Raw genomic sequence first — 71,199 nt, 5'->3', positions numbered from 1 at the left:
GTCCATTCAGACCCAAAGGCTTCTAGGATACAATGATCCTGCAGGCCAGCAATTGGTTGTGTAGCTTATGTACACAGAGGGATTTCAGTTTCTGTCAAAAAGTTTCTCCCGCTTAATATCAACAAACATTTGGAAGAGATAGGATGCAGCCTCCCTGTCACTTTGTGGGTGTATGGTCTCATAATGGGACAAGAAAAGAGTACTCTCATGCCAAACCCTTCCTTTGACTTAGGGGAAAACACACTACTGGAAATAAGTGATCATCCCCAGCTGCGAGAAAAAAATCAGTGATTGCATCAGCCTGTTTCAAAGTTGATTCCCCTGGAGGCACAGGGACATGTCAAGAGCTCCCTGTGCTGCTGAGCTGGGCCAGGCTCCTGGGCCCAAGGGGAGCTCCTGGCAAGCAGGCAGCACTGCAGAGAGACAGCTCTGCCCAGGAGCAGCTCCTCTGCACAGCAGCAGGGCTGGGGGCACCGCCTGCAGAGGACAAGGGCAGCTGAGAGAAGGGAGGGAGATGTTAAAGGCAGTGTGGAGGGGGGATGCTGAGAGCTCACTGCGGGAGAAATCTTCACAGTCCCTGAACAGGGTAAGTCTCTGGCTGCAGGGCAGCACAGCTGTTGTTCCTGATGCCATCTCCAGATTTTCTAGCAAATCCCACAGCCTATGGGGTTTTTCAAGAGGACTCTTCTATCTCTACTGTATGAATGACATACTCCAGAGCAGGGTTAACCAGACACAGCTGTACAGGACATGGGGGTTCATTCATACGGGGCCGGCTGCAGGCTGTGCAGCTGGGATGCAGAGTGCTAGCTGGGGAGCTGGAAGTGTGCAATCCTGATCAGGAGAGAATGGAAGAGAGTGTGCAATGGGTCAGTGAGAAACATAGTGGATTCTGCTCAGAGACCCTGTCCTGACTGTCTCTGTCTTTTCCTCCATGGGCTGCCAACCATGCCTAGAGGCCGCAAATGTCCAACAGGAGCTTCCCCACTGAGTTCCTCCTCCTGCCATTCGCAGACACACGTGAGCTGCAGCTCCTGCACTTCGGCCTCTTCCTGGGCATCTACCTGGCTGCCCTCCTGGGCAACGGCCTCATCCTCACAGCCATAGCCTGCGACCACCACCTCCACACCCCCATGTACTTCTTCCTCCTCAATCTCTCCCTCCTTGACCTGGGCTGCATCTCCACCACTGTTCCCAAAGCCATGGCCAATTTCCTCTGGGACACCAGGGCCATTTCCTTCTTTGGTTGTGCTATGCAGTTCTTTATGTTTGTTGTCCTTGTCACAGCAGAGTTCTATCTCCTAATCATCATGGCCTATGACCGCTACATTGCCATCTGCAAACCCCTGCACTATGGGACAATAATGGACAGCAGAACTTGTGCCAATATGGTAGCAGCTGTCTGGGGCAGTGGCTTTCTCAATGCCCTCCTTCACACTTTCAATACATTTTCACTACCATTCTGCAAGGGCAATGCCCTGGACCAGTTCTTCTGTGAAATTCCCCAGATCCTCAAGCTCTCCTGTTCAGATGCCTACCTCAGAGAGGTTGGACTTCTTGTGATTAGTGCCTGTTTAGCATCTGGTTGTTTTGTTTTCCTTGTGATGTCTTATGTGCAGATTTTCAGGGCTGTGCTGAGGATCCCCTCGATGCAGGGCCAGCACAAAGCCTTTTCCACATGCCTCCCTCACCTGGCCGTGGTCTCCCTGTTCATTAGCACTGGTACATTTGCCTACTTGAGACCCCCCTCCATGTCCTCCTCCTCCCTCAATCTTTTGCTGGCAGTTCTGTACTCGCTGGTGCCTCCAGCACTGAACCCTCTCATCTACAGCATGAGGAACCAGGAGCTGAAGAATTCAGTGTGGAAAGTGATGATTGCATGCTTTTCAGAAGCAATAAACTGCCTATCTTTTGCATAACACACATAACATAACTCGTTACAGGCCCATTTGATACTTCTATACATGTTTCGTGTATATATATGTGTGATTATTCTAGCTCTCTGTGTATTTAAATTAATGAAAGGAGCCTTCAGTGACTTGCTCTCCCTAGATCCTTCCACACGATGTTGTGGAGCTGCAGGGTCACTTGGCTGTGCACAGAAGTGGGGGAAAAATAGTCCTGGCACAGCAGCAGTGTCAGGGCAGGGACAGGCCAGGGGCACTTCTCTAACACTTTTCTAACATGTAGGAAAACATCCATGTCAAGCCCTCACAATATTTCTAAGCAGTAACAGTAAGCCCTACCCTAACACCTAAATGCTATCCCTCTCTCTGCAAGGAATCCACTACTCTTACTCCTAACCCCAAATCTCATCTGGCGTGGGTTAGCCAAGTCCCAAATCCATAAGGCCTTACCATACACTCTTAGCTCAATTCTCACCCTATTCCTCAGCCTTTCATCCCTAGCACTGAATTCCAGCCTTAACATGATTCCTCAACAAAGCCCTGACAAAAATCCCAACAGATAACAGCGTCTCCACACTACACAGACTAGAAGCCAACGCAGTAAACACAGGCCTCCCTCTAATACTCTGCCCAACCACTAACCCTGGAAGGCAAGATCTAATCCCTAAACCCTAACCTGAACACCTAAGCCCCAAATCCTGCATTCCTGTGGTCTAGTCACCTAGCTGAAGCAGTTTGGCCTCATGAAGCTGAGCAGGGCATGAGAGGTCCTACAGCAATCACTTGGTCTTGGAGGAGGCACGTGAGGTGACATGGTTGTGGTCATGTCACAGGACTCAAGGAGGAGATGGGTAGGGATGCTCTGCTGAGGTCAGCTGTGCCTCAGGGTCTCAGGAGGCAGCAGGAAGCCCATGGCTGTGCAGGTGGCTGTCAGGGCACATTCTCAAAGCTTTTTTGACTATTACTTGAACTCCACAGGCTGGAAATACTGCACTTTGGGGAGCTTTCCAGCTCAGAGTAGGGTTAGCACATGCCCTGAGCCAAGCTGGAATATCTGTGAGGAGTCCCCTTGGTTCTGGAATCACCAGCGTGTGTGTCACCCAATGTGTCCTGTCAGGAAATGCATGGGTGTGCAGAGCTGGGCCATGATAGTGTGGTCCCTGTTGCTCTGCGATGTGTGCGTGCGTTGGGTCTGGTGCAAACACCTGGGCTTGTTTCTAATCTCTCACCTAAGCACAAGTGTGGAATAGCTCACCCCCTGCCAAAACCCTCCTTGTTTTATCTCATCCATGGAGGGAAGAGCCAAAAAAAATGCTCTGAGCAATTTTCCCAAGGTTTTCATCTGCTAGCAGCCCCAAAGCAGCAGCAGTGTCTTGCCATTGCTGGCTCATAGGTCTGCTGGTGCTCGTCTGGGCTCTGCTTTTACCTTGCAGGTGGGAGGTTGTATTGGGCTTACATGAAATTGGTAGGGCACAGTGATAAGTGTTTTCAGATTCTAAAGGGGGTTAGGCAAAATTCTCTGAAATTGTCTTTCTCACAGGGGAGATGCTGTCTGTTTCTCTAACTGGAAAGCTCTTCAAGACTTGAAGGAGGATGTACAGCCGCTGGGGTGAGTTTCAACCTCCCTCAATTTACTTCTGTTTAGTTATAAACACCTAATCCCCACTCACTCCCAGGGAGCCACTCAGCCTGTTTTCCAGGACAATCCAGCTATATTATTAAGCTGGAACAGAGCTTCCCTTTGCAGCTCTCTGTGGAGCCTCCATGTCCCTGACATTACTGGCATGGTGGCTCAGCTTGAGCTGGAGGACTGAAGCATGCTTTCTTCCCTTGTTCAAATTGAAGTGCTTGTGAGGAATGCTTTACATGTGGTTGATGCTTTAGTACAGCCTTGGGCTCCTGTCTCCTGGTAGGACGGTCACATGGAACTGGGCAGGATCTTTAATTCTCTTACAGATGGATTTTGTTGTAGGCCTTGCAATGGGACATGGTTGGAATAGAGGTGTCTCTTTGCTTTTACTTAGGCAGCTTAGATAGATGAAAGAAAGGAACATTTTCACAGCCTACTTTGGGTATGAGAGCCTAGGAAACATTTAGATGAAGTAGGAAGTACTTCAAGTAATGTAAGCAGGCCTAGAAAGTGACCTATTGACTGGACTAGCTATGTGCAGCTTATGAATGTTGTAGCTGTTTACATGCCAGCTTCAATCAGGCTCATGAGGCTTCATCTATTTTAACATTTCTTTGTGCACACCAGAGCCTCATCTGAACTGGGAACCAAAATACCATCCTCCCTCCTCCTCTTTTCTAAACACTAGCCCATTTCTTAATGAAGATATATATTTTTTTCCTTTCTTTTTCCTCCTGTTCATGTATATTTATGAAACACACAAACAAAACAAAGCTATCCATTACCAAATCATTTAACAAAACAAAATATATTTTTATCCTTCAGTTCTGATCCGCTCAAGCTGGTACTATTATTATATTATATGCCCTCTCTTCCTTATGGGGAGGCAGCAGGCCCTCCAGGCAGTGTTCCATCATCCCTATTCCAACTGCCTGCTTTATTCTAACCTCATTCTCTGCAAGACAATTGGGCTGAAGTTCACAATGGCCTGATGTGCTCATGCAGCAATATGGAAGCTGCTCTGCAAGCTCTGTGCATTGACTTATGGTCAACTGAAGCCAAATGCCAATTTGTCCTTGTAAGTGTCCACCAAAGGTCACTGCTGTCTGTCGCTGGGGCTGGGGACCCACTGCATGGGGAACTGCACTGGCTTCAGAAGAGCACTCCTGCACGATGTCAGGCAGAATTCTGACCCAAAACTGGACTGATTTCAGTCACACCGAGACTAAAGGTCAGACTGATCTTAACGATGTCCTTCAGAGTTTTCTTTAGGAGTATCTTTTCTGTTAAGGGCAGTGTCCCTGCAAATGATGTATAAAATGGACACCATTTTAGCTGTTTTTATTTTTAGTAGAGTTTTGGGCTTTCTTAGCTTTTCCTGAACTTTACTCTTTAGCTGAAAAAAAGTTCATTTCAATGAACTCATTTTGCCTTTGCTGAGTAGCTGCTCTTGCAATTGCTGCTACAGCTACTTGATTCCCCTCCCCAGAATCAGAACCCGTGGCTTTGGGCTTTTCAGTGCTTATTATTTGTTTAGTTCTTCCTTTGTGCTTCCATGGTGGGCAGGAATAGGCTTGTCACCCTGTGCGGCGATGGGGGATAGGCAGGGGTCTCCCCTCTGCTTGCCTGTCCTCTTTCAGCCGCATGCACAGGCAGTGACAGGACTGAACTGGGGCATGCTCCTGGCCTCTTCCCCTGGGCAGGGAGCTCTCAGAGCTCTGCAGGGCAGGCAGCACAGCCCCGCCAGCCCCCAGCATGCTCCCACAGCCTGCTGCCCTGCAATTAATGCCCTGCCCATTTCACAGCAGGCATGGGGTGCCCCATGTCACAAAGCTTTGGGGACGGCCATGACTCCGGAATGCTGCCCCAACAGCGGTTGGGCGGTTTGGCAGGTCTGTAATGGCTGCCCATGCTGACGGGGAGGCTGCTCAGCTGCCTGCTCCTCCTGCTCAAGTGTCCGCTCCAGACACAAACTCAACCACAGGAAGTCAGCTTCTTTTTCGTCTCTAACTGCAAGCAGGATGGTGACACGATCGGGTCAGGATGTGAGTGACCACTGCATGAGGATGAGGGGACAGGGATGGCCTCGGTGAGTCGCTGGAGACCCTTGGGCACTCAGGCAAGTACTGCCCATGGTTACAGAGGGATGCTGCTCTGTTTGGTGCTTTTCCTCTTTCAGACAGAAACACACCTAGTGATGAGACCGGACCATGGCACATTATTGGCCTCTCTCGCTTTGGGAACTCAGCCAGAAAAGATGCCAACACTCTACAGGACGGTTAAGACAGCCCAAAGCCATTCCCCACCACGGCTTCACCATGCTAAGTGGGAATGTGACACATTTAAGCTACAACGAACATCTCCTGGACATCAGGAACATGGGAGATGGACAGCCTTGATGTGAGGCTGGGAGAGCCTCGTGCAAGGAGGAAGGAATGGCTTCCAGTGCTGAGAGGGGGTGGCTGCTCGGTTTATCGCCTCCTCTATTACAGCTGGAGACACTGACAGTGCTGCAATGAAGCCATGGCACACTCCTGGACTCTCTCACATTGAGAAATCATCTGGAAAAGGTGTCAACAATCTCCAGGACAGGGAATTTCGCCCCAAACCACACCCAACAATGGTCTCATTGCAAGCAGGACAGTGACACGCTTGGGCCAGGATGGGAGTGACCGCTCCATCAGAATGATGGGAGATGGATTGACATGGTGAGATGCTCGAGTCCATCAGGCACAGAGGCAGGGTCGGCCCCTGATCACACGGGGATGCTGCTCTGTTTTTTCTTTCTCTTATTAAATCCAGACTCACACAGCGATGGGGAGCAGACGACGGCACAATCCTGGCGACTATCTTTTTGAGAAGACATCTGGAAGGAACATCCAGCACTCTCCAGGACAAGTAACATCACCCCAAACCTCATCCACCACTGTCCACAGAAATCAGGAAGGTGAAACGATCAGACTAGGACAGCAGTGACTGCTCCATGGAGACGATGGAACACGGAAAGCCACGGTGAGTAGCTGGAGACCCTCAGGCAAAGAAGTAGGGGCAGCCTTGTGTCTCAGGGAGGTGCTGCTCTGTTTGGTGATTCTCCTTTTGCAGCCAGAATCACACAGCGATGAGACCAAACCACAGCACACTCCTGGCCACTCTCCCCTTGAGAAAGCAGCTGGAAGGAAGAGCTGCCAATGCTCTCCAGGACAGGTAAGATCGCCCCAACCCACACCCACCACTGTCCACAGGAAGCAGGAAGGTGACACGATCAGGCTAGGACGGGAGTGAGCGCTCCATGAGCACGACAGGACACGGACAGTCTCGATGAGTAGCTGGAGACCCTCAGGCACAGAGGCAGGGGCTGCCCATGTTCACAGACAGATGCTGCTCTGTCTCTTGGTGCTTCTGTTTCAGCCTGAAATGCACAGCGATGGAACCAGACCACGGCACAATCCTGGCCGCTCTCCCCTTGAGAAGTCAGCTGTAAGGAAGAGCTGCCAACACTCTTCAGGACAGGTAAGATTGCCCCAATCCACACCCACCAGATTTTAACAGCAAGGAGGACGGTGACATGATCGGGGTAGGATGGGAGTGGCCGCTGCATGAGGATGACCGAACAATGACAGCCTTGGTGAGTCACTGGAGACCCTCGGGCACAGAAGTAGGGGCTGCCCGTGCTCACAGAGGGATGCTGTTCCATTTGGTGCTTCTCCTTTTGCAGCCAGATTCACACAGCGATGGGAGCAAACCACAGCACACTGCTGGCCACTCTCCCCTTGAGAACTCAGCTGGAAGGAAAAACTTCCAATGCTCTTCGGAGTGATAAGATCACCCCAAACCACACTCACCAAGGCCACAGCAAACAGGAAGGTGATTCAATTGGTCCAGGATGGCAGTGAGCACTCCAACAGGATGATGGGAGGTGGTCAGACTTGGTGAGATGCTCAAGAAGCTCAGGCACAGAGGCAGGGTCATCCTGTGGTCACACGGGGGTGCTGCTCCGTTTGCTCTGTCTGTTATTAAAGCCAGACACACACAGCGATGGGATGAGACCACGGCACAATCCTGGCCTCTCTCCCCTTGAGAAGACTTCTGGGAGGAAGAGCTGCCAATGCTCTCCAGGACAGGTAAGATTACCCCAACCCACACCCACCAGGCTCTAACTGCAAGCAGGACGGTGACACGATTGGGTCAGGATGGGAGTGACTGCTGCATGAGGATGACGGGACACGGACAGCCTCAGTGAGTCGCTGGAGACCCTTGGGCACTCAGGCAAGCGCTGCCCATGGTTACAGGGGGATGCTGCTCCGTTTGGTGCTTTTCCTTTTTCAGCCAGAAACGGCACAATCCTGGCCTCTCTGCCCTCAAGCACTCAGCTGCACAGAAGAGCTGCCAATGCTCTCCAGGACAGGTAAGATCTCCCCAACCCACACCCACCAGCCTCTATCAGCAAGCAGGACGGTGACACGCTCGGGCCAGGAGGGCAGTGAGTGCTCCATGAGGATGATGGGACAAGGACGGCCTTGGTGAGTTGCTGGAGACCCTCGGGCACAGTGACTGGGGCTGCCCGTGTTGACAGAGGGATGCTGCTCCATTTGGTGCTTCTTTCAGCCAGAATCAAACGGCGATTGGACCAGACCACAGCACAATCCTGGCTGCTCTCACCTTAAGAAGTCAGTTGGAATAAGAGCTGTCAATGCTCTCTAGGACAGGTAAGTTTGCCAGAACCCATACCCACCACTGTCCACAGTAAGCAGGAAGGTGACACGATCAGGCCAGGACGGGAGTGACCACTCCATGAGGACGACGGGACATGGACAGCCTCAGTGATTTGGTAGATACACGTGAGCAGAAAGGCAGGGGGTGCCCATTGTAATACACCATAAATGTTTGTTTATTGTCTTTTAGATTATAAAAACAAGGAGTTCTGTTTGAGGAGCGGGAGTTGCAAAAGCTCCCTGCTGAAGTAAGAAGCTGTATAATGCTTGGCTAGACACTATGAAAATTCTTTTGCTCAATGTAACAAAAAAATAGAACCCCCTCCCCTTCTCTCTTTCTGCATCTCAGTTGCCTCTTTTGTTCAAAGACACTGTTGTAACCATCATGTAACCATCTCCTGATAAGCTGTTAAACTAGTGTATCAACATCCTGCCTTCCTGTCTCATGCTGGGCCAACATGACCAAATAAAAAAAGAAGTTGAACCACAACGCTGAGGAAGACTACGGCCTTCATTTTCACGACCACCAGAGGGACAGAGATGACCCCCTAGCAACAGTGTGCGCAGTCGCAGAACATACCAGGATGTGCTGCGTAATCCCGGAATAACCAAGATATAAAAAGGGACCCTGGCGGGGGTGAGGTGCGCGCCATTGTCAGAGCCGAGAATCCCCAGCCGCCCAAGGCTGTTTTGCTTGCTGTTGCTTACTCAATAAATTCCGTTCTATGATTAATACAATGCTCTCTGGAAATTAATTAAGGGGGCAACTTAGCTGGGCAACTAAGAGCCCCAGCCCTGGGGTTGCTGGGGAGGCCCAGAGGCACCTTTGTCCCAGCAGCTGTGGTGCCTTGTGAGAGGCTGCAGCTGTGGTGGCCATGCCCAGAGCCCTGCAGCAGCCTGTGGTGGGCACTGCCCTGGGGCCAGCCCAGCCTGGGTTGTTGGGCTGGGATGGGCAGGACTGGGCTGCACTGGGCTGCGGAGAGGGCATCGAAATAGGGAGAGGTGGGCAGGTGCTGGGCTGGGCTGGGCAGTGCCTGGCACAGGGCAACAGCAGCATGAGGGAGTGGTGGCAGCATTTAGGGGAGCGCTCCCAGCAGGGCTTGGTGCTGCAGAGCCAGGGCTTGCATGAAGGGAGCCCAAAGCTGCAGGGGCAGGGGAGAGGAGGCCATTCTGGGCCCTTGCTGGCCTGGGCAGAGCAGGAAGAGGGCCCAGGGCCATCACTCGTCCCCTCACCGCAGCCTGCCAGGACCTGCAAGGCAGTCATGGAGAGTCCAGGGTCAGGCTCTGCAGTGTGGTCACACGCCCTGCGTGCCCTCCTCCTGCCATGCTCCATGCGGTAGCTGTAGCAGAGGGGACCCCCAGACAGCCCTTTCATGGGACAGTGACAACCACATCACCCCAGCCCTCTCCAGTGTCCTCTTTGTGGCTCTCTGATGCACAACAGGACCTCCCATTGTGTGCCGGCCAGCACATCTGCTGAGGGCCAGTGCGGCTGCTGCAGGGGCAGGGAACTCAGCATGGCCCCTGCAGCCCCCTGCCCTGGGCCTGCCTCTCCCCTTGGCCTCAGCCCCGGCCTTGTCTCTGCTGGCAGAAGCACTCTTGGCATGTGCTCCCTGGACTCCCCTCGCCTCCACAGAGCTGCTGCCCACTCAGGCTGATGCCACAAACGTGTCCTCACAAGCAGCACCACCCCTTGGGCTGCTTCTCCTGGCCTCCCCCACCCCACTGCCTGGACTCCTTGTCTCTGCTGGGTCCCCTCTTTGTCACCCAAATATGTCCCTTGGCTGACAGCTCCCTCTACCTTGACCCACAGGATGGTAAAGATGGGGTGGGACATATTACCATGATGCGAGGAAGTATTTTTGTAATCTGCATTGGTGATGGCACAAAAAGACACTTCCTTCAGCAGTGATCTACATCCTTCTTCAGGTAAATTTTCAGGATCTCTATTCATCACAGGAGAAGAAATACTGATGCAAGTACAAGAAACACTTGTACTTGCATTGTCATCTCTTTGTCCATCATGGTGTACTGTCTCATCTTCCAGGCACTTCCACCCATCTTGAATAAACAAACCCTGTTGAATGTCCCCTTTCCAGATGCCTGTCTGGACCTATGCACTTCCCATGGTTCTCCTGCTTCTTCCTCCCCTTACTCTTTGATCATTCAGATTTCTCTCACTGACCCAGTTTCTGCTTTGAGCTTCATTGAGTTCAAGCTTGCCCATCGATTAGCAGTCGGTCTAATTGTTTCTGTAGCAAGCTCCTCATCATTTATCATTGAATTAAAATCTTATGGAATAATAGTAATCTTAATACCTATACTTTCCTATTAATTAGTATAAAACACTAAATTTACTTAATTTTAAAACCAGTGAGGTAAGCCTGACTGGAGACATACAAGATGAGGAGCTTGCTTTGCTGTTTGGAAAATTGCTGCATGTTTTCCTGTTGATTGTTTTAAAATAAGGAAAAACCCTTCTGTGCCTGTGTGCAGCCAGGTCTCTAAGGAAAGCAGGTGGGAGCTGGTGCAAGGGGGCTGTAACATCCAGCTGCAGACTTCAGTGCAGATGTCTGGTGTAAGGGAAAGGGATGCAAGAGCCAGGTGGGCAGTGAGAGAAGTGTCAGGGTTGGGGTTGTGAGGAGCAAGGTTGTCTATGCACTGTCAAACCTCAAGTGTCTGCTTTTCCACCTTTTTTTCACAGGAGAAGCCCTGGATTAATATAAATTGAAGAAAGGTGCTCAAAACTGAAATGCAACAAAAATCATCCTTTGAAATTAGAAGAGATGTTTATTAGGTGTTTTTTGAAATCTTCCTCCTTAACTGCACCATGAAATCCAATTAGTTCTCCAAGTCTTGAAGACTTGAATAACACTATGGAAGACATATGTTTGCTTAGGAGTTTCTGCACTGTAATGAGTTCCATGGTGGATTTTGGTGCTCAGTCTGTGAAACTCAAGTACTGAGAGGAGAATGATGCAATTGCTTGAGCAAGTAAAGTCAGAAGGAAAAGTTGAAGTGACTTGGAGTATTAATGGGTCCCACTGAGGGCCGTTACCAAAAGATTCTCCTCAGGGACTCATTAGGGCAGATAATTGGAGGCCATGATTACAGATAGGCAAAGCACAGTGCTGAGAAAAGTCTGGGTTTGTTGTGCTGAAGTAAAAGGGCCAGGTCCTGATTCCAGCCACTAGAAGGGAATGTCCTGCACTCCCATGTCTGGCTCTGGGCTCCTGCTGGGGATTTGTGGGGTGTGGTGGGCAGTGTGATGCCTCAAGAAGAACAATGGTATGACACCTCCCTGCCTCTGCACAGGGTCTAAGAAAGCAATGAGACCCTTGCAATGACTGTATCTCATCTCCTCAGAAGCTCTATCCAAGGGGACAAAAATATCAGGGCTGCTGGTGCCTTCTCTTCTTGCCAGCACCCACCTCTTTGGCCTCTCCAGACTTTCCTATGTTGCCCCACACTTTGCCCTATTTCCTTCAAATCTGCAGACACCCATCTCTGTTCTTCACCTTGCTTTCATCCTAGCATTTCCGTGGTTTCACCAATGTCTCGTCAACCCTCACCAGCTGTTCCTTCAAACACAAACCCATGGGCTGATCAAAGACACTCTTTGGGTGACCTCTAGCACCACAGCACAACTCTTTGAGGGACATTTTGTCTTCTTCATGGCCAGTGCCAACCTTCCAAGGTGCACTTTCTGGCAGGTTTTTCTCTCCTGCTCTTTCCTACTACCAAAGAAAGCTCCATCAGTGTGGAAACCACTCCTGAAGTAGGCATCACAACCTGTCATCCTTCTTGCATCCTGTCAACTAACCTGACAGAAGTCACCTCACCAGCATCTTCCAAGCCATGGTCCGGCTGCTGACCTTACAGACTTTTCTGCAGACACACCCAAGCCTTGTGCCTGCTGCTGTCCAGTCATGGACTCAAGCAGAAGAGACAGGACAACCCATATCTGAGCCTTTTTCTGTCTGGGTCCTCCTGGGAATGTAGGCAGAGGGGATCCCACAGTCAGCATGCCAACCCAGTGTCTTCTGCTGGTCTACCAGGACCACTGGCAGATGTCAGCTGAAAAGTACAGATCCCAGGTAGAAGTGTGACCTGTCAGCTGCTTCAGACAGAAGTGACCTCACAGTCCCTTTCTGTGACACGTTCCTGCTGCTGCCCTATCAACTGCAGAGACAGAAGTGACCTCACAGTCCCTTTCACAGGCCAATTCCTCCTGCTGGTTTGGGAGATCCTGAGATAGAGCTGAGCTCATCAGAGCATTCCCACCCATCTCCTCCTTGTGGCCTACAAGCTGATAAGGTCCATGGCCCCTCACATTCATCTTTGAATGCCATGTGACTGCACAGCAATCTCACGGTTCCTGACCTGACGCAAGGGAACAAGAACCTATGTTTAGGGTTAGGAAAAGGGTTAAAGGTGAGAAGGTTAATGCACAGGAAGATAGGCTTTGGATGATACTTATTCATTTATGGCATTAGGGACTATGGCAAACCTTTCTGGGTGAGAGATTAAGCAGATGTTTAGTGGGAGTGTTTGGTGTTCTGCTTGTGGTGTCAGGTCTGTGGTTAGGGTATGGGCAAGCTCTTTGAGGGTTTTGTTTAGATCTGCAAGAAGACTAGGGATAAATAGAACATTTCAATGGTATTGTTAAGGGCAGGGATGAGGATGAGCAAGAGAGGAAAGGTAATGGAAAGGGGTTATGGACTAATTTTGGCTTCAAGGGATATCATGGTCAAAAATTAGAGTGGTGGATTACTGTCAGGGTGTGGAGTGGCATTTAGATTTAGGTATTAATGTAAGAGGTTAAAATAGGGTAAGGGCCTCACATGACTGCTTCAAGTCAGCTTTATGGTGGGATCAACATTACCTGAATATTCTTACCTCTTCAAAATAGTTAGCTTCTGCTATCCAAGCTCCTCTTTCCTCCCCCAGATCTCACATCTCTCCTGGCCAGGCTCCTCTTGCCTTCGTTCTAAAGAAGTTTTTGCCAATATCCAACCTAAACCTCCTCTGGCACAACTTTAGCCTATTCTCCCTTGTCCTATAAAAGGGCACGTTGGAGAATAGACCAATGCCCACCTCGCTACAGGAGGATGAGGGGTGGGATGCCTCAGGTGGATCCCATCCAGCCCTACTGACTTGTGTACATCTAAGTGCTGTAGCAGGTCTCCAACCATGTCCTCATGGATTATGAGGCCCACATTCTGCTCCCCATCCCCTTCCACCGGATCAGGGGGATGGGTACCTGGACAACAACTGGTCTTGCCGCTTAAGACTGAGGCAAAGAAGGCATTAAGCAACTCAGCCTTTTCCTCATCTCTTGTCACTAAGTTTCCCCCCACATCCAGTAAAGGATGGAGATTCTTCTTAGTCCTCCTTTTTGTGTTTCTGTATTTATAAAAACATTTTCTGTTATCTTTAACAGCAGCAGTGAGAGTGAGCTCCAGATGAGCTTTGGCCTTTCTAATTTTGTCCCTGGAGATCCTCACAAGGTCCTTATAGTCCTCCTGAGTGGCCTGCCCTCTTTTCCAAAGGTCCTAAACCCTCTTTTTCTTCCTAAGCTCTAGCCACAACTTTCTGTTCAGCCAAGCCAGTCTTCTTCCATGCTGGCTCATCTTTGGGTACGTGGGTGTCCTGGTTTCAGTTAGAACAGAATTTTCTTCCTAGTAGCTGGTGGAATGCTGTGTTTTGGCTTAGGATGAGAAGAGTGCTGATAACACCCCGATGTTTTAATTGTTGCAGAGCAGTGCTTACACCAAGCCAAGGACATCTCAGCTTCTTGCTCTGTCTTGCCAACGGGCAGGCTGGGGGTGCAGTAAGAGCTGGGAGGGGACAGACCCAGGACAGGTGACCCAAACTAGCGAAAGGGGTATTCCATACTATCTGATGTCATGCTAAACAATATATAGGGGTGGCTAGCTGGGTGGAGGGGGCAGGACTACTCGGGGTTAGGCTGAGCATCAGTCAGCGGGTGGTGAGCAATTGCATTGTGCATCACTTGTTTGTACATATTATTAGTAGTAGTGCTATTATCACCATTGTATTATTATTATTATTATTATTATTATTATTATTATTATTATTATTATTATTATTATTATTATTATTATTATTATCCTGTCTTAATTAAACTGTCTTTATTTCAACTCACGGGCTTCACTTTCCATTTCTCTCCCCCGTCCCAGAGAGGGAGGGGGAGGGTGAGCGAACGGCTGCGTGGTGTTTAGCTGCTGGCTGGGTTAAACCATGACAGTGGGGATGGACAGACTGATCCTGAGCCTTGAAGATTTCCTTCTTGAAGAGTGCTCATCCTTTCTGGACTCCTCTGTCCTTCAGAACTGCCTCCCAAGGCACTCTGCCAACCAGTGTCCTGACCAGCTCAAAGTCTGCTTGTAGAATGCCTCATCTGTCTCCTCATCCTGGTTTGGCGGTCAATAAGATATCCCCACCACGATGCCTGCCTTGTTGGCCTTCCCTCTGACCCTAACCCATAGGGACTCAATATTATCATTCCCAGATTCGAGTTCTGCAATGTCAAAACACTCCCTAATATAGAGCCACACCACCACCCCTTCTGTTCTGTCTGTCTCTTCTGAAGAGCCCATAACCAGTCATTGCAGCACTCCAGTCATGGGAGTGGTCCCACCACGTTCCAGTGATGGCAACCAGGTCACAGCATGCCTTTTATTTCTTTTATTTCTTTGCTATTGAGCAATGGCTACATTTATATTATATTGTACATGCAATAATAAAATCTCTGTTTATGGCCCTGAGGAATTTGGCACTTCAAATGTCACTCAGATGTCACTCTGCCATCTCCAATATCACCTGGTGTCTGCCTCTGAACAGCTCCCTTTTGGCCTCTGTCTCCATTCAAAGTGCTGAAAGCTGAGACAAGCAGCTTACATAGAGCTGCCTGGTTTGTGCCCACCTGAACCAAGGAAGAGGAATCCCAACTCCAGTGGGATTCTGTGAGGCACGGGGAGGCAGCTAAGCCCCTTTCTAGGGGAATGACACAAAGGATGACACAAAGCCTTTTCCACATGCCTCCCTCACCTGGCTGTTGCCTCCCTGTTTCTCAGCACTGCCTTTTTTGCCTACCTGAAGCCCCCGTCTATGTCCTCTTCCTCCCTTAATCTTTTGCTGACAGTTCTGGACTCGGTGGTGCCTCCAGCAGTGAACCCCCTCATCTACAGCATGAGGAATCGGGAGCTCAAGGATGTAGTATGGAAAGTGATGACTGGAGATTTTTCAGAAGGAATAAACTGTCTGTGTTCTTAATGTTAACTGTATACATACCCAGAAATCTTTCTATTTGTTTATTTTTTTTTTCCTTTTTTACTTTGCTTTACTTCTCATAGTGTTCCCCACAAAGAAATACCATTGTTCATACCTTCCTACACTGTATGTATCTGTCTCATGTGACTCCAAGTTTTTGTATAAATGGTGGGTCAGGCTTTCTGAGTATTTTAACAAAAGAAAGGACCATGCATTGAATTACTTGCCTGATACCCTTCCTTGTAGACCTGTGGTGGAGCTTCAGGGGCACGTGGCAGATTGCAGAGGTGGAGGGGAGAAGGGTCCTGCCACAGCAGCATTGCCAGGGTGCAGCATTGCCAGGCTGAACCTGTGATTGTTCCCTGTTCTTGGACAGCACCCACAGAGATGGTGAATTCACCTGCCTCTGTACACAGTGGATGAGAGGGACGATGGCAGACAGGCTTCTTTCAGGAGGAAAGAGGGAGCTGCCAGGAGAGCCCAAGCACTCGGCAGGGACAGTGTGTGCCAGGGAGTCAATAGCATGTGGAGCCCATAGAGCACGGGCACGTCCCAGGTGGAGCCACCCTGAGGTGCTAAATCTGGGTGGGAAAAGGAAAAGCAGAGCTCTGCAACAACAGGGAACACAGCAGGCATAGAGAAAGCTCTCTGTTGAATTGGTTGTTATACCTCTGGTGAAATTTCATAGATTGAATACAGTGAATCACCCCAAAACATATCCTGACATTGGAAGTGAGTTGGACTCGATGATCCTTGTGGGTCCCTTCCAGCTCAGAATATTCCATGAGTCTCTGACTCTGAAGAAGGCCGGCTATCTGTGCCAGCTATCCATGGCCAAGGAACCACTTGTGTGGGAGGCACTCAGTGCCAGTGCCCCCCACCAGCTGGCTCTGCCTCCCCAGCCTGGCTAGCACGGCCCTGCAGAGTGTCCCCATGGCCCTGTGCACCACAGCCCCCTTGCTCTGCAGAGCAGCACCACCAGCTGGGGGCTGTGGGCAGCATGGGCAGGGGCTGCAGGAATAGCTGCTCTGGCCATAGTCTGCAAACTTACTGAGGGTACACTCAATCCCATCATCTAGGTCATTAAGAAACGTATTAAACAAGATCGGCCCCAGTACCAACCTCTGGGAGATGCCACTTGTAAAGGGACACCAACTGGACTTAACTCCATTAACCACAACCCGCTGGGCATGGCCCTCCAGCCAGTTCTTCACCCAGAGAAGACTATACACAGCCATGAGAGATGACCCAAAGGGATTAAATAGATGCTCCAGTAGGTGTTCCAGCCCACCATCCCACTACCAAAAGCACCTCCCAGCCTGCAGCAGAGGAGCCTGCTGGGGAAGACCTGGAGGGCTGTGGGGACCCACCAGCAGGAGCTGGTGCCAAGTCCTGCCCAAGGGTCCAAGACATCTCCCCGTTCACCTCTTTTACCTGATCTTTCCCTGCCTGTGGGTGCTGGGAAGACATCCTTGGGCTTCATGGGGGCCCAAGGCAGCAGAAGGTGGGCACTGCAAGGGACTGTCTCATGGGGCTTCCCAGAGATCCACTTTGCATGGAAACTGCCTGTGGTTGGCAGGACAGAAATGTCTCTGTCAGTAGGAATAGTGTCCAGAGACCAGGGGCTCTGTCAGACCCAAAGCCAGACCCTGATCCTGCTGGCTCTAAGATGTGTCCCTTCCCAGCCATTGCATCTTTGAGCTCCTCTCCACTCCATCAGCCTCAGGGAGACACCCTGACACCTGGGCAGGGAAGCACTGGGCCTGGGGCAAAGCCCCCAGAGGGTTTTAATATGAACAAATACCAACACACAGCATAAAAACAGGGGAATACCAAGAAGGCAAATACCCATGTGCATCTGCTGACTGCTGGAAAAGGGAGACCAGACAATTCCCTGGCACTCACGGCTCTCCCAGTGGCACTGAGCTCTCCTCCCTCCCAGCTGCACCCAGCTGCTTGGCAGAGCTGGGCTCTGCTGGCCTGGGGCTCTGGAACTCTTGTGCATGGGGCTCTGGTGTCACATCCTGGTTGTCCTCATGGGGACATGCCAGAGACACCTCTTCAACATCGTCATAGCCCGTGCTCCCCAGGAAAGGTGACGAGGTGTCTCCCTCAGCTCCAGGGACCCCAGCACTTCTCCGGGAGCGCAGGCTTCCCCCTGTAAGCATCAAGGCAGGCTGTTGTGGTTGGGCCTGTGGGGTGCCCCTCAGAGTTGTTTATCAGCTTCCTCGTCTTTACCAGACTGAGACATTCAGCCCATTCTCCAGCCCCCACAAAATGTCCCAGGACAGGTTCTCCATGGATGGTCAGGCTTTCAATATGGCATGGATTCTCCTAGGCCTGGGGTTGGCACCTAGGAAGTGGCAGTGCTGCATTGCCCTCTCACCTGTGACTGCATCCCTGCGCCCATCTCCTTCCTCTGGTGTCCTGGGCACTTCCCAGTCCCCCTGCCCAGGGACAGGATCCTCCCCAGGGTCAGAAACCTCCCCAGCATCATCATAGCCATCTGCTGGGGAACCTCCGGGCAGGACAGGGACATCTGAAAGGAGAGGGAAGGTGGTGGCAATGAGATGTTCTGCAGAGCAGAGGATGGGAGGGTGTGTGGGGACACAGGGCTGACATGCTGCTGGTGTCAGGGTCACAGCAGAGCCTTCATGCTTCCAGCTCTGATGATAAGACTCGGTGGCACTGCTGCCCGTCTGGTCTGTCTTCAGAGAGGAGACATGAAGCCCTTCCTACCCCCCACTCCTCTTATCCCTGGGTGTGGCCCCAGACCATCCTCCTCCTCATGTGCCTGGGGTAGGGCTGCATCTGGGTCAGGGACCCCTCTGAAAAGGAGGCTGCAGAGAGCTGCAGTGGGTGCTGTGGGATGAGCCCTGCTGCCCTGACTGGTGGTCAGCACTGCTGGGGATGGGCACCCACAGAGCTGGGGGTGCATGGGGAGGAGACCAGTTCCTTGGAAAGAGACAATTCTCAGAGGGACTCCAACAGCTGCCCTGGGAAAGCCCTTCACTTAGTCCTTGGTTCAGGGCCAGGCAGAGAGGAGCTATCCCCTCTGGGATGGGCAGAGCCGGTGTGGAGGAAGCTCCTCTTTGGGGCTCAGCACCTGGATGTTCTCCCAAAATCCCCACAGCCCAGCGATTTTGGGGACCATGGGCAGGAGCTGCAGGACACAGCCCTGGTCTGGGGCAGGGAGAAAGGGCCCCGCAGATGTGCCTCCACAGGGACCTGCACCCACCTGAGAGACTGAACCTCGGCTGCTTCTCCCACGCCAGGCTGTAAGCGATCTCCTCGTACACGGCCTCAGCGAAGGGCTCCCCAGCTCTCCCGGAGCCTGGGGACAGAGGCAGGGCTGGTCTGGGCATGGGCAGAGAGGGACAGGACCCCACTGGGCTCCCCCATCCCCATTCCCTAGGCCAGCACAGGGCTGTCCCCACAGCACAGCCCCGCTGTGTTGTGTTGGCACTGCAGCCACATCCCCAGGGAGGGCAGCATCCCAAATGGAGATGGTCTGGGACAGAGTCAGCCTCGCACCATCCCTTTGGAGACAGCCCTTGTGCCCCTTTGGTCCCCAGGTCATATCCCAGTGCAGACCCTGCACCAATTTCCCCATTTCTCCTCCCCATGGAGCTGCTCCATCTCTGCCCCACACATCAATAGCACAGCCCGTGTCCTGTTGGGAGGTGGCTGACACCAAGGTGATGGACTCCACTGCCCCATGCTCCTCCTGCCAGTACTGCCCAGAGCACTGCCAGCAGTGCATCCTCCCCTTCTCACCCAGCCCAGCTCTCACATTTCTCTTCTCACCCCAGAACTGATGCCTCAGGCTCTGGGCTCTCTCCACCCCTTGATGTTGGTGCCCCATGGTCTGTCAGTCAGTGGGGCAGCACATGGGGCAGGAGGCAGCACACAGCTCTGCCTGTACCCATCTCCAACACCCTCAGCACGCCCAGCCCTGCCAGGAGGCATCTCCCCCCCAGGACCACTGGGGAAGGACCCACCTCTGCGCCGAGCCCTGGCGCTTCGCACCTGCCCAGCCAGGAGGGCCAGGAGCAGGCAGAGGAGGGCCCCCAGGATGATGCAGATGACCACAGGCACCGAGATTCTATCGCTGCTGGTGGTCGGACGGCCCCGTGGGGGATCTGCATGGGCAGAAACATGGCAGGGGCAGCATCAGACAAGGGAGAGGCTGGGGGCAGGACATGCCACTCCTGACCACACAAGGCAGCAGGGGTTGGGGGGGCGGATAGGGCTGGGTGATGGGGCAGCTCCCACCCTGCTGGGTCCATCACAGACTTCTCCCAGCTGCTTCGGCTTTCTGGGAGTCTCACAGCCCAGCAAGGAGCCCCTTCCCCTGGCTGTGGGTCACAGCGTGGACATGGACAGCCCCAGCCCTGGGGAAGGACAGCTTACCTGCTTGCAAGGGGGGTGTTGCTGTCCTGGGTGCAGCTGCAGGGGAGCAGAGGAGCTGGGCTGAGAGGCTGGGGCTGTGGCACCAGGCAGCCTCCCTGGCAAATGACCCCAGCATGTGCCCCCTGAATTGTCCCTCCTTTGGGGCTGAGCAGGGTGGCAAGGACAGGGCCCAGCACCACTGCTCTGGGCTGCTCACAGGACAGTGCAGGCAGCCCAGGGGATGTGCTGGCACATCCAGCCCCACAGCGGCTGCTCCCCACCCAACACCAGCCCCCCACTCTGCAGAAACACCCTTGCTCAGGCCAGCAGCGGGGCCATGCCAGGATCCAGAAGAGCAGATGCCCAAGACAGCTCCTTGCCAAGCCCCCAGCCATGTCTCCCAGCCCCACTGCTCACCTGAGCAATGCACAGCCGCATCTGCCTTATGCTGGCAGGCACCGCTGTTCCCTGGCTGGGCCCAGCAGTCCTGCAGAGACAGCTCCGTCCCCCTGCACTCCATCAGCCACATGGGGCCCGTCCCCTCTCCAGCAGCAGCCTGGCCCAAGGCATAGACCGCGGGGCCACAGCCCAGCTGCCTGCACGCCACCTCGGCATCCCGCATGTCCCAGGCATTGTCACACAGCGTCCCCCAGGTGCCGCGGTGCCAGATCTCCACTCTGCCCGAGCAGCCGTCCTTGCCTCCCACAGCACGGATCTTCTCCCTGTCTGGGGAGGCAGCGATGTCCCATGGCACCAGGACAGCTGGGACAGCCCTGCCAGGTGAGGGGGGCATGTGCAGGGGCAGCTCCCTACCTGTGCAGCTGGTGGAGTTGGGGCATGCAGCCACTTGCGTCCTTTCTGTCCATGTCCAAAAGGAAAGAGAAGTTGGGCTGAAAAGGGCTGCTCTGGGGGTCATGCAGAAGAGAGCAGAGCTGACCTCTGCTCACACGTCCCCATGCTGCCTGGGTCAGGGCAGCAGCAGAACCCTGTTCACTCAGGGGACACACACGGCACTGCAGGGGGGACCCAAGTGCTCGGCCCCACAGGGTCCCTGGTTCACAGAGCAGCAGGAGGCTGTCCCAGGAGGGGGGACTCCTGAAAGCCCTGCATGGTCTCCTCTCAGACCTTGCCTGCAGTTGCCTCTGCATCCCCCAGGGAGCTGCTGGCAGCCCGGCTGTTTGCTGCTGGTGGACATGGGTGGCTCTGAGAGCTGAAGTCACCTTTGTGCCACCAGCAGCAACAGGGTCTAAAGCAGGAAGTCAAAGCCTCTCTGGGTTCCTTCTCTGCATTTCACCATGCCCAGTGGGCAACAGGACCTGGTGCCTTGATGGCTCAGATTTACCATTGCAGGTGATGTGGGCCTCTTCTCGGCGGTCAGTACACGACTGCGGATTCCAGGGATGAGAGGGACACTGCCAGAAGGAGCTGTTTCTCTTCCCACACTCCACGCGATCCAGCCACGCGGTGCCAGACAGCTCAGCAGAGCTAGAATCTGTTACCAGTTCCCCTTCATTCCCACAGCCCAGCTCCTTGCACACCAGTGACACTGTCTCGGTGGTCATCGAATTGAAGCAAACTCTGCCCCACGTCCCGTTGTAGAAAACTTGCAGGCGCCCAGAGCAGCCGTCGCTGTTCTCCAGCCTCAGGGCCATGAACTCTGGAAGGAGGAGAGGCCCCAGGGACATCCTTGGATGTCAGCCACTGATGGCCTTGGCCCTACCTGGTTCTGCCCTCACCCAGCCTAACTGGCCCCAGCTCCCCTCCCCACTCCCAGCACAGACCTGAGCAGATGACTCCCGCGTCCTCCTTGTGCCTGCAGTCGTGCTGCCCCCAGGCCTCGGCAGGGCAGTCCCAGAGAGCAGCTTCAGCCCCGGAGCAGTTGACGCCATCCAGCCAGATCTGCCCGGAGCCCTCCCCAAACCGAGCAGAGCCGGCTGCCTCCAGGGCCCCTCTGCAGCCCAGCTGGCGGCAAACGACGGCGGCGTCGGCCAGGTCCCAGGCGTCGTCGCAGACGGTGCCCCAGCGCCCCTGGTAGTAGATCTCCACTCTCCCGGCACAGCGCCCGGCCCCGTCCACCAGCCGCACCCGCTGGCTCCCTGCAGCAGGGAGAACCCCGGCCGTCAGGGGCTGGCTGCCTTCCCAGCCCCACACCTGGGGGACGTGCAGCACCACTCACCCCGGCACACGACCCCCACGTCCTCCATGATCCCTTCTGCCGGTGTGCTCTCAGGCAGGGAGGTGTTGCAGAGGCTCAGGTCAGCCTCGTGCCCTGTACACCGCACCCCACGCAGCCCCACAGGTCCTGGTCCTCGCTCGGCCCTCACGGGGGTGTAGGCTGCCTCTGCCTCTCCGCACTGCAGCTGCTGGCACACCACGCTGGCCTCCTGCGTGTCCCACTGCTCATCCAGGACTCTGCCCCACGTCCCGTGCTGGAAGACCTCCACGCGCCCATCGCACCGGCTCCCTCCGCCCACCAGCCGCAGAGACTTGGGGCCTGGTAAGAGGAGAAATTCAGCCTGGCACTGCCGTGGGGTCCCCAGCTGTGGGTGGCCGTGTCACACACCAGGGGCAAATGGACTTTGCAGCACTGCCCAGCACTCACCTGAGCAAATGACAGCAGCAGCGTTCTCCTGGGAGCACGGCGAGGCCCCCAGGGCAGTCACCGGGCACTGCCCCAGGTGGGCTTCAGTCCCGTCACAGTGGAACGAGTCTCTCCAGATGGGGCCGGTTCCTCTCCCAAAATGCCCTCCTCCAGGAATGGACTCAGCAAAGCCACAGCCGAGGTGCCGACAGAGAACGTGGGCGTCCGAGAGGTCCCAGCGGGAGGCACAGAGGGTGCCCCATGTCCCCAGCACGTCGACCTCAACCCTGCCCTCACACGCTTTGCTGCCGTTCACCAGCCTGAACCCTGTGTACACAAGGACAAAGGAGGGTGAGAGAGGCCACATTTGTGCTCTTGCTCCCACAGGAGCTGCAGGAGTGGCCAAAGAGACAACATGCCTTTCTCCTCCTGCAGCACTCTAATTTTAGGGCTGCAGACCACCACCTCTCCTCACATCTCCCCCACCCAGCACAGCCTAGTGCCCACACTGCTCTCCCGCTCCAACCACAGCCCCCATGGCCATCATCCCACTCAAAGTCCTTACGTGTGCAGGTGACATGAGTGCCATTGCTGTGGGTGCAGGCCTTGTCCTTGGGGGCCCCCATGGGACAGAAGGAGAGGACGGATTCATTCCCCACACACTGCAGCTCTCTGTCCCAGACAGGACCGGCCCCTTCTCCCACGTGAGCTGCCCCATGGACAGACAGGGCTGTGCCACACTGCAGCTCCCTGCACACCACCTCGGCAGCTTTGGCACCAAAGTGGGAGTGACAGACAGCTTTCCACTGGTCCCTGTCGTAGACCTCCACACTTCCTGAGCAGGGGCTGTCTCCTCCGACCAGCCGCACAAATCCTGGAGCAACCAAGGAGACCTGTGAGTTCCCAGAGCCCTCTGGCACTTCCATGCCCACCTCCCACCTCATCCCTGAGGTGGCCACATGCAGAGCCCCACGGCAAGCCCAGCAGCTCTCCGTGGGTGCTGATGGCACAAACAGGTCAGGACTACCCTTCTGATCCTCAGAATCCAGCCCAGCACCCATGAGCTGCCCTCTCTCCCAGCCCCCAGCCACAGGCACTGCTCAAACTGCTGCTGCCCGGAGCCCCTGGGCTGCCCGGCCCCAGACCCAGCACAGCAACACCCACAGCACGTGGGCCCAGGGAAACAGGCTCAGGAACTCAGGGCTACTTCAGCCTGCTGTTCCCCACAAGGCTCAAACCAGTTACAAGAAATTCTTGGATCTGCCAAAAAGCCCCGCTGTTCCCAGGGAATGGTGGGGCTCTTGGGGAGCTCTTGTTAGATGGGGCACTTCAGGGGATCCTCCGCAAAGCGGGGTCCTCCGGCAGGGACAGTGTGGTGCTGGGCATGCACGTCCCCAGCCACCTACCATGAATGGGTCAGGAAAGCAGGCAGAGAGCAGCCCTGGGTTTACACGAGCTCCTGGTGTGAGGGCAGGCAGAGAGGAGAGCCAGGAGGTGCTGGCACAGCCCCTGGGGCACAGGGCAGGCAGGAGAGGCTGAGCAGTGGGTCAGCACTGCCTGGAGGAGCCATGTCACTGGGGGCTGGCTCTCATGGGGGGACCCTGGGACAGGAACAAGGTGCTGCTTGCCACCCTGCTCCTCTGCACAAGCCCAGTGCTCCTGCCCTCTGAGCAGCCCCTCTGCTTTGGCCAACGTTCTCTTGGCTGCTGGGGGTACAACCCAAAAGTCCTGGGCCATTGCACGCCCTTCCCTGAGGCTGCTGGTGGCTGGGGGAGCTGCTCTAGATTCCCCTGGCATAGGGACCAGCCTGCCAGACAGGGCCTGGGTGAGTGGGAGGAGAAAGATGGGAATGAGGCAACACAATGGGGAAGGGTGAGGGCTTTCCTCTCCCAACCGCAGGCACCTCCCCAGGCTTGGCTGCTCCAGCTTCAGGGCCAGGCTCAGTGTGCTCCCACTGGGCTTTCCCCAGGGACAAGGGACACCAGCAGTGACAAACCCAGCTCAGAGTGCAACTTGACACACAGAGCCATGTTCTGGTGTCCACTTGTTGCTTCCTGAGCTCACAGCCAGGTCTCTTAGAAGTGTCCTCGTCCCAGAGGTAGGGAACAAGTTCAGTCCTTACCTGAGCATGTCACTCCAGCATCCCAGCTGTGATCGCAGTATGTTTGACCCCATCCTGCATGTGTGCAGTCAGACAGGGCAGACTCGGTGCCACGACAGCCAACATTATTCATCCAAATGGGCCCAGAGCCTGGCCCAAAGTGTGCATATCGAGGAGCTTTGAGAGCAACCCCACAGCCCAGCTGCCTACAAACCACTGCAGCATCAGTCATGTCCCAGGAGAAATGACACACGGTCCCCCGCTGGTCCTGGTGTTTCACCTCCACTCTCCCAGCACAGCGACTGCCGCCATCCGCCAGTCTCACCTCCGCAGCCCCTTCAAACACCAACACAGGAAGGGTCAGGAGAGTTTTAAGCCCCACATTGCATGTCCGTGAGGACCCCCTCCCCAGGCAGACTCCCAGTTCCCAGGGTGGGATCCCTGTCCCCATAGGCTATCTCAGGGGCAGTGGGGGGTTCCTCCTCTCCCCATGGGCTATGCTGGGCTGGGGATACCCAGCTCTAGCCCTCCTGGGCCATTTGCTGCCCCACAGCCCTCACCACCTCCTCCCACCCCAGCGGACCCCTGCCCCCACCCATGCCCACCCCCACACAGCCCCCAGCCCTGCATGGGGCTCCCACTCTTCCCCATCCCAGTGTCCCCCAAACAGACCCATGCCCCTGAGCAGCTTCCATTGCCCATTGTCTGCCACAGGCACCTCCCAAATTCACTGTCTGGGTTGACCACAAGGATACCAACTGCCCACGTCCCTTCCCCATCCCTGCTGTAAGACTGGCCCCTGTGCTTGACCAGGGTCCCCAAGAAGAGCACCTCTCGGTGCAGATGCCCCAGTCCCCTTCTGTTAATGGGACACAACCTGCCCTCCTGGAGTCAGTGCTTCCCCAGATGCCAGGGGCAGGGAACAGCACACAACCCCCTGGAGCATCCCAGACATTGGCTGTGCCCTGGAGCTCACTGAGGGCCACCCTCATTGTCTGGGACTCCTCCAGATCCAGAGGCACAGTGCTGGGGAACAAGGGGTGGCAAAAGGTTACCCAAGGACAAGGTGTCTAGAAATGAAGTCAGGCTTGGGCTGCCAAAAACATGGGAGATATGAAAATGGATTACCCCTCCCACCCAGACAGGCACAGATTAAAGAACAGAGCTGAGAGACTGAGAACCTTCTGCCTCTCATTTCAGTGGTGCCTGAAAACAACCCCACTCCCAGAGAGATCCCAGTAACCCCACTGTTACTCACTGTCCCAAGGCTGTGGAACAGAGAAGCTGGCACTTACCTCTGCAAGGCTGCACCCAGAGGAACAGCCACAGCACCCAAGGGGACAGGAGTCCCTCTGTCCCCATCCTGAGGCTCCTGTCCTGGCAGCAATGCCCTGCTGCTGGAGCTCCTGGGGACCCACAGTGAAATGGAGATGATGGGAGGGCAATATATCTGTGCAGATGCTGTCCCAGCTGCAGGAGGAGCCAATCGAAGCAGCAGGCACCTTTTTAGACGTTATCGGCACTTATCTCCCCTCCGACGCAGCCCAGCTCTCCAATGAACTTCTCCAGCGCTCTTCATGACCATATATGAGGGACGGCTCCGCTGCGGCTCTCACGTCACTGCGGTGGGAGATCATCGTGGGGTAGGGCTGGGTGTGGGGGCAGATGGCTCTGACACCCCTTGCAGCCTGCTGTGGGAGCACGGAGCATCTCCTAAGCAGTAGCATCCAAGAGCCCAAGGTGCAATTGTCCGGCCGTCTCTGAGCCATGGGATCCAGGGGACTGGTCCTGCAGCGGGGCTGTGTTAGTCTAGGAAGAGACCAGCCCCTGCCCCTGCTACAGCCCCCGCTGTGCTGGCAGCAGCAGCTGGGAAAGGCCCTTGGGCAGGGCCAGAGCTCCATTATGGGAGCGCTGGCTGTCCCGTCCCTCCCCAGGGAGCCTCCTGTGGGGTCCCGGCAGCAGCCAGAGCTGGTCCAGGGCCTGCCCTGGCAGCAGAGCTGCAGCCCAGAGCCTCAGGCGTCTCCCTGGCTCTCAGCGTGTCACCCAGGGGCCGTTATTCCCCGCGGCGGGTCGGGAGCTGGAGCCTGCCTGCCACTGCAGGTGCACAAACCACAGCCCACGTGACATGGCGCCCGGGCAGGAAGACGGTGGTTTCCTCCTGGCCCCGTGCCCAGGCATGGCCCTGCGGTGCCTCCCAGCCTCCTCACAGCTCCAAGCCTGGCACAGTCCAAGAAGTGTTGGGACAATGCTCTCAGATGTACAGTTTATTATATATATATATAAATATAAATACACACATATATATATATATACATTTTATATTTTTAGTAGAACACACATTTTTATGAATATATACAATATATATATTACTTATACATTATTATATTTTTATATATTTTATTAGATTAAATATTATTCTTATATATTTTATGTATTATTATATAGTTCATATTATATAATATATAATTACCGATATTATATTATAGATTATATTATATTTTTATTTGATATATATTTATATTACATACAGTATTCCAGTATATTATACATATTATACAGTATTATGTTATATTATACTGTATAATATATTAATTATTTATTTTATTTTATTTTATTTTATTTTATTTTATTTTATTTTATTTTATTTTATTTTATTTTATTTTATTTTATTTTATTTTATTTTTCATTACATTAATTTTACATGTATTATACATACGTAAAAGGTTTATTTTTTATAAATATATACATTATATATTTTAATATTTAATATGTATTTACAGTTTGCATAGTTTTTTAGATACATATATAATTTATTTTATTGTCTGGTGGCTGGAGTTGGACTCACTGATCCTTGATTCTTTCCAACTTGGGCTATTTCATGATTCTGCCCAATACAGCTCCAGGTGATGCCATAGCATCTTCACCTGCCATGCGCCTGCTCCTGGCCTGTAGTCAGGCAGCGATGACCTCACAAACACCTACACAAGTTCTTGGCCTGTTCCAGGCCTGCCACCTCCTCAGGCACCAGTGACCTCACAGCTACCTGTACAATCCGTGGGCCTTGCCCTGACCTATCAGCTAATTGATCACCAGTGACCTCCCCACAGACCCACACAAGCCATGTGCTTATTCCTGGCCTCCTGGCTTCTCAGGCACCAGGGTCCTCCCAGCATCTAGCATAGGCCATGTTTGCTCTCAGCCAGTTAGTTACACAGGCACCACTGGCATCCAAATGACATCCACAGGCCAGGGGCCTGCTCCTGGCCTATCAACTCCTCAGCTGACCATGACCTCATAGGCACATGCTGCCTAATGGAAGGTGTCCCTGCCTGTAGCAGAGGGATGTGGACTAGATGGTCACTAGGGTTCTTACAACCCAAACCATCCTATGACTCTGTGATTCTCTGATATCCTTGCAGCTGATGCATACTCGCCATGGAAGTAGTCAGGCTCCAGTGACCTCCCAAGAACTTATATGGCCATGCACCTGCTCCTGCCCTGTTGGCTACTCAGCCAAGAGTGGCATCACCAGTCCATTCCCCAGGCATGGGTCTCCTTCCTGCCTGTCATCTTCTCAGGCTCTGGTGACCTCACAAGCTCTTACGAGAGCTGTGGGCCTGCTGGCGGTCTGTCAGCTCCACAGGCACCACTGACCTGAGCACCACATAGACACCTGTTTGGTTTCTGTTCCCAATGAAGTAGTGTGATGCACCAGTAGACAGGTGCCTGGGGTTTCTGTTGTATTTCAGGAATAATCAAGCATGGGGTGCCATCGCTGACATGACATCATAAGCTCCCAAAGACCCACACAAGCCATATGCTTATTCCTGGCCTATTGGCTTCTCAGGCACCAGGGTCCTCACAGCACCTAGCACAGGCCACCCTTGCTCTCAGCCTGTCAGCGACTCAGGCACCACTGTTATCACAGGAATATTCACCTGCCATGGGTGTGCTCGTGGCCTATCAGATCTTCAGCTGACAGTGACCTCATAAGCACAGATGATCTATTGGAAGATGTCAGAGTCCCTGTCCATGATGGGTGGTGGCTGCTCATGTCCAGCTGGCTGTTGACCAACATCCCCAGGTGCTTTTCTTCTGGACAGCTTTCCAGTCACTCTTCCCCAAGCCTATGCTACTGCATGGGGTTGTTATGATCCAAGTGCAGAAGCATTGTTGAATGTCATGTGATTGGACTCAGTCCATCAATCTAGCCTTTCCAGATCCCTCTGCAAAGCTTTCCTACCCTCAAGCAGATCAACTGTCCCACCTAACTTCTTGTCATCTGCAAATATACTGAGGGTGTACTTGATCCTCTCATTCGGATCGTAGATCTAAATATTAAATAAAACTGGACCCAATCCCAAGCCCTGGGGAATGTCACTGATGACTAAACTGGACATCTGGACAACTGACACCAACTGGACTGAACTCCCTTCACTCCCTCACTCTTTGAGCATGGCCATTCAGAAAGTTCTTCAACCAGCAAACTGTACACTTGTCCAAGCCATGAGCAGCCAGATGGGTTGTCATTCTGCAGAGCTACTTCTGGTGAGGCTGAGTGCATACTAAGATGTAGCTCCTTCTTTTATGCTTTTTCTAATGCCCCGGTCTCAGTCCTTTCAAATCAACTAAGCATGAAGCTGGTGCTTGTGATGAGCTGGTGCTCAGGTCGTGTTCCAGTTACTTGCTATATCATGTATCATTGTGGTTGAGTTTGTACAGAACTAGCATTCTCACACTCCCTTGTATCTCTGTTTGCTTGAGTCTGCGGTGTCAATGGTAGTTCAGGAAGACTGGGAGGGGAGTGGCTTCAGGGGAAGCACGAGGTCGCTTCTGTCACAGTGGGACTTTGGTCTGCCTGCACAGTTCAGTGGCTCAAGCTTTGACACAGCCAGGAGTTCCACACTTCAAGGGAATTGCAAAGGTAGTTCCTTCCTGAAGGGCGATGCCATCCTGAGTCCTGTCCTTGCCTGTGCAGCATCTATCAAAGGGTCAATACAAGTTTGTCCTCATAAGAAAGGCCCCATCACAAGGGGCTGCCTAGAGCTGGGCTCCTCTCCACAGTTTTGACCTGGAGTCTTCTCCTGCAGGGCCTCTCCCTGGACTGCATCCTCCTTCAGGCCACATCCACCTGCTTCCACATGGGGTCTTCCATCAGCTGCCATGTGGAGATCTGCTCCAACATGGTGCACCATGGGCTGCAGGGAAACTTCTGCTCTGCCACCTGGAGCACTTCCACACCCTATTTCTTCATTGACCTTGGTGTCTGCAGGGTTGTTTCTCTCAGCTTCATGAGGCCAAACTGCTTCAGTTAAGTGACTAAACCAAAAGAATGCAGGATTTGGGGATTAGGTGTTCAGGTTAGGGTTTAGGGATTAGATCTTGCCTTCCAGGGTTAGTGGTTGGGCAGAGTATTAGAAGGAGGCCTGTGTTTACTGCGTTGGCTTCTAGTCTGTGTCTAGTGTAGAGACTATGTTATGTTACGTTGGGATTTTCTTCAGGGCTCTGTTGAGGAATCATGTTAAGGCTGGAATTCAATGCTAGGGATGAAAGGCTGAAGAATAGGGTGAGAAAAAAAAATTGAAACAAATAAAAAGATTTCTGGGTCTGTATACAGTTAACATTAAGAACACAGGCAGTTTATTCCTTCTGAAAAACCTCCATTCATCATGTTATAAATGGCTCAGGATTCAAATTAGGATTAAATAAAAAAAAATAGGATTTATTAAAAGAATATAAAGGAATAGAGGTAAGCAAACAGCGCTGGGTGCACTGGGAGTGTCCGCTCCACCAGGACACACACCAGTTACATCAAGCAGCTGATTTTTATGCTCCTAGACTAATACATATTCATTACTACTTCTAAAAAAATAGATTATTATAATTAGCTTCCGGGGTCCAGTCCCTCCTACTGGAGCATGCGCATCAGTCTCCTCTGGGGGTCTCTAGGGGTCTTTCATGCTGAAGGCTCGTAGTCTTCCTCTCCCCTTTGTATTCACTTGACACCATACCAAGTTTATAGAACATTTTCTGCAGGTCTTGTCTCCCAGCCATCCTTCAGCTTCTTTTTCCTTCCTCTTAATCTCCTGGCCCCCCTAACCGTTCCGCATAGTATCCCATAACAGTCACTAGTTATTATCAGTTGTTCTGAAACTCCCAGACATCAAACACAAACAGCTTTCTTATTGACGCTTCACGAGTAATTAAAACATTCTTCCCCAGCCATTCACAGACACATCTATAGCAGTGTTAAGTTAATCTCGAAGAAGACAGGAAAAAAAAGGCTGTAACTGTTAGAAATAGAAGTCCGGAATAACAAAAGCAAACAGGTTCATAAATTTAAGGAGTATTTTCTGAAGACTTGATAAATAGACTAGAATGAGGGGGAGACTGGGACACAATGCATCTGTGGTTCAAGAATTAAATTGCCAGTGCAGGGCCCAGAGGCAGACAGGATTCAAACAGAATTGTTCTTTATGGACACGAATTGTTAAAACATTCCTCACAATCACTTTCCACATGGCTTCCTTCAGCTCCTGATTCCTCATGCTGTAGATGAGGGGGTTCACTGCTGGAGGCACCACCGAGTACAGAACTGCCAGAAAAAGATTCAGGGAGGAGGAGGACATAGAGGGGGGTTTCAGGTAGGCAAAAAAGGCAGTGCTGAGAAACAGGGAGGCAACAGCCAGGTGAGGGAGGCATGTGGAAAAGGCTTTGGGTCGTCCCTGCTGTGAGGGGATCCTCAGCATGGCCCTGAAGATCTGCACGTAAGAAAGCACAAGGAAAACAAAACACCCAAAGGCTCAACACACACTAGGCACAAGAAGCCCAACTTCTCTGAGGTAGGCATTTGAGCAGGAGAGCTTGAGGATCTGGGGAATTTCACAGAAGAACTGGTCCAAGGCATTGCCTTGGCAGAGGGGAAGGGAAAAGGTATTGGCCGTGTGCAGCATAGCATAGAGAAAGCCACTGCCCCAGGCAGCCATGTACACAAAATTTCTGCTGTCCATTATTGTCCCGTAGTTTCAGCTGAGTCAAACCAGGCATCTCATATTTTGTTTGCAGTTCAGAGGCTAGAAGGGGGCTTAGCTGCCTCCCCGTGCCTCACAGAATCCCACTGGAGTTGGGATTCCTCTTGCCTTGGTTCAGGTGGGCACAAACCAGGCAGCATGTAAACTGCTTGTCTCAGCTCTCAGCACTTTGAATGGAGAAGAGACCAAGAGGGAGCTGTTCAGAGGCAGACACCAGGTGATATTGGAGGTGGCAGAGTGACATCTGAGTGATATTTGAAGTGCCTAATTCTTCTGGGCCATAAACAGAGATTTTATTATTGCATGTACAATATAATATAAATGTAGCCATTGCTCAATAGCAATGAATAAATAAAATAAAAATAAAATAATAAATAAATAAATAAATAAATAAATAAATAAAAGAAATAAAAAATAAATAAAAGAAATAAAAGGCATGCTGTGACCTAGTTGCCATCACTGGAACGTGGTGGGACCACTCCTATGACCGGAGTGCTGCAATGAATGGTTATGGGCTCTTCAGAAGAGACAGACAGGACAGAAAGGGTGGTGGTTTGGCTCTCTATATTAGGGAGTGTTTTGATGTTGCAGAACTTCAATCTTGGAATGATATTGTTGGGTACCTATAGGTTAGGGTCAGCGGGAAGGCCAACGAAGCAGGCATCCTGGTGGGGATATCTTATTGACCGCCAAACCAGGATGAGGACACAGATGAGGCATTCTACAAGCAGACTTTGAGCTGGTCAGGACACTGGTTGGCAGAGTGCCTTGGGAGGCAGTTCTGAAAGGCAGAGGGGTCCAGAAAGGTTGAGCACTCTTCAAGAAGGAAATCTTCAAGGCTCAGGAGCAGACTTTCCATCCCCACGTGCCCAAAGATGAGCCAGCATAGAAGAAGACTGGCCTGGCTGAACAGAGAGTTGTGGCTAGAGCTTAGGAAGAAAAAGAGGGTTTAGGACCTGTGGAAAAGAGGGAAGGCCACTCAGGAAGACTATAAGGATGTCATGAGGCTGTGCAGGGACAAAATTAGAAAGGCCAAAGCTCATCTGGCACTCACTCTCGCTACTGCTGTTAAAGATAACAAAATGTTTTTATACATACAGAAACACAAAAAGGAGGACTAAAGAGAATCTTCATCCTTTACTGGATACAGGAGGAAACTTAGTGACAAGAGATGAAGAAAAGGCTGAGGTGCTTAATACCATCTTTGCCTCAGTCTTTAGCGGCAAGACCAGTTGTTCTCTGGGTACCCATCCCCCTGATTGGTGGAAGGGATGGGGAGCAGAATGTGGCCCTCATATTCCATGAGGACATGGTTGGAGACCTGCTACAGCACTTAGATGTACACAAGTCAGTAGGGCTGGATGGGATCCACCTGAGCAATCCCAACCCTCATCCTCCAGTAGAGAGGTGGGCAGTAGTCTATTCTCCCACGTGCCCTTTTATAGGACAAGGGGGAATAGGCTAAACTTGTTCCAGAGGAGGTTTAGGTTGGATTTTGGTAAACACTTCTTTACGACGAAGGCAGGAGGAGCCTGGCCAGGAGAGATGTAAGATTTGGGGGAGGAAAGAGGAGCTTGGACAGCAGAAGCTAGCTATTTTGAAGAGGTAAGAATATTCAGGAAATGTTGATCCCACCATAAAGCTGACTTGAAGCAGCCATGTGAGGCCCTTACCCTATTTTAACCTCTTACATTAATACCTAAATCTAAATGCCACTCCACACCCTGACAGGAATCCACCGCTCTAATTTTTGACCACAATATCCCCTGAAGCCAAAATTAGTCCATAACCCCTTTCCATTACCTTTCCTCTCTTGCTCACCCTCATCCCTGCCCTTAACAATACCACTAAAATGCTCTATTTATCCCTAGTCTTCTTGCAGACCTAAACAAAACCTTCAATCAAACAACTTGCCCATACCCTAACCACAGACCTGACACCACAAGCAGAACACCAAACCGTCCCACTAAACATCTGCTTAATCTCTCAACCAGAAAGGTTTGCCATAGTCCCTAATGCCATACATGAACAACTAACTTCCAAAGCCTGTCTTCCTGTGCATTAACCTGCTCACCTTTAACCCTTTTCCTAACCCTTAACATAGGTTCTTGTTCTCTTGGGGCAGGTCAGGAACCATGAGATTGCTGTGCAGTCACATGGCATTCAAAGATGAACGTGAGGGGCCATGGATTTGATCAGCTTGTAGGCCACAAGGAGGAGATGGGTGGGAATGCTCTGATGAGCTCAGTTCTGCCTCAGGATCTCCCAAACCAGCAGGAGGAACTGGCCTGTGAAAGGGACTGTGAGGTCACTTCTGTCTCTGCAGTTGATAGGGCAGCAGCAGGAACGTGTCACAGAAAGGGACTGTGAGGTCACTTCTGTCTGAAGTATCTGAAAGGTTACACTTATACCCTGGATCTGTACTTTTTGGCTGACATCTGCCAGTGGTCCTGGTAGGCCAGCAGAAGGCACCTGTTTGGCATGCTGACTGTGGGATCCCCTCTGCCTACATACCCAGGAGGACCCAGACAGAAAGAAGGCCTGAATGTGGGTTGTCCTGTCCCTTCTGTTTGAGTACACAACTGGACAGCAGCAGGCACAAGGCTTGGGTATGTCTAAACAAGAAGCTGCAAGGCCAGCAGCAGGACCATGGCTTGGAAGATGCTCATGAGGTGACATCTGTCTGGTTGGCTGACAGGCCGCAAGAAGGCCAATGGGTTGGGATGCCTACTTTAGGAGTGGTTTCCGCCCAGGTGGAACTTTCTTTATTAGTAGGAAAGAGCAGGAGAGAAAAACCTGCCAGAAAATGCACCTTGGAAGGTTGGCATTGGCCATGAAGAAGACAAAATGTCCCAAAAAAAGAGTTGTGCTGTGGTGCTAGAGGTCACCCAAAGAGTGTCTTTGATCAGACACTTTGATCAGTTTTGTGTTTCAAGGAACAGCTGGTGAGGGTTAATGAGACATTGGTGAAACCACGGAAATGCTAGGATGAGAGCAAGGTGGTTAACAGAGATGGGTGTCTGCAGATTTGAAGGAAATAGGGCAAAGTGTGGGGCAACATAGGAAAGTCTGGAGAGGACAAATTGGTGGGCACTGTCAAGAAGAGAAGGCACCAGCAGCCCTGACATTTTTGTCCCCTTGGATAGAGCTTCTGAGGAGATGAGATACAGTCATTGCAAGGGGGCTCATTGCTTTCTTGAGACCCTGTGCAGAGGCAGGAAGGTGTCATACCATTGTTCTTCTTATGGCATCACACTGCCCACCACACCCCACAAACCCCCAGAAGGAGCCCAGAGCCAGACATGGGGGTGCAGAACATTCCCTTCTAGTGGCTGGAGTCAGGACCTGGCCCTTTTACTGCAGCACAACAAACCCAGACTTTTCTCAGCACTGTGCTTTGCCTATCTGTAATCATGGCCTCCAATTATCTGTCCTAACAAGTCCCTGAGGAGAATCTCTTGGTAACAGCCCTCAGTGGGGCCCATTAATACTCCAAGTCACTTCAACTTTTCCTTCTGACTTTATGTTCTCAAGTAGTTGCATCATTCTCCTCTCAGTACCTGATGTTCACAGACTGAGCACCAAAATCCACCATGGAACTCATTATAAGGCAGAAACACCTAAGGAACCATATGTCTTCCATAGTTTTATTCAAGTCTTCAAGACTTGGACAACTAATTGGGGAGCTTTCATGCTGTATTTAAGGAGGAAGATTTCAAAAAGCACCTAATACAAATCTTTTCTCATTTGGAAGCATGAATATTGTTGCATTTCAGTATTGAGCATCTTTCTTCAATTGATATTAATCCAGGGCTTCTCCTATGCAGACACCCATAGGGAGGAATAGCAGAGTCTTGAGGCCTGACAGTGCATGGACAACCTTGCTCCTCACAACCCCAACCCTGACATTTCTCTCATTGGCCACCTGGTGCTTGTATCACTTTTTCTTACACCACACTTCTGCACTGAAGTCTGCAGCTGGATGTTAGAGCCCCTTTGCACCAGCTCCCACCTCCTTTCCTTAGAGACCTGTCTACACACAGAAGGGTTTTTCCTTATTTTAAAACAAACAACAGGAAAACATGCAGCAATTTTCCAAACAGCAAAGCAAGCACCTCATCTTGTATGTCTCCAGTCAGATTTATAGGTATTAAGATTAGTATGATTCCATATGATCTTAATTCAATGATAAATGATGAGGAGCTTACTACAGAAACAATTAGGCAGACTGCTAATCGATGGGCAAGCTTGAACTCAATGAAGCTCAAAGCAGCAACTGGGTCAGTGAGAGCGGTCTGAATGATCAAAGAGTAAGGGGAGGACAAAGCAGGAGAACCATGGGAAGTGCATAGGTCCAGACAGGCATCTGGAAAGGGGACATTCAAGAGGGATTGTTTATTCGAGATGGGTGGAAGTACCTGGAAGATGAGGGAGTACACCATGATGGAGAAAGCGATGACAATGCAAGTACAGGTGACCATCAGTATTTCTTCTCCTGTGATGAATATAGATCCTGAAAATTCACCTGAAGGACGTAGATCCTTTGGGGCCAGCCATGGCTCTGGAAATGGAGGTCCATGAAGCTGTAGGAGTCCTGGTCTCTTGCCTGGGAGATCCCCAGCACAGAGTGCCTGTGTCCCACAGGTCCAGCCCCAGTCCCCAGGCCAGCACAAGAGACCTGGCCCAGGCACAGGGCAGCTCCAGATTCCCCTCCAGGATACCATTTGCCATCAGTCCCAGCACCTTTGGGACACTCCCAGGCTAGTAAAAGGCCAGCTACTATTTGCTAGGCTATGTGCAACCAAGAAGACATCTCACAGTCTTTCAGTGATCTCTAGGGGACTCTGATCCATGGTGAAGCCCAGAAAAGTAACAGGCCTGTCCAGGGAAGGTGTCCTGGGTTGTATTTCTGACACTATCTTTGGAAGATGAGTGCAAAGATATGGCAGAGATGCCACTGTGGAGACATCAGGACTGTCACCTAGATACTCGTGATCTGAGGGCTAAGAGAAATGCAAAGGAACAAGAGAACAAAGTGGAAGCCCAAAGAGAGCAGCAGGGAAACAGCCATTTCCTGCTGCTGGCCATGGCCATGGCTCCAGGGAAGCAGCAGCCCCGACCTGCAGGCAGCAGAGAGGCAGAGCCCAGTGGGCAGTGAGGGACAGCCCCAAAGGCCACTGGGGCTGCTCCTCCATGTGGCAGCTGGGCTCTTGGTCTGAGCTCTTCGTGCATGCTGGGGCTGCTCCCCCAGGTGCAGAAGAGATGGGAGGAGATGGGACATGAGACCAGTAAAATTCTGTTCTCTTCTTTATTGTCATTATCTGCACAAGAAGCCCAGTTCTATAAGTACATTAGAGCATTGGGTCAAAACTTAAAAAAAAAAAAAAAAAAAAAAAAAACAAAACAAAAAAAAACCAAGCAAAACAAAACAAAACAAAACAAAACAAAAAAACATATCAGACACTAAGAATAAAAGTAAGTCAAATTCACCAGCTTTAGACGGTATTAATAAATAAATAAAATTAAAGACAATTGTCGTAACAGTTTATTTCAGAAAACGTCAGTGTCCTGAAACGATTGTAGGCACGTGATTAATGTAGAAGAAGAATGTCTGCAAAGACTTGCTTGAAGCATGTATTCAAAGAGTTTCCTCACTGCATCCCTGAGCTCCTGGTTCCTTATGAAGTAGATGAGGGAGGTCACTGCTGGAGGCACCACTGAGTACTGAACCGCCAGCAAAAGATTCAGGGATGAGTATAGAACTGCCACCAGCAGGTGCGTCGATGGGGTGGAGAATGAAGGGAACTTCAGGTAGGCAAATGAGCCAGTGCTCACAAACAGGGGGACCAGAGCCAGGTGAGAGAGGCAAGTGGAAATGGACAGTGGCAGTGTCCACCCTGTTGGTCCTCCCAGTGTCTCCTAGGAGGCCAGCACATCCCAGACCCTCCCCAGCTCTCCACACCTGCCTCTAGTCTCCCCAGCTAAGCCCAGCCCAGCCCAGCCTGGCCCAGCAGAGCAGCCTAGGCTGGGATGGCAACAAAGCAGCAAATGGAGAAGTGGGGGGTCAGTGCAGTGTCCCTGCTGCTGCCATCTGCAGGAGATACCCCAGGACACTACTCACCAGGGAAGCCTGCAACCACCCAGGCCAGCCTTATTCCCCAGAACAGCACCACACTGCTGGCCCTGGGGCTCCTCAGGCACCACCACTGCACACACACAGAGCCCTGCTCTGCTCCCAGGACACCCCATGTCCCACACAACCTTGTCCCAGGCCAGCACGTCTGGGCTGGCCTGAGCAGCCATTCCTGCAGCCCCTGCCCATGCTGCCCATAGCCCCTCAGCTGGCGGTGCTGCTCTGTAGAGCTAGGGGACTGTGGTGCATGGGGCTGTGGGGCACTCTGCAGGGTTGTGCTGGTCAGGCTGGGAAGGCAGAGCCAGCTGGATGGGGGCACTTGTACTGAGTGCCTCCCACACAAGTGGTTCTTTGGCCATGGAGGGTGTGTACAGATAGCTGGCCTCCTTCAGAGTCAGAGACTCACGGAATAGCCAAGATGGAAGAGACCCACAAGGATCATTGCATCCAACTTATTTCCAATGTCATTAGATGTTTTGGGGTGATTCACTGTATTCAGTCTACAAAATGTCAACTGAGGTATGACAATGAAGCAGACTGCTTTCCCTGTACATGCTGTGTTCCCTGCAGTTGCAGAGCTCTCCTTTGCCTGTTCCCACCCAGATTTAGCACTATATCTATACTTCAAAAAGTTATCTTTACTTTGCAATATCTGTGGGAGTAGCTTTGGGAGAATATCTGAGCCTTCAGGCACTGCCCTCAGCAGATCCTTTTATGCTGCAGATGCTGGTACAGAGCCAGCTGTATTAGAGAAGTGCCCCTGGCCTGTCCCTGCCTGTGGACACAGAACTGCCCCGGAGCAGCACGGTGAGCAAGAGACAAGAGCAATGAGTCCTCGCAGCAACACAAGGGCTCTGTAGGAGAGTACGAGGTGAAAGGGAGAGCAGCTTGGGAAAGAAGAAGCTCTGGGGCTCCTTGGCAGTGCTGCTGTACCAGGACACTTCTTCCCTCCACCCCTGCACACAGCCAAGTGCCCCTGCAGCTTCACTGCAGGTCTCTGAGGGAGGATCTCGGGCAAGCATATCACTGCAGGGTCGTTTTTTTATTTAAATACACAGAGAGCCTGCCTCCTTGTTTACACCAAGTCCAGGAGTCACATGGGACATGTAGATACTTAAATGAAAGAATATGAACAAAGACATTTCTTTGTGGACAATAATTTCACAAGCAATATAAAGAAAAATATATACTCAAACAAAATAAAAAACTAACAAACAAACAAACAAAAAAAAAACAACTAACCTGCATCTGGGCCTTTAATGAGTTACATTATGAATGATATGCAGAAAAAGAACTAGACAGTGGGTTCGAGTGCATCCTCTGCAAGTTTGCAGGTGACACTAAACTCAGTGGTGCAGTTGATGCAATAGAAGGGAGGGAATGCCATCCAAAGGGATCTGAACTAGCTTGTGAAGTGGGTCCATGAGAAACTGAAGATGTTCAGCAAGTCCAAGTGCAAGGCGTTACACCTGTCTCAGGGCAATCGGACACGAGGACAGACTGGAAGAAGAACACATTGAGAGCAGCCCTGCAGAGAAGATTCTTGTTGTCGTGGACATGAACTGTTCAACATGAGCCATCAGTGTGAGCTTGCATCCCAGAAGGCCAACTGCATCCCGGGATTCATCAAAGGATGAGTGGCTAGAAGGTCGAGGGAGGTGATTGTTCCCCTCTACTCTGCTATTGTGAGGCCCCACTTGGAGTACTGAATCCAGGTTTGGTGCCCCAGCACAAGAAGGTTGTTGATCTGTTAAAACAGGTCCAGAGGAGGGCCACAAAGATGATCAAGGAGCTGGAGCACCCCTCCTATGAAGGAAGGCTGAGAGAGTTGGGTTGGTTTAGCCTGCAGAAGAGAAGGCTTTAGGGTGAATTCATTGCCTACAAACCACCTGTCTGAGCTGGAGCAAAAGCCCAGTGCAGGGAACGGTGGTTACGAGGGGCAGTCTGTGATGATTGCATCTTCTCAGTAATTAAAGGGGGCATAAGAAGAGATGGAGAAAAACTCTTTGCTCAATCAAATAATGACAGGACAAGGGGGAATGGTTTTAAACTTCTTCACTCAGAGGGTGGTGAGGCACTGTAAGAGGTTGCCCACAGAACTTCTGGATGCCCCATCCTTGGAGGTCTACAAGGTCTGGGTGAATGGGGCCCTGGCAAACTTAATCTAGTGGGTGACATACTATCCCAGGGTGGGGGGGTTGGAACTAGATGATCTTTGAGGTCTCTTCTAAACCAGGCGGTTCTATGTTTCTATGATTCTAAGACAGGCAGTTTATTCCTTCTGAAAAACACTCATTCATCACTTTCCACACCGCATCTTTCAGCTCCTGGTTCCTCATGCTGTAGATGAGGGGGTTCACTGTTGGACTCACCACCGAATACAGAACTGCCAGAAAAAGATTCAGGGATGAGGAGGACATGGAGGGAGGCTTCAGGTAGGCAAATATGGCAGTGCTGGTGAAAAGGGAGACTACGGCCAGGTGAGGGAGGCATGTGGAAAAAGCTTTATGTCGGCCCTGCTGTGAGGGGATCCTCAGCACAACCCTGAAGATCTGCACATAGGACAGCACAAGGAAGACAAAACACACAAATAATAAAGAGGCACTAACCACAATAAGCCTAGCCTCTTTGATATAGGCATCAGTGCAGGAGAGCTTGAGGATCTGGGGAATTTCACAGAAGAACTGGTCCAGGGCATTGCCTTGGCAGAGGGGAAGGGAAAAGGTATTGGCAGTGTGCAGCACAGCATAGAGAAAAGTACTGCCCCAGGCAGCTGCTGCCATGTTGACACAAGCTCTGCTGTCCATTATTGTCCTGTAGTGCAGGGGGTTGCAGATGGCAATGTAGCGGTCATAAGCCATGATGGTGAGGAGAGAAAACTCTGCTGTGACAAATGTGACAAACATAAAGACCTGGGTAGCACAACCGAAGAAGGAAATGGCCCTGATGTCCCACAGGGAATTAGCCATAGCTTTGGGAACAGTGGTGGAGATGGATCCCAGGTCGATAAGGGCGAGGTTGAGAAGGAAGAAGTACATGGGGGTGTGGAGGTGGTGGTCGCAGGCTATGGCTGTGAGGATGAGGCCGTTGCCCAGGAGGGCAGCCAGGTAGATGCCCAGGAAGAGCGCGAAGTGCAGGAGCTGCAGCTCACGTGTATCTGCAAATGGCAGGAGGAGGAACTCGGTGGGGAAGCTGCTGTTGGACATTTGCTGCTTCTGGGCATAGCAGCCTATTTATGGAGGAATTTAAAGAGGCAAGTTAGATAGTGTTTTCTGAGCAAAACCTAAGCCATATCTCATTGAAACATCCTCAACAAGACACACTGCCTTTTCCAGGGAAGAATACATGCTTCTGCCTGGAGCTTTTGATTTGGTTGCCTAAGAATGCCTAAGAGATCAGGCTAGTCAACTTCGCTCTCTGGAAGGGTCAGTACTGCCCTGTAGGTACATGATAAAGACCACTAGGGACTGGTGGTGGTCTCTGAGACAGGTACCTGCCCCAGGCAGCAGGCTCTGGGAAGCAGAAAGACTCCCCCCTACTCTTCTGGGTGGCCTCCTTCCTCCCACAGCTTCTCCCCGCAGTGTCCTGGGCAGCTCCCCAGGCAGGCTGAGTGCTGAGCCTGGCAGGCGGCAGAGGCCCTGCCCCGGCACACAGCCCCTGGGGCACAGCAGGGACCCTGCTCTGCACCACAGCCCTGGCCAGTCCTGCCTGCACAGCCCGCAGCCAGCCCCTCTAGAAGGAGCCGTCACGTCCTGTCCCTCTGACAGCTTTGGAAGGTAATCCCTGCTCTGGAATTTGTCATTTTCCTCTTATTCAAAAAAAAACTCCTCCTGAGTCCTGAGTCCTCCTGAAAGCTCCCATAGGCTGTGGGTTTTTCCAGCAAATCTGGAGATGGCACCAGGAACAACAGCTGCATTGCCCTGTAGCCAGAGACTTACTCTGTTCAGGGCTGTGAAGATTTCTCCTACCGTGAGCTCTCAGCATCCCCCCTCCACACTGCCTTTAACATCTCCCTCCCTTCTCTCAGCCACCCTTGTCCCTTGTCCCCTGCAGGCAGTGCCCCCAGCCCTGCTGCGCTGTGCAGAGGAGCTGCTCCTGGGCAGAGCTGTCTCTCTGCAGCACTGCCCGCTTGCTAGGAGCTCCCTTTGGGCCCAAGAGCCCGGCCCAGCTCATCAGCACAGGGAGCTCTTGACAAGTCCCTGGGCCTCCACGGAAATCAACTTTGAATCACACTCAGGCAGTCTTTTGGGATACAACCACTGCTCTAAAGTTTTGATCGGGACTTATTTCCAGTGCTGTCTTTGCTCCTAATTCCATAGAAGATGTTGGCAGGAGAATCATCTGTTCTTGTCTCATTATGTGACCAGACACCCTCAACGTGAAAGGCAGGGTGAATACCACCTCTTCCAAGCACTTGTAGATATTGTGGAGTGTGTGTGGGGGAAGAGATGACACGACTTTTCCACAGAATCATAGAATCATAGAATCATAGAATATCCTGAGTTGGAAGGGACCCTTAAGGATCATCAAGTCCAACTCTTGACACCACACAGGTCTACCCAAAAGTTCAGACCATGTGCCTAAGTTCACAGTCCAATCTCTTCTTAAATTCAGACAGGCTCGGTGCAGTGACCACTTCCCTGGGGAGCCTGTTCCAGTGTGCAACCACCCTCTCTGTGAAGAACCCCCTCCTGACGTCCAGCCTAAATTTCCCCTGCCTCAGCTTAACCCCGTTCCCGCGGGTCCTGTCACTAGTGTTAATGGAGAAAAGGTCTCCTGCCTCTCGACACCCCCTTACGAGGAAGTTGTAGACTGTGATGAGGTCTCCCGTCAGCCTCCTCTTCTCCAGGCTGAACAGGCCCAGTGACCTCAGCCGTTCCTCGTACGTCTTCCCCTCCAGGCCTTTCACCATCTTCGTAGCCCTCCTCTGGACACTTTCCAACAGTTTCATGTCCTTTTTATACTGTGGTGCCCAGAACTGCACACAGTACTCGAGGTGAGGCCGCACCAGCGCAGAGTAGAGCGGGACAATCACCTCCCTTGACCTACTAGCGATGCCGTGCTTGATGCACCCCAGGACACGATTGGCCCTCCTGGCTGCCAGGGCACACTGCTGGCTCATATTCAACTTGCTGTCTACCACAACCCCCAGATCCCTCTCTTCTAGGCTGCTCTCCAGCATCTCATCACCCAGTCTGTACATGCAGCCAGGGTTTCCCCGTCCCAGGTGCAGGACCCGGCACTTGCTCTTATTGAACTTCATGCGGTTGGTGATCGCCCAGCTCTCCAACCTGTCCAGATCCCTCTGTAAGGCCTTTACGCCCTCATTTGAGTCCACAACTCCTCCAAGTTTGGTGTCATCAGCAGAACATCAGAAACTCAAATCTCTCTGTCTACATATGCTACAAAACCACTTGTCAGCCCACAGAGTCATAGAAACATACAATGCTTTGGGTTAAAGGGACCCCAAAGACCATCAAGTTCCAGTCCCCCCTGCCATGGGCAGGAACAAATCCTACTAGTGTTGCTCAAGGTCCCATCCATCCTAGCCCTGGACACTATCAGGGAGGGGGCATCCAAAACTTCTCTCGGCAACATGTTCCAGTCCCTCACCATCCTCCCAGTGAAGATTTTCTTCTTTAGATTTAATGTAAATGTACTGTCTTGTAGTTTAAAGGGATTGCCCCTTTCCTAGAGCTACAATCCCTGATAAAGATTCTATCCCTATCTTTCTCCTATTTTTCTCCCCCGGTTCTGTTAAGGAGAGTCAGGAAGACAGTGGCTGTGTTGTGCTTTGCTAACAGCTGGGGATAAACCACAAAACATCTGAGGACACAAACCTGACTGACAATTGATAAAGGAGGCAGTGAGGGAACCAGACATGGTCAATCACACTGACTGAAGATAGCACGGGAGAGAGAGAAAATATTTTTTCCAGTGAGATTATCTGATCAGGGATTTGTTGGTCTGGAAACCAATAGAAAAGGGGGAATGCTGGTTAAAGGGTATGAGAAGAGGCTGAAGACACTTGGGTTGTCTAGTCTGGAGAAAAGAAGGCTGAGGGGTGACCGCATTGTCCTCAACATCTTCCTGAGTGGGGGAAGTGGTGAGGGAGGTGATGGTCTTTTCTCCTTGGTAACTGACCACAGAAGGTATGGGAATGGCACAAAGCTGCACAAGAGGACGTTCAGATGGGACATCAGGAAAAAATTTTGTACTGTGAGGGTGGTTAAATGTGGAACAGGCTCCCTAGAGACCTGACTGATGCCCCATGCCTGTCAGTGTTCAAGAGGCATTTGGAAATTGCCAGAAATTAATCACGGATTTTTTTTTTCCTATATATATGCCCATAGTTATGTATATTTATATTCATAACTATGAATATTACTATAGAATCATAGAATATCCCAAGTTAAAAGAGACACATAATGATCATTGAATCCAACTCCTAGCTCCACACAGGTCTACCCAAATGTTTTTATAAACAATGTGGATGTAGGACTAGAAGGTGTTTTGAGCTAATTTGCTGATGATACTAAACTTGGAGGAGTTGTTGACTCCATTGAAGGTGGAAAAGCCTTGCAGAGATAGATTGGAGAGCTGGGCAATCACCAACTGCATGAAGTTTTAAAAGAGAAAGTGCTGGGTCCTGTAGCTGGGATGGGGCAACCCTGGCTATGCTTACAGACTGGGGGACGAGACGCTGCAGAGCAGCCCCACAGAGAGAGATCTGGGGGTTGTGGTTGACAGCAAGCTGAATATGAGCCAGTAGAGTGCCCTGGCAGGCAGGAGAACCAACCGTATCCTGGGGTGCATCAAGTATGGCTTTGCTAGTTGGTTGAGGGAAGTGACTGTCCTGCTCTACTCTGCGCTGATGTGGCCTCTCCTCGAGTACTGTGTGCAGTTCTGGGCACCACAGTATAAAAAGGACATGAAACTATAGAAGAGTGTCCAGAGGAGGGCAACAAAGATGGTGAAGGGCCTAGAGGGGAAGATGTATGAGGAGCGGAAAAGGTCACTTGGACTGTTCAGCCTGGGAAAGAAGAGGCTGACGGGAGACCCCATCGTAGTCTACAGCTTCCTCACGAGGTGGAGTGGAGGGGCAGGTGCTGATCTATTCTTTTTAGTGACCAGCAGGACCCGGCACTTGGTCTTCTTAAACTTCATGCAGTTGGTGATCACCCATCTCTCTAATCTGTCCAGATCTCTCTGCAAGGCATTTTCACCCTCAACAGAGTCAACAACTCCTCCCAGTTTAGTATCATAATCAAATTAGCTATAAACACCTTCTAGTCCTACATCCAAATTGTTTATACAAACATTTAATTGAACTGGCCCTAAAACGAAGCCTTGAGGGACCCCACTGGTGACTGGCTGCCAACCTGATGTGGAGCCATTTACCACAACCCTTTGAGTGCTACCCGTCAGCCAGTTATTCACCCAAGATATTTATTTATAATAATATATATTTATATATAATTTATATTTATATAATATTTATATTTATAATAATTGAGAGAGGCCCTGTGATAATGTCAGCCAGCTCTCTGAGCACTCTGGGATGAATCCCATCCGGACCCATTGTCGTGGTTTAACCCGGCCAGCAGCTAAACACCACACAGCCATTCGCTCACCTTCCCCCTTCCCTCTCTGGGATGGGGGAGAGAAACGGAAAGTGAAGCCCATAAGTTGAGATAAAGACAGTTTAATAAGACAATAAAAATAATAATAACAATAATAAGAATAATAACAATGATGATAATAGTACTACTACTAATAATGTGTACAAACAAGTGATGCACAATGCACCTGCTCACCACCTGCTGACCAATGCCCAGCCTAACCCCGAGCAGTCCGGCCCCCTCCCCCGGCTAGCCACCCTTATATGTTGTTTAGCATGACGTCAGATGGTATGGCATACCCCTTTGGCTAGTTTGGGTCACCTGTCCTGGGTCTGTCCCCTCCCAGCTCTTGCTGCACCCCCAGCCTGCCCGTTGGCAGGACAGAGCAAGAAGCTGAGACGTCCTTGGCTTAGTATAAGCACTGCTCTGCAACAATTAAAACATTGGGGTGTTATCAGCACTCTTCTCATCCTAAGCCAAAACATAGCATTCTACCAGCTACTAGGAGGAAAATTAACTCTGTCCTAACTGAAACCAGGACACCCATGGACTTGAATGGATCCAGGTGTAGCAGCAAATCACACACACTTTGAGGGTCAGTTGGGCGTTTATCATTCCCACTGTCACGGTTCTCCAGCTCAGGGCACCCAGGGTCCTGAAGCCCATCCTCGGCATTGAAGACGGAGGCAAAGAAGGCATTAAACATCTTTGCTTTTCCTATGTCCTTGTCTGTGAGGTGACCTTCCCCATCAAGTAGAGGATCTATATTTTCTCTGATCCTCCTTTTTCTATTCAGATATTTAAAAGAAAACTTTTTATTGTCACCCACAGATGTGGCCAGCTTCAACTCTAATTGGGCTTTGGCCACAGGAATCTTCTCCCTACAAAAGCGAACAGCATCCCTGTAGTCCTTCCACTTTGCCTGACCTTGCTTCCAACAGCCATACACTTTCTTTTCATCCCTCTGCTCCAGAATAAGATCCCTGGTCAGCCAAGCTGGCCTTCTTCCCCACCTTCTTGACTACCTGTGTTTTTAGGATGCAGTGTTTAAAGACTGACCAGCACTGATGGATGCTGACACCTTCAAAAGCAGTTTCCCAGGGGACCTTGCTAACTAGCCCTCTAAGCAGCCTGAAGTCTGCTCTCCCCATATCCAGGGCTGAAGTTTTGGTAGCAGTTTTCCTCCTGTCACAAAAATTTTAAGCTCAACCACTTCATGGTCACTATGACCAAGACAGCCACCAATTTCCACAGCCCCCACAAAACTCTCTGTATACTCCAGCAACAGATCTAGGAGGGCACCTTTCCTAGTTGTCTCCCTTAACACTTGCACCAAGAAGTTATCATCGCGGTGATTTAGGAACCTCCTGGACCTGCTTGTGTCAGCCTTGTGATATTCCCACTTGACATCTGACAAGGTTTTGCACTCCATCACTTAGCTTATCACCGGCGGGCCTTATTTTATCCCTTTCCCCCTTCAACTCTAGTTTAAAGTCCTGTCTATCAGCTCCACTAACTCCTGGGCAAAAATCCTTCTCCCCCTCTGAGAGGGGCGCATCCCATCTGGTGCCAGTAGGCCCAGTGTCGCATAGACCTTCCCATGATAGAATCATAGAATCATAGAATCATAGAATATCCTGAGTTGGAAGGGACCCTTATGGATCATCAAGTCCAACTCTTGACACCGCACATGTCTACCCAAAAGTTCAGACCATGTGACTAAGTGCACAGTCCAATCTCTTCTTAAATTCAGACAGGCTCAGTGCAGTGACCACTTCCCTGGGGAGCCTGTTCCAGTGTGCAACCACCCTCTTGGTGAAGAACCTCTTCCTGCTGTCCTTTCTGGCTCCTGGTGGCTCCCGAGTGGCCTCAGTGCAGGAAAAAGCCTTGCCTGCCTCAATGCCCTCTCTGCTACAGAACACATCTGCCCTGGAACCGATCTCCTTATTTGTGATCACAAGTTTGTGATTTCTTTATTCTGGAATGCCTGGTAGAGTTTCTGGGAAGTTTTCAGTAGTATTCTTGTACCAGCTGTACTCCAGGTTCCCTTGGGGAAGAACATTGTTTTGAGAATTACCCCACTCACTGGGTAACCTTGAGAAGCAGGGATTACAAACACCATAAAGGCCTCAAAACACAGGATTGTCATACACTCTGACTGCACATTCCAGCCCCTTCTCCCCTGAGTCAGAAGGGACCTCTGGAGGTGTCCACTACCATCATCTTCTCTGAGCAGTGATAGCTTTACAGGTAGACGATATTAGCTCTCAGCATACCCCCCTCCACGCTGCCTTTAACATCTCCCTTCCTTCTCTCAGCCACCCTTGTCCCTTGTCCCCTGCAGGCAGTGCCCCCAGCCCTGCTGCTGTGCTGTGCAGAGGAGCTGCTCCTGGGCAGAGCTGTCTCTCTGCAGTGCTGCCCGCTTGCCAGGAGCTCCCCTTGGGCCCAGGAGCCCGGCCCAGCTTAGCAGCATAGGGAGCTCTTGACACGAGGGAACTCCAGGGAAATGATTTTGAATCAGGCTGAAGCAATCCCTGATGTTCCCTCTCTGAGCTGGGGAGAGACACTTACTTCCAGCAGTGTCATTTCTCCTACTGGGAGAAGATTCATCAAAGAATCACCTTGTCTTCTTCCACTTTTAGGCAGGACACCCAGAATGTGATTGGCAGGGATCACATTTTCCCAAGCTGAGGGAAGTGATCACAGGGAGTCAATTGATGCATCTCATTCTGAGTTTGATGTCCTAGGCCTGTAAAGGGGGCCAGAACCTTCCTTATCAGCCACAAACCCACACAATTTGGGATTTCTTTCACCTCTGCTCAGATATGTAAAAAATAATATAGGCTAAACTCCCACAGTAATTACAGGAGATAGAGAAGAGCAGTGAGTTGTTCAAATGTAAACACCATTTGACATTTGAGGTGCACAAAGATGTCTGTCTTAGCGGTAATCCTTTAAGTTAGGACTTCAGAGACTGGGAATGTAGGTATTAGAGTTTTGTCAGTGCAGACTGCCTAAAAATGTGGCCTCCCTTTGTGCCTTGTCACTCACCTGCGAGCTGTCCCTTGTCATTTAGCTAAATAATATAAACCTCTCCTTTAACATATCTCTCTCCTCCCCAAAATTGGGAGTAGATTAATGGAGAAGTGGTAATTTAGAGACAGTACTTTCTAAAAGGTGTTTGAGAGCTTAGGCACATGAGTGGACTGCCTCTGGTGTAAATGCCTGAAGTAACTAGGAAAATAAAACTAACATTCCCATTTTTAAGGAAAAGGTACAGCATTGAAGAGGCTTTCAGGGTAGGGCATAACTGCATTACCTGTGCATTTCCTAGGCTCCCAACCTTAGATGCTATCGCACTGGGGAAACTTGGTGTGCTAGCTCCAAGGACCAGCACGGAGCGTAGAGTGGAGTGGAGACACCACGGCTAGGCTCTGTAATCAGGTGGGGCCTCGATTGTTCTTGTGCACAAGGCTGCACTTTTTGCTACCCTAAGCCAAAGACCTGTCATGTTTTGACAAATGCTGGACCCTAGTGTACTTTTTGCTCATTATAATATCATTATAATACCAAAACACACCTCCATCCCAAAAGCTACCCGCCTCCAAGGGGCGACCACCCCTCACTGAGCATGCGCTCTGAATTTCTCGAAGGCTATTACTTTAAACGGAGACGGGAAAACTTTACGCCAATCATAACTAAGATATGCTTGACTAGAGCCACTCAAGCTCCACCTAAAACATAGAAAATAATATAAATTGGCCCAAGAGAGAGGGGATGTTAGGGAAGATACCACCGTCAGGGGAGATACCATCCCGAGGAAATACAACATCCTTAGGACCTCCTGACTCCTGGGATCAGTCAACGGGCTGAGCCTCTCTTCCCCCCTCATTGGGACGCCTTTGGGTGACATCTGAATACTTGCTTATAAATCTCTATAGAGTCTTTGATCCTTTTAACGCGTTTATTTCTAGGCTGCGCACCTGTGACACCTGTAACACCTGTAACATCTATAACATCTATAACACCTGTAACATCTGTAACACCTACAACACCTATAACACCTGTAACATCTGTAACACCTATAACACCTGTGTATTTCATGCATACTAGCTTGCTTTTGCAGACAGTCCCTATCACCGGCAATCCAAAAGAACCTGATTATCTGTTGCTGTAATAAACCATACTTGATTGCATTGTAATAGCTCTCATTAATGCAACGAGGGTGAGGGTGGTTATCCGTGATAGTTCAGTGTTCTGAATCTAACCAGACCCCCAGACGGTTGATGCATTTTTGGTGAATGTCCAAACGGACCCCCAGAAGGTTAATGCGTTTTTGGTGAATGTCTGAACAGACCCCCAGACGGTTAATGCGTTTTTGGTGAATGTCTGAACGGACCCCCAGACCGTTAATGCGTTGATGGTGAATGTCTGTCTGGACCCCCAGACGGTTAATGTGTTTTTGGTGAATGTCCAACTGGTTCAGTACCCTGAATCTGACCGGGCCCGTAACGGTTAATCAGCTACACCCCTTAACGCAACACCCACACCAGGTGAGATTTGGGGTTAGGAGTAAGAGTAGTGGATTCCTTGCAGAGAGAGGGATAGCATTTAGATGTAGCGGTAAGGCTTACAGTTACTGCTTAGAAATATTGCCAGGGCTTGACCTGGATGTTTTCCTAGTAAGTGTTGCAGCAGCACAGCCTTGCCTGAACCCCTCTCACCTCTTCCAGATCTTTCCTTTCTGTTAGCCAAGTCCCTCTTCTCTCCCCTAAATTTCCCACCTTTATTCACCCAGATTTCCCCTGGCCTCCCCAAAGGAGTCACCCTGTTGGGGGCAGCTTCCTGAAAGCCTTTGTGACCTCAGAGGCTCTGCCTCCCTGCTGTTGTCCAGACAGGGGCTGGGACAGAAGTGACCTCACAGCCAGCATCCACAGGGGTCACAAGGAGCTGTTGTGCTCAGGAAGCCTCTTTCTAGCCCACCCAGGAGCACCAGATGCATGCCGTTCACAGTCCCTCGGGTACTCTACCTGCCAACCAGCTCATGCTTCAGAAGGTCTTCTACATGTCCAGCCTCACGTTTCCTCATGCAGCCTTTAGCAACTCCATTGCATCCTAAAGGAAATGCCCACCCATGTGTGAAAAGTGATTCAAGAACTTTATATATACTTTGGGAAAACATATTTTAGGCAAATTCTGCAGAGAAAGAGTTGACATGACAGTTATGATGACTAGGATTGCTTTATTCAGATGGTATTCTAGGGGACCGTACCTCCAATGGGAAGTGAACTTTAGACTCTCTCTGTCCCACTGGAATTCATGGCTGGCTCCCTTAGGGAACAGCTTATGGCACTTGGGCTCATTCAGGTTCATCTCACCACACCCACACCAGATGCAGTCTCATATGGACAATGGAAACATGGACTCCTGATGTAGTCATTTAGTGTCCATATCCAAAGGAAGAAACCATCTGTGTGAGCTGGGGCAAGAGCCCAGTGCTGGGAACAGTGGTTGCAAGGGGCTGCTCTTGGACCATTGGCCTAAGGCAGCATCTGCCAGGGTGTCCAGAGAACAAGGTCCAAGAACAGCCCCTGCTCTGCTGGTCCTCCCTGACTCTCCCAGGAAGACAGCCTTTTATGCTGTGGATACAGGCCGGTGAAGTCAAAATCTCATGGGTGCTGGGCACTAACAGGCAGGAATGGAATCATCCCTCCCTGCCTAAAATATGATCCTGGGACTCCTCTCTTATCTGCCTGAGCCCACAGAGAAACAAGCAAAGCCAGGAGCCTCTTTCAAGTTCATTCCTTTGAAATATCCATGAGAGCATCTTTGGGAGAAGAGCTGGGCTTTCAGGCAGTGCCCTGAGCAGATCCCCTTTTATACTGGAGATGGTGGTATGGAGCCAGCTGTGTTAGAGAAGAGCTCCTGGCCTGTCCCTGCCTGTGGACACAGGAGCACAAAGAGCAAGTATCAAGAGCAATCAGTCCTCGCAGCAACACAAGAGCTCCGTGGGAGAGTGTGGGAGGTGAAATGGAGAGCTGATTTGGACAGACCAAGCCCTGGGGCTCCCTGGCATTGCTGCTGTGCCAGGACTCTTTTCCCCTCAACCTCTGCACACAGCCAAGTGCCACCAACTTTCTCTGAGGAAGCATCTCAGGCAAGCAAGTCACTGCAGGATCCATCTTTATATTTAAATACATATTAAATATTTAATTGCCCATTAAATACACCTCTTTTACACCAAGTCTAGGAGTCACATGAAACATTAGGTAGCAAACTCGAAGGAGAAGAAAACGGATTTATTTATTTATTTTTAAATATATTACTACATAAGTAAAGCAAAAGAAAAGAAAAAAAAAAAAAAAAGAAGAAGAAAAAGATGTGTCCTGGCCTTTAATGAGTTACATTATGAGTGATATGTAATGGACATGCAGTTATTTGCTTCTCAAAAACCTCCAGTCATCACTTTCCACACTGCATCCTTCAGTTCCTGCTTCCTCATGCTGTAGGTAAGGGGGTTCACTGCTGGAGGCACCACCGAGTACAGGACTGCCAGCACAAGATTCAGAGATGAGGAGGACATGGAGGGGGGCTTCAGGTACGCAAATGTGGCAGTGCTTATGAAGAGTGAGACCACGGCCAGGTGAGGGAGGGACATGGAAAAGGCTTTGTGTTGGCTCTGCTGCAAGGGGATCCTCAGCACTGACCTGAAGATCTGCACATAGGTCATCACAAGGAAAACAAACACCCAAATAATAAACAGACACTAACCACAATAAGCCCAACTTCTCTAAGGTAGGCATCTGAGCAGGAGAGCTTGAGGATCTGGGGAATATCACAGAAGAACTGGTCCAGGACATTGCCTTGGCAGAGGGGAAGTGTAAAGGTATTGGCAGTGTGCAGCACAGCATAGAGTAAAGTACTGTCCCAGGCAGCTGCTGCCATGTTGACACAAGTCCTGCTGGTCATTATTGTCCCATAGTGCAGGGGTTTGCAGATGGCAACATAGCGGTCATAGGCCATGATGGTGAGTAGGTAAAATTCTGCTGTGACAAAGACAACAAAGAAAAAGACCTGGGTAGCACAGCCTGCATAGGAAATGGCCCTGATGTCCCAGAGGGAGTTGGCCACGGCTTTTGGGACAGTGGTGGAGATGCAGCCCAGGTCAAGGAGGGCAAGGTTGAATGGGAAGAAGTACATGGGGGTGTGGAGGCGGTGGTCGCAGGCTCTACCTCCCTGCTGTTGTCCAGCCAGCTGCTGGGACACAAGTGACCTCACAGCCAGCATCCGCAGGGCTACAAGGAGCTGTTGTACTCAGGAGGCCTCTTCCCAGCCCACCTCCCCCAGGAGCAGTGGGTGCAGGGGATGCCCTGCACAATCCCTCATGTTTCCCCGTGTAGCATTTAGCAACACCAGGGCATCCTGAAGGAAACGACCATCTCTGTGTGGAAAAGTGAATCAATAAATGAATTTTAGGAAAATGGTGAGAACTCTACAGATAAGGAGTTGTTGTGAAGGTCATGATGTCTAATTTTGCTTTATTTAGCTGGTTTCCTAGGAAACCGTACCTCTAAAGACAGGGGACCTTGAGACTCTGTCTGTCCCACTGCACATGATAGCAGCCTTAGGGAATAGTTTCTGGCACTTGTGTTCACTCAGGTTCATCTCACTGCACCAATACTATGGGCCGCCTCATATAGACAGGGCAAGCGTGGATTCCTGATGTAGTCATTTGGTGTCCTTCCATGTCCTTCCAAACCACCTGTGTGAGCTGGGTCAAGAGCCCAGTGCTGGGAAAGGGGGTTGTGAGGGGCTGCTCTGGGACCATTGCCCTGGGACAGCATCTGCCAGGGTGTCCAGAGAACAAGGGCCCAGCCCAGCCCCTGCTCTGCTGCTCCTCCTTGTCTTTGCCAGGAGACCAGCACAGCCCAGACCCTCCCCAGCTCTCCACACCTCCCTGTCCTCTCCCCAGCTCAGCCCAGCAAAGCAGAGCAGCCCAGGCTGGAATGGCCCCCAAAGCAGCAAGTGGAAAACTGGAGGGCAGTGGCAGTGTCCCTGCTGCTGACATCTGCAAATTACCTCACCTCCTCGCCTTCCCCTTGTAGAAGAGACACACAAAGCTCATAGAGTCCAACTCATTTCCAATGGCAGAGACATTTTGGGGTGATTCATTCAATCTAGTCTTTGAAATTTCACCAGAGGTTTAACAACTAATTCAGCAGACTGCCTTCTCTGTGCTTGCTGTGTTCCCTGGAGTTGCAGAGCTCTCCTTTGCCTGTTCCATCCCAGGTTTAGCATCTTACCTCTGGGTGGCTCCACCTTGGACATGCTCATGCTCTGTGGGCTCCATGTCCTGCTGACTCCCTGGCACACACTGTCCCTGCCAATCCCCCGGGCTCTCCTGGTGACTTGCACTTCCCTGACACCTGCCTGCCTTCACACCTATTGCATGCTGTGGATACAGGCAAGTGAAGTCACCATCTCTATGGGTGCCAGACACCAGCTGGCAATTCCAAAATCAGCCCTCCCTGCCTAATAGCTGATCCTTGGTGATCAGCTGATCTCGTCGCCCTGAGCCCACAGAGAAACAAGCAAAGCAAGGAGCCTCCTTTGAGTCCGTTCCTTTGCAATATCCATGAGAAGAGATGTGGGAGAAGAGCTGAGCCTTCAGGCACTGCCCTCAGTGCCAGATCCCCTTTCATGCTGGAGGTGCTGGTACGGAGCCAGCTGTGTTAGAGACCCTGGCCTGTGGACAAAGGACTTCCCCACAGCAGCACAATGAGCAAGCAACAAGAGCAATCAGAACTCACAGCAAGAGAAGGGCTCTGAAGGAGAGAGTGGGACATTAAAGAGAGCACCTCAGGACAGACCAAACCGTCAGGCTCCCTGGCAATGCTGCTGTGCCAGGACTCTTCTCCCCTCCACCTCTGAACACAGCCAAGTGCCTCTGCAGTTCCACCACAGGTATCTGAGGAAGGATCTCAGGCAAGAAAGTCACTGCAGGGTCCTTTCTTTTATTGAAATATACAGAGAGCCTGGCTCATTGTTTCCACCAAGTCTTGGAGTCACCCAAGGCAGGTAGATACTGAAATGACGGGGAGGAAAAATGTTATGTCTTTGTACCTTTGCAGACACAATCATAAGCAAGGCAAAAAACAACAACAACAACAACAAACAGCAAAGCGCACTCACAGAAAACAAACATTTGGGAATATAATGAGTTACATTATGAGTGATATGCAGAAGAAAACAGGCCATTTATTGCTTCTGAAGAACTCCAGTCATCACTTTCCACACTGCATCCTTCAGCTCCTGGTTCCTCATGCTGTAGATGAGGGGGTTCACTGCTGGAGGCACCACTGAGTACAGAACTGCCAGCAAAAGATTCAGAGAAGAGGAGGACATAGAGGGAGGCTTCAGGTAGGCAAATGTGCCACTGCTGATGAACAGGGAGACCACGGCCAGGTGAGGGAGGCACATGGAAAAGGCTTTGTGCCGTCCCTGTTGTGAGGGGATCTTCAGCACAGCCCTGAAGATCTGCACATAGGACAGCACAAGGAAAACAAAACAGCCAGATGCTACAGCGACACTAAGCATAAGAAGCCCAACTTCTCTGAGGTAGGCATCTGAGCAGGAGAGCTTGAGGATCTGGGGAATATCACAGAAGAACTGGTCCAGGGCATTGCCTTGGCAGAGGGGAAGGGAAAATGTATTGGCAGTATGCAGCACAACATAGAGAAAAATAATGCCCCAGGCAGCTGCTGCCATGTTGACACAAGTTCTGCTGTTCATTATTGTTCTGTAGTGCAGGGGTTTGCAGATGGCAATGTAGCGGTCGTAGGCCATGATGGTGAGAATAGAAAACTCTGCTGAAAGGAAAAAGAAACAGAAAAAAACCTGAACAGCACAACCTGCATAGGAAATGGCCATGGTGTCCCAGAGGGAATTGGCCATGGCTTTGGGAAGAGTGGTGGTAATAGTGCCCAGGTCGAGGAGGGTGAGGTTGAGGAGGAAGAAGTACATGGGGGTGTGGAGGCGGTGGTCACAGGCTACAGCAGTGAGGATGAGGCCGTTGCCCAGGAGGGCAGCCAGGTAGATGCCCAGGAAGAGCCCAAAGTGCAGGAGCTGCAGCTCTCGTGTGTCTGCAAATGGCAGGAGGAGGAACTCAGTGGGGAAGCTGCTGTTGGACATTTGCTGCCTCAGAGCAAGGATGGCTGTGAGTGGTGGAAAAGACACGGAACAAGTTAGAGATATTTCTCTGAGCAATACCTATAGTTATATGTTATGTTTCATCGAAACCTCCTCAGCAAGCAGACAACTCCATTAGTGTTCTCCTGACTGCTCTTCAGGGCAGGAAAATGAGAGCAGAGACTCTAGAGAGTGCCTTCCATGCAGGTAGTGTAGGAGTTGGTCCATCTTGTCAAGAATCACTGCCAGAGATGCCCTGGGGGTGCTGTAGAGCTGAGAGCTGCCTACCCCAGGAAGCAGCGTCTGGGCAACAGCAGGACCCTGCCCTGCCTGCCCTGCCAGGGGAGGGGGTGCTCCTTCCACCCACAGCTTCTCCCCGCAGCACCCTGGGCAGCTCCCCAGGCAGGCTGAGTGCTGAGTCTGGCAGGCAGCAGAGGCCCTGCCCCAGCACACAGCCCCTGGGGCACAGTAGGGACCCTGCTCTGCACCACAGCCCTGGACACCCCTGACTGCAACCTGGCTGCAGCCAGCCCTGTGAGAAAGAAACTTCATGTCCTGTCCTTCAGTTATTTATGGCAGATAATCACTGTTCCGGAGCTTGTCGTTCTCCTCTTATCCAAACATTAAGCGTCCTCCTGAAAGCTCCCATAGGTTGAGGGATTTGCCAGCAAATCTGGAGATGGCACCAGGAACAACAGCTGTGCTGCCCTGCAGCCAGAGACTTACCCTGTTCAGGGCTCTGAAGATTTCTCCCGCAGTGAGCTCTCAGCATCCCCCCTCCACTCTGCCTTTAACATCTCCCTCCCTTCTCTCAGCTGCCCTTGTTCCCTGCAGGCAGTGCCCTCAGCCCTGCTGTGCTGTGCAGAGGAGCTGCTCCTGGGCAGAGCTGTCTCTCTGCAGTGCTGCCCTCTTGCCAGGAGCTCCCCTTGGGCCCAGGAGCCCGGCCCAGCTCAGCAGCACAGGGAGCTCTTGACATGTCCCTGTGCCTCCAGAGGAATCAACTTTGAAACAGACAAGTAATCACTGATGTTCCCTCCCACTACTTCAGAAGGAAACTATTCCAGCACTGTTATTCCTCATACAGAAAAACTATGAGGTCCAAGAATCACTTTTCCATGTCCTGGTTTTAGGCAGAACACCCAGGCAAGGACAGGGAGGGACCTGCCTTCCCCCTGCTGAGAGAAGTGTTTCAGCTGAGTAAAACAAGGCGTCTACTTCTTTATTTGCTGTCCAGAGGCTACAAGGGGGCTCAGCTTCCTCTCCCATTCCAAACACAACCCACACAATTTGGGATTCCTCTTGACCTGGTTCAGGTGGGCACAAACCAGGCAGCTGCATGTCAGCTGCCTGTCTCAGCTCCCAGCATATTGAATGGAGACAGAGAGCAGAAGGGAGCTGTTCAGATCCAGACACCAGGTGACATTGGAGGTGCCATGGTGACATTTGAGTGATGTTTCAAGTGTCAAATTCCTCTGGGCCATAAACAGAGATTTTATTGTTGAATGTCCATTATAATATAGCTCTAGCCATTGTTCAATAGCAAAGAAACAAAAGGCAAGCTATGACTTGGTTGCCATCACTGAAACTTGGTGGGAGCACTCCCATGACTAGAGTACTGCAATGTCTGGCTATAAGCTCTTCAGAAGGGACAGGCAGCACAGAAGGAGTGGTGGCATAGCTCTATATTAGAAAGTGTTTTGATGTTGTGAAACTCGAGGCTGAGAATGATAATGTTGAGTCCCTGTGGGATAGGGTCAGCAGGAAGGCCAACAAGGCAGGCAGCCTGGTGGGGATATCTTATAGACTGCCAAACCACGATGAGGAGACAGATGAGGAATTCTACAGGCAGCTGGCAAAAGTTGCAAAATCATCAGTGCTTGTTCTCATGGGGGACTTCAACTTCACAGATATATCCTGGAAATGCAATACAGCTCAGTGGAAGAAGTCCAGGAGGTTTCTGGAGAGAGTGGAAGAAAGCTTCCTGACGCAGCTGGTTAGTGAGCCTACCAGGGGAGGTGCCCTGCTAGACCTTCTCTTCACAAACAGAGAAGGACTGGTGGGAAATGTTGTGCTTGGGAGCTGGCTTGGGCAGAGTGACCGCGAAATGTTAGAGTTCTCCATTCTTGGTGAAGTCAGGAGAGGGATCAGTAAAAACACGGTCTTGGACTCCCAGAGGGCAGACCTTGAGCTCTTCAGGACACTGGCTGGCAGAGTCTCTTGGGAGGCAGTTCTGAAGGGCAGAGGAGTCCAGAAAAGCTGGGCACTCTTGAAGAAGGAAATCTTAAAGGCTCAGGAGCAGTCTGTCCTTATGTGCCCAAAGACGAGCCAATGTGGAAGAAGAGTGGCTTGGCTGAACAGAGAGTTGCTGCTAGAGTTTGGGAAGAAAAAGAGAGTTTAGGACATTTGAAAAGAGGGCAGGCCTCTCAGGAGGGCTATCAGGATGTCATGAGACTGTGCAGGGACAAAATGAGAAAGGCCAAAGCTCATCTGGAGCTCACTCTGGCTACTGCTGTTAAAGATAACAGAAAATGTTTTTATAAATACATAAACAGAAAAAAGAAGACTAAGGAGAATCTCCATCCTTTACTGGATGTGGGAGGAAACTTAGTGACAAGAGATGAGGAAAAGACTGAGGTGCTTAATGCCTTCTTTGCCTCAGTCTTTAGCGGCAAGACCAGTTGTTCTCTGGGTACTCATCCCCCTGATCTGGTGGAAGGGGGATGATCTGGTGGAACTAGCTGCTGTGCATCAGAGAGGCTGGGAGTCCAGCAGCAGTGCCATGGGCTGGAAGGATCACAACCAGCTCACTTCTACCTGGGCAGATTCTGGCCCAAGAAGGGAGTGTTTTATAAGTATGATATTACGAGGGCAGTGGTGCCTCAGAAACTTCAGTAAGTCCAGAAAGTCCAGTAGGAAGCAAATGGCTGTTAAACAGCCTGTGAGTTGACTTCTTTCTGAAGCAGCTGACAGGTCATCCCTTGACTCCTGGCTGGGATCTGTGCCTTTAGGCTGACATCTGCTGATCTCCATGACAAGCCAGCAGATGCACCTGCTCTGCACATAGTTTGTGAGATCCTCTCTTCCTAAGTCCCTGGCAGGCCCCATAGAGGAAGAGGTCTTGAAGAGGTTTTGTCGTGTCAGAAGTTTCAGCTTTTGCCTAATTCATCCTTCAGGACTGCTTTCAGTTTTTGATACAGGGGGGGCCACTGCCTCCGAGATGTCTGGGGGAACACAAAGCCTTCATGAGGGCAGGGAAAAAGTTACCCTGGGTCCATAGGAGCCATTCTAGAACCAAAACATGTAGGCAGGAAGCGCACTTTCGTGGTGTTGCAGAGCTGCTGGGCACATTGCACAGGGTGCTCTGACAGCCTTTGTGTCCTTCACCATGCTGCCTTAGGAGATGCTTCTTTCTCAGGAACAGGGAAGCCAACAGAGGTGAGGCAGATACTCACAGGACCCGCGGGAACGGGGTTAAGCTGAGGCAGGGGAAATTTAGGCTTGACATAAGGAGGGGGTTCTTCACAGAGAGGGTGGTTGCACACTGGAACAGGCTCCCCAGGGAAGTGGTCACTGCACCGAGCCTGTCTGAGTTTAAGAAGAGATTGGACTGTGCACTTAGTCACATGGTCTGAACTTTTGGGTAGACCTGTGCGGTGTCAAGAGTTGGACTTGATGATCCTTAAGGGTCCCTTCCAACTCAGGATATTCTATGATTCTATGATTCTATGATTCTATAGGTCACTGGTGAAGGAACTGTGTTTTTGTGCCATCACCAACGCGGATTACAAAAACACTTCCACATGTAATGGTAATACATCCCACCCCATATATACCTTCATGTGGGGAAACAGAGAGGGAGATGACAGCCAAGGGACACATTTCGGTTGGGAAGGTGCAGCCCAGCAGAGACAAGAAGTCAAGGCAGTGGGGTGGGGGAGGCCAGGAGAGGCAGCCCAAGGAGTGGTGCTGCTTGTGAGGACACATTTGTGCCAGCAGCCTGAGTGGGCAGCAGCTGTCTGGAGGCGAGGGGAGGCCAGGAAGCGCATGTTAAGAGGTCTCCTGCCAGTAGAGACAAGGTCAGGGCCGAGGCCAAGAGGCGAGGCAGGCCCAGGGCAGGGGGCTGCAAGGGCCATGCTGAGCTCCCTGCCGGGCTGGGGTCAGCCACGGCTCAGGAAATGGAGGACCCTGAGTGGTGCTGCTGTGCAGAGCCAGGGGGCTGTGGTTCCTGAGGACCCCCGGAGGATTCTGCCCTGCCTGTTTTTCTCTGGGTGGTCAGCAGACCCAACTCCATGGGGATCTCTGCTGCTGAGCCCCTTTCCATCTGCCCTAGTGTCTCAGCAGCACAGGGCAGTACTTGCAGCATTATGGGTTGTCTCTAAGGTCACAAATGGCAGGCAAGTGCTGCACCAGACCTTGCCCTTGAGTCTCCAAAGAGGGTGTCCTCAATTAATCTGCATCTTATGGGCCTTTGCCTGCTGGCAGTTCACTTCTTCTCATGGCATTGCAGAGCCCCCATAGCCCATGGACTCCTCAGATTCAACTCTACCAGACCCTTCTTTTGATGGCCACTCAGATGCAGTTCTAGTCACTACACATGGAACACACTGTCCCTGAGTTCCCCTGACATCTCCTGGCAGCTCCAGATTCCTCTCCAGGCAGACATCAGCCATCGGCCCTACTGCAGGGGGCACAGTGCTATGTAGATGAGTCCAAAAACGGTTGTTGTCTAATTGGGCAAATGCCACCATAAATGGTGCAGGACTTGGTTGCTGTCAGACCACCCTGGGACTTTAAGCCGGTGTCCTTCATTCGATGAACTTGCCCAGAAAACAAGGAGCAGGGAGCAACCCCTAGGCTCTGCCTCTAACAGCAGCACTGGAAGAGGTGTCCAGGCTTCTGGGTTTGCCTTCTGAAGCCCCTTTTTTTACTGTCATGCTAGCAGGGAGGCCAGCTCTGTCACTGGCACGTTCCCTTCTGCTGCCTACAGTCACAGGACTGCCACAGGCAAAGGACTGTCACCAAGGTACACAAGGTCCATCTGTGGGATAATAGAAAGTGGCAAGGAAAAGGTGGAGACTGTGGAAGTGAAATGACAGCAGCAGTGAAAAGGCCTTGTTCTGCTGCAGTCATGGCTCCAGGGAAGTAGCAGCCCTGACCCAAAGGCAGCAGAGAGGCAGAGCCCAGCAGGCAGTGAGGGGCAGCCCAAGGGCCACCAGGGCTCACTCCTTGTCCTGGTTTCAGTTAGGATAGAGTTCATTTTCCTCCTAGTAGCTGGTAGGGTGCTATGTTTTGGCTTAGGATGAGAAGAGTGCTGATACCATGCTGATGTTTGAATTGTTGCAGAGCAGTGCTTACACCAAGCCAAGGACTTTTCAGCTTCTCACTCTGTCCTGCCAGTGGGCAGGCTGGGGGTGCAGCAGGAGCTGGGAGGGGACAGACCCAGGACAGCTGACCCAAACTAGCCAAAGGGGTATTCCATCCCATCTGACGTCATGCTAAACAATATATAGGGGTGGCTAGCGGGGGTGGGGGGTGGGCTGCTCGGGGTTAGGCTGGGCATCAATCAGCAGGTGGTGAGCAATTGCATTATGCATCACTTGTTTCGTACACATTACTAGTAGTAGCACTATTATTATTACTATTATAATTATTATTTTCCTGTCTTAATAACCTGTCTTTATCTCAACCCACAGGCTCCACTTTCCCATTTCTCCCTTCACAGAGAGGGAAGGGGAAGGGTGAGCGAAATGCTGTGTGGTGTTTAGCTGCTGACAGGGTTAAACCACAACACTCCTTCATGTGGCAGCTGGGCTCTGGGCCCTGAGCCCCTCCTGCATGCTGGGGCTATTCCCCCAGCTCCAGAGCAGGTGGAAACAAACAGGAGCTGAGACCAATGAAGTTCTCGTGGCTTCTTTTTTATCTGTATCTATAGAAGAGACCCGATCATAGCTCCAGATGATGATTGTCTCAAAGTAAAGAACAAAATAACAGGTAGGAGGCTAAGAATAAGCTTCTCTAGATCAAAGCAAGAAATGGAAGAAAAACACAATAAGAGAAAATAAAGGAGTAATAGAGAAAACAAAAGATTTTCCTCAGTTTCTGAAATAAATTAGGAACTTTAAAGCACATTATTGATTTGAAGAAGCATGTATTCCAAGAATTTCCAGACTGCATCCTTGAGCACCTTATTCCTCATGCTGTAGATGAGGGGGTTCACTGCTGGAGGCACCACCGAGTACAGAAATGACACCACGAGATTTAGAGTTGGGGAGGAGAGTGAGAGGGGTTTCAGGTAGGCAAACATGACAGTGCTGAGAAACAGGGAAACCACGGCCAGGTGAGGGAGGCACGTGGAAAAGGCTTTGTGCTGGCCCTGCTCAGAGGGCATCCTCAGCACGGCCCTGAAGATCTGCACATAGGACAGCACAATGAAGACAAAGCAAACTAATGCTAAGGAAATACTAAACAGAAGTGTCCAGACTTCTCTGAGGTAGGCATCTGAGCAGGAGAGCTTGAGGATCTGTGGGATTTCACAGAAGAACTGGTCCAGGGCATTGCCTTGGCAGAGGGGCAGTGAAAATGTATTGGCCGTGTGCAGGACAGCATTGAGAAAGCCACTGCCCCAGGAAGCTGCTGCCATCTGGGCACAAGCTCTGCTGCCCAGCAGGCTCCCGTAGTGCAGGGGCTTGCAGATGGCAATGTAGCGGTCATAGGCCATGACAGTAAGAATGGAATACTCTGCTGTGAGAAAGAAGGCAAACAGTAAGACCTGTGCAGCACATCCTTGAGAGGAAATGGTCCTGGTGTCCCAGAGGGAGTCGGCCATGGCTTTGGGGACACTAGTAGAGATGGAGCCCAGGTCGAGGAAGGCGAGGTTGAGGAGGAAGAAGTACATGGGGGTGTGGAGGCGGTGGTCGCAGGCTACAGCGGTGAGGATGAGGCCGTTGCCCAAGAGGGCAGCCAGGTAAATTCCCAGGAATAGCCCGAAGTGCAGGAGCTGCAGCTCGTGTGTGTCTGCGAATGGCAGGAGGAGGAACTCGCTCACAGAGCTGCTGTTGGACATTCTCTGACTTTGTCAAGGCTGTCTGTTGAAGAGGAGAAAGCAAAACAAAGTTAGAACATAATTCTCTGAGGAAAACCTAATGCAAGTCTTATAACACCCCCAAACAGAGCCTCTCTCTTAGCACGAGAACTGTTCTGCAGCTCTCTTGCTCGAGCTGCAGCTGGTGTTGGCTGAGGGAGGCACTGGGAGCAGGGGCTGCTTTGGGCTCTAGAGGAGTCCTTCCTACTGTACAGCACGAGGGAAAAAGGAACATAGTGAAACAGGTTCAGTCCACCTCTCAGATCATTGAGCTTTGCAGTACTCTTGCAAACATCTCCAACCACAGTGCAGAGCAAAGTAGGATTTTCTTTGCTTTATTTTCTAGTAGTTACCCCTGTAATGATTAGGACGACAATCATGCTCAGGTGTTTCCCTGAGAAGAAACTGGAGGCAGCTGAGAGCAGAGAAGTCCCAGTCCAAATGCAGCTTGGCAGAATCCTTACCTTGTCTCTGGGTGCCAGACCACAAACTCAGCCCTTCCTTCCTAGCTAGGGGTGCAGAGGCCTCACTCCAGGTGCCCACATACAGCCATCCAGCAACACAGACATGACCTTAGCATGGAGGTGTCTTCTCCTTGGGGCGCTTTGGTACAGGGTCAGAAGGAGCTTGGGAGTTTCTCCTCATCTGGGCTCTGCCTGCTGTGCTGGCCCTGCATGTCCCACAGCCCATGGGCTGCAGGGGGGAGAGGAGGCCAGGGAGGGGCTGCTCCAGGGGAAGGCGTCTGCACTGCAGGGCATGGCCGCGTGGTGCCCGAATCCCCCCTGCCATGGCATTTCTAGCAACAGCTCCTTCTGGCCAAATCCCCCTCTCTCTGCTGCCTGCAGCTGTCCCTGCCGGGAGCTGCTGTTCTGCGCCCACCTCTTCTTTCCCCCTGCCTGTGCTCACAGACCCCATCCCACATGGATGTGCTCAGCGCTGCCCTGCAGCACCCTGCCACCAACAGGGCCCTGCCAAGGGGCACCTCCATGGCTGCAGGAGCTACGGGGCAGCTGACAGAGAGCCCGGCATGGCCAGCCAGGGCAGGGTGTTCTGGGATGACTGGGGGCACCTGCCTTAGGGCACTCCAAGGGGCTTCTGCCAGACTTCCTCACCTCACAGTGCAAACCAGCAGGAATCTCAAAGCCTACAACATTGTCCACTGCCCTCCCTGAAACAAGACCCAGGAGGAGACCCTTCTAGGACCTGCAGCTGCATGGCCCTGCAGCCAGAGACTTACCTTGTCAAGGGTTGTGCAGATTTCTCCTGCAGTCAGCTCTCAGCATCCTCCCGCTCTTAACTGCCTCCAAGCCCTCTCTCCTTCTGTCGTCTCCCCATGCCACCTGCAGTCAGAGGCCCCAGCCCTGCTACACTGTGCAGAGGAGCTGCTTCTGGGCTCAGCTGTTTCTCTGCATCAGGGCCCTCTTGCCAGGAGCTCTCTCTGTCCCAGGTGCCTGGCCCAGCTCAGCAGCAGAGGCCCAGCCCAAGGCATTGGAATCACCCCTCTGGTGTCTTTGGTGATGAGTCCACGAACCTCAGGTACTGACAGCAAATTGAAGAACTCTTTCAAGAAGTCCAAGTCAGATGTAAGTTTCCTAGAGTTTCCCTCCAAGGGCCAGAACTTACATAGCCTCCCTTGGAGCTCATTAGAGCCAAACAGTGGAGGCAGTGAGGCCAAGGAGGCAAAGGCAATGTGAAATTGACACTGATCTTTGGAAAAACTGGATATGTTTCACCAAGCACAAAGGCTGAGCCTTGATCCCTGGCCTCTGAGAAGGGAGATCCTTTCCCTTTACATTATATATTGCTCAGGGATCTTCCTGAAGATGGGGATGTGCATTGTCAATAGCAGGACAATGGTGCGACACCTCCAATGTATTGATGGCATCACTGAGTGGGCTAACATAGCAGAAGTATTTGAGAAGGGGAAGAAAATAATTCAAATCCTTCTGAAAGACGATTTTGTTGTAAAAAAGTAAGGTCATAGAATCATAGAATTATAGAATATCCCGAGTTGGTAGGGATCCATAAGGATTATCAAATCCAACTCCTGGCACTGCATGGGTCTGCCCAAAAGTTTAGACCATGTGACTAAGTGCACAGTTCAATCACTTTTTAAATTCATACAGGCTTGGTGCAGTGACTATGTCCCTGAAGAGCCTGTTCCAGTGTGCAACCACCCTCTTGGTGAAGAACCTCTTCTTGATGTCCAGCCTAAACTTCCCCTGCCTCAGCTTAACACCATTCCCGTGGGTCCTATCACTGGTGTTTACAGAGAATAAGTCACCTGCCTCTCCACTCCCCCTCATGAGGAAGTTGTAGACCCCAATGAGGTCCCCTCTCAGCCTCCTCTTCTCCAGGCTGAACAGGCCCAATGACCTCTGCCACTCCTCATACGTCTTCCCCTCTAGGCCCTTCACCATCTTCTTCACCCTCCTCTGGACACTCTCTAACAGTTTAATGTCCTTCCTGTACTGTGGTGCCCAGAACTGCACACAGTACTTGAGGTGAGGCCAGACCAGCGCAGAGTAGAGAGGGACAATCACCTCCCTTGACTGACTAGCGATGCTGGGCTTGATGCACCCCAGGATACGGTTGGCCCTCCTGGCTGCCAGGGCACACTGCTGGCTCATATTCAACTTGCTGTCTACCACGACCTCCAGATCCCTCTCTTTTAGGCTGCTCTCCAGCGTCTCATCGCCCAGTCTGTACGTATAGCCAGGGTTGTCCCGTCCCAGGTGCAGGACCCGACACTTGCCTTTGTTAAACTTCATGTGGTTGGTGATCGCCCAGCTCTCCAATCTGTCCAGGTCTCTCTGCAAGGCCTTTCCACCCTCAGCTGACTCCACAACTCCTCCAAATTTGGTGTCATCGGCAAATTTCCTCAAAACACCTTCTAGTCCTACATCCAACTCATTTATAAAGACATTGAAGAGGACTGGCCCTAAAATGGAGCCTTGAGGGACCCCACTAGTGACCATCTGCCAGCCAGATGTGGCCCCATTTACCACAACCCTTTGAGCCCTGCCCGTCAGCCAATTGCTCACCCATCGTATGATTTTTGTTAAGTTCTATGCTGGACATTTTGTCCAGTAGGATCCTATGGGAAACTGTGTCAAAAGCCTTGCTGAAGTCCAAAAAAATCCCATCATCTGGTTTCCCTTGGTCAACTAGATGGGTGACCTTATCATAAAAGGAAATCAGATTTGTTAGGCAGGACCTACCCCTCATGAACCCATGTTGGCTGGGACCAATGACTGCATTGTCCCCCTGGTGCACCTCAATAACTTCAAGAATCATCTTCTCCATAATTTTACCAGGCACTGATGTGAGATTGACTGGCCAGTAATTGCTAGGGTCTTCTTACTTACCCTTCTTGAAAATTGGCACATTTGCCAGCTTCCACTCTACTGGGACCTCTCCAGATTTCCAACATCGTTGAAAAATAATTGAGAGAGGTCCCACAATGACATCAGCCAGCTCTTTAAGCACCCTGGGATGGATGCCATCCAGACCCATGGACTTGTATGGATCGAGGTGGAGCAGCAAATCCTGCACACATTCAGGGTCGGTTGGGAGTTTGTCATTCCCACCTCCATGGTCCTCCAGTTCAGGGCACCTGGGGTTTGGAAGCCCATCATCAGCATTGAAGACAGAGGTGAAGAAGGCATTAAACATCTCTGCTTTGCCTTTGTCCTTGTCTGTGAGGAGACCTTCCACATCAAGTAGTGGACCTATGTATTCTTTGGTTCTCCTTTTTCTGTTAACATATCTAAAAAAAAAAAAAAACATTTTTATTGTGTCTCACAGACATGGCCAGCTTCAACTCTGGTTGGGCTTTGGCCCCACGAATTTTCTCCCTACAAACACAAACAGCATCCCTGTATTCCTTCCTTGTCACCTGACCCTCCTTCCAGCAGTCATACACTTTCTTTTTCCATCTAAGCTCCAGTAGAAGATCCCTGTTCAACCAGGTCGGCCTTCTGCCCCACCTGCCTGACTTCTGATATTTTGGAATTGCCTGATCTTGTGCTTTTAGGAGGCAGTGCTTAAAGATTGACCAGCACTGATGGACGCCAATGCCTTCAAAAGCAGCTTCCCAGGGGACCTTGCTGACTAGTCCTCTGAGCAGCCTGAAGTCTGCTTTCCCCATATCCAGGGCTGAAGTTTTGGTGGCACTTTTCCTCCTGTCACCATAAATTCTAAACTCAACCACTTCATGGTCACTATGACCGAGATGGTTGTTAATTGCCACATCTCCCACAAGACCCTCTCTGTTTTCCAGCAATAGATCAAGGAGGGCACCTTTCCTAGTTGGCTCCCTTAGCACCTGCACCAAGAAGTTATCATCTAGGTGCTTTATGAACCTCCTGGACTTGCTCGTGTCAGCCATGTGGTGATCCCAGTTGACATCTGGCAAGTTGAAATCTCCCATAAGGACAAGGGCAATTGATTTCGGGGCATCTCTTAGTTCTGCAAAGAATAATTCTTCAGTGTTGCCATCCTGGCCGGGTGGTCTGTAATAGATTCCCACAATTACATCCTCTTTATTTGTTCATCCCTTAATCCTTACCCAGAGGCTCTCAACTTTGCCATCCCCAACTTGAAGATCCATGCAGTCCAGCCCATGCTTCACATACATCGCCACCCCGCCACCTCGCCTACCCTGCCTGTCCCTCCTGAAGAGCCTGTAAACATCTATTGCAGCACACCAGCCACAGGACTCATCCCACCAGGTTTTGCTTATGCTGATGATGTCGTAGCTGTGGGACTGGGCTTCTAGCCCAGTCTTCTAGCTCATCCATTTCTAACCCAGACTTCTAGCTCGTCCATTTTATTCCTTATACTGTGTGCGTTCATGTAGAAGCACTTCAAATGCACCTCCCTACACACATCACCTTGGGGAGCCAACCGAAGGACCTCACCGGCACACAGTCCCTCTGATTCTAGTGCACCATCCCGTAGTTCATCACTGACATACCTGCTTTTATCCCCTTCCCCCGTTTAAAGCCCTATCTATCAGCCCTGCCAAAGGTCAAGAGACCTAGTCAAGAGACAAGGTCAAGAGACCTGCAGAGGTGATCCTGATGCAGACTGGTCGGGATCAAGAGACAGCCGCTTGGGGATGGGCTGGGCGTCAGTCAGGGTGTGCTGAGTAATTGCCTAGAGCATCTCTTGCTTTGTACATTCAATAATAGTAATAAAAATATTTATTATTATTAATCATAAATGATAATATTATCATTATTTTTCCTCTTCCTTTTCTCTCCTATTAAACTGTCTTTATCTCAACACACAAGTTTTTCACAGAATCAGAGAATCACAGAATCATTTAGGTTGGAAGAGACCTCCAAGTTCACCTAGTCCAACCTCTGACCTAACACTAACAGTCCCCACTAAACCATATCCCTAAGCTCTACATCCAAACGTCTTTTAAAGACCTCCAGGAATGGTGACTCAACCACTTCCCTGGGCAGCCTCTTCCAATGCCTAACAACCCTTTTGGTAAAGAGGTTCTTCCTAATATCCAACCTAAATCTCCCCTGGTGCAACTTTCACTCATTCCCCCTTGTGCTATCACCAGGCATGTTGGAGAACAGACCAATTCCCACCTCGCTACAGCCTCCTTTAAGGTGCCTTTAGAGAGAGATAAGGTTGCCCCTGAGCCACCTCTTCTCCAGGCTAAACATTACACCTGTTGTACTACAAGCTCCCATGGGTCAGATCCTCATTTTGAGAATTACCCCGCTCACTGTGTAACCTTGAGGAGGAAGGATTTACAAACACCAGCCTCAAAGACCTCAAAACACAGGATTGTCATGCACTCTGACTGTACAGTCCAGCCCTTTCTTCCCTGAGTCAGAAGGGACCTCTGGAGGTGTTCACTACCATCATCTTCCCTGAGCAGTGATAGCTCTACTGGTAGATCAGGTTAGTTAGTGTTTTCTGCAGATCGGTATTGAAAATCTCTGGGCCTATGACCCAGTGCTGATCCACTGTCTTGATGTCTGTTCCCCTAGTACAAACAATGAGGCCAGCGGAAGGGTGGAGCTGGTCGAATTTCAAAGATCAGTTCCCCTTGGGCAGTGGTGAATGGCTGTCCCTGTGCTCCCCACATGTGATCCTCAAGCTGGTAGTGCTGCTGTGCAGAGGAAATGGGCTGTGGTGCTGTGGGGTGAATCTGCATGGCCGCGCTGGTCAGGTTGGGAAGCAGACCCAGACAGGTCCAGATCACTGGGCTGGACCAGACAGAGGTACTCTGCGAAGGGGGAAATGAATCATTGACCAGCTTCCCTTCACTCTGCCTGCTTCAGGTCCACTCTCTTCTCTGAGACTGCAGAGTTGCAGGTTCATTATGAATAACTGGCTTTAGTTCTTTCCCTGTGGCTGAGCTCACGGTGGGAGATCTCTCACTTTCAGAGGGGCTGCAGTCAGTGCCCATGCCATGCTCTGCTGTTCCTGGAGGTACCCTGGGCTCTGCAGGCAGCTGCAGATTCCCCTCGTGAAGGACATCATCTACAGGTCAGATGTGGGAACAGCCCTGGCTATGTAATGCAGTGACCATTTGCTGCCTCTCCTGTGAGCAGACACCTATGGGTGAGTCTTAAATCTAGCCCTAGGTCTCTGACAGGTCACAGTGTAACAATGAGCCATTCCCTCCTGAACCTAACAAGGAACAGACCCTAGTAGAGAGCTATTTTTTGGCACAGGCTTGAGTAGGAAATTCCAGCCTTCAGGCAGTCCACATGGGTTATCCTGTTTATTACAAAGTTTTTATGAGATAATTCACTGACTCACAGTTACAAGTACATGCAGAAAGCATCCATATGACACAGAGCGGTTTCATGCATTCATTGCAGTGGGAGGAATCCAAATATTTATGTGGGAATACAAGAAGCAAAATCAGTCAATATGACAATAAGGAAAAAGCAATTTAATAAATAATGATAAAAACAAAGAAGAAAAAAGAACATTTTGGAATGGGATGAACGATTTTCATTTCTGTAGAGTGAAGGAAACTTTATGAGTACTAAAAAACATCCCCCAAATCAGTTTCCTAACAGCATCCATGAGCTCTTTGTTCCTCATGCTGTAGATGAGGGGGTTCACTGCTGGAGGCACCACCGAGTACAGAACCGCCAGCAAAAGATTCAGGGATGAGGAGGACTTGAAAGGGGGCTTCAGATAGGCAAACACAATATTGCTGATGAAGAGGGAGACCACGGCCAGGTGAGGGAGGCACGTGGAAAAGGCTTTGTGCCGGCCCTGCTCTGAAGGGATCCTCAGCACAACTCTGAAGATCTGTACGTAAGAAAGCACAAGGAAGACAAAACACCCAAAGGCTAAGCAGACACTAACCACAACAAGCCCAGCTTCCCTGAGGTAGACGTCAGAGCAAGAGAGCTTGAGGATCTGGGGAATTTCACAGAAGAACTGGTCCAGGGCATTGCCTTGGCAGAGGGGAAGGGAAAAGGTATTGGCAGTGTGCAGCACAGCATAGAGAAAAGTACTGCCCCAGGCAGCTGCTGCCATGTTGACACAAGTTCTGCTGTCCATTATTGTTCCGTAGTGCAGAGGTTTGCAGATGGCAATGTAGCGGTCATAGGCCATGATGGTGAGAAGATAAAACTCTGCTGTGACAAAGACAACAAACATAAATACCTGGGTAGCACAACCTGCATAAGAAATGGTCGTTCTGTCCCAGAGGGAGTTGACCATTGCTTTGGGAACAGTGGTGGAGATGGAGCCCATGTCGATAAGGGCGAGGTTGAGGAGGAAGAAGTACATGGGGGTGTGGAGGCGGTGGTCGCAGGCTATGGCTGTGAGAATGAGGCCGTTGCCCAGGAGGGCAGCCAGGTAGATGCCCAGGAAGAGTCCAAAGTGCAGGAGCTGCAACTCGTGAGTGTCTGCAAATGCCAAGAGGAGGAACTCTGTGGGGAAGCTGCTGTTGGACATTTGCTGCCTCAGGGCATCTTTGCCTGTCCATGGAGGAAAATGCAGAGTCAAGTTAGGCAGGCATCTCAGAGCAAACCCCAACTCCTTCACTAACATAAGTCACCATTCCCTGAGCTGTAAGAGTATCACAGTGCAGGACACAGGCTCCTCTCCTCTTCTGGAGGTCCAGCTGAGGAGATGGTGGTTCATGCCCTAAAACCCCAGGCACTGTGACTGGCTGGCAGAGGAGAGCAGGAGCTTGCTGCACAGAAGGTTCCAGCACTTCAGGCCTGGCAGGGAGTGCCTGAATCCTACTTCCCTTGGTGTTTCAGGCAGTAGCTCCCTCTCCCTCCCTGCCCAAGTCTCTCATGCCTTGAGCTATCTCTGCTGGCAGATGCTTCCTGTCTCCACATCTCCTCCCTGCCATTGCTCACAAACCCCATCCCACCCGTTGTGTGTTCGGCTCTGCCCGGCAGACACATCCTGCCCCAGGACACCTTTCGCAGACAACTCCCCAAGTTCAGAGGCAGGAGCAGCTCTAAGCTAATAGAAGTTAAAAGAACTGGGGACTCAGTGTTGTCATCAGGATGGAG

The 71,199-nt window shown here is 51.1% G+C and overlaps 3 protein-coding genes across 3 annotated transcripts; 1 reads left to right on the top strand and 2 right to left on the bottom strand.

Moving 5' to 3' along the window:
- Positions 1-965: 965 nt before the first annotated feature.
- Positions 966-1,919, top strand: LOC309891092 (olfactory receptor 14A16-like; the record flags this gene model as incomplete). Its single annotated transcript, XM_082785474.1, has 1 exon — positions 966-1,919. The coding sequence occupies one exon, from the start codon at positions 966-968 to the stop codon at positions 1,917-1,919; it is 954 nt and encodes a 317-aa protein (XP_082641600.1).
- Positions 1,920-40,041: 38,122 nt separating this feature from the next.
- On the bottom strand, positions 40,042-40,989 carry LOC309891091 (olfactory receptor 14A16-like; the record flags this gene model as incomplete). Its single annotated transcript, XM_082785473.1, has 1 exon — positions 40,042-40,989. One exon carries the CDS (start codon positions 40,987-40,989, stop codon positions 40,042-40,044), a length of 948 nt encoding a protein of 315 aa, XP_082641599.1.
- A 13,674-nt stretch (positions 40,990-54,663) lies between these two features.
- On the bottom strand, positions 54,664-70,627 carry LOC309891088 (olfactory receptor 14C36-like; the record flags this gene model as incomplete). Its single annotated transcript, XM_082785472.1, has 3 exons — positions 54,664-54,844; positions 61,896-62,362; positions 70,334-70,627. The coding sequence occupies 3 exons, from the start codon at positions 70,625-70,627 to the stop codon at positions 54,664-54,666; spliced, it is 942 nt and encodes a 313-aa protein (XP_082641598.1).
- Positions 70,628-71,199: the final 572 nt, after the last annotated feature.

Source organism: Aythya marila, assembly GCF_965140915.1.
Source record: "Aythya marila genome assembly, contig: HAP1_HAP1_SCAFFOLD_154, whole genome shotgun sequence".
Taxonomy (NCBI): Eukaryota; Metazoa; Chordata; class Aves; order Anseriformes; family Anatidae; genus Aythya; species Aythya marila.
The sequence above is the reverse complement of the archived record's forward strand: the minus strand, read 5'-3'. Positions and strand labels throughout refer to the sequence as shown.